The sequence below is a fragment of the Phalangium opilio genome, unplaced genomic scaffold (genome assembly GCF_054372755.1).
Source record: "Phalangium opilio isolate 3A_F unplaced genomic scaffold, DU_Popi_V2 ptg000009l_1, whole genome shotgun sequence".
In the NCBI taxonomy this organism is placed as follows: Eukaryota; Metazoa; Arthropoda; class Arachnida; order Opiliones; family Phalangiidae; genus Phalangium; species Phalangium opilio.
In genome coordinates this window covers 54789-115736 of record NW_028324146.1, presented here as the reverse complement: position 1 = coordinate 115736, position 60948 = coordinate 54789, and the positions used below count along the sequence as shown (strand labels likewise).

General features: G+C 38.3%; 2 protein-coding genes across 8 annotated transcripts; one reads left to right on the top strand and one right to left on the bottom strand.

Moving 5' to 3' along the window:
- The first annotated feature begins 4491 nt into the window (after positions 1-4491).
- tmod (tropomodulin) lies at positions 4492-33408 on the top strand. Of its 4 annotated transcripts, XM_089844910.1 has the most exons (12): positions 4492-4674; positions 17937-18037; positions 21689-21779; positions 23592-23774; positions 25289-25448; positions 26628-26759; positions 28228-28317; positions 28393-28523; positions 28628-28735; positions 29093-29236; positions 30418-30565; positions 31473-33408. In XM_089844910.1, the coding sequence occupies exons 3-12, from the start codon at positions 21768-21770 to the stop codon at positions 31502-31504; spliced, it is 1140 nt and encodes a 379-aa protein (XP_089701036.1). In that variant the 5' UTR covers positions 4492-4674; positions 17937-18037; positions 21689-21767; the 3' UTR covers positions 31505-33408. The 4 variants fall into 4 exon arrangements, with proteins under 4 accessions (XP_089701036.1, XP_089701035.1, XP_089701038.1 ...); XM_089844909.1 differs by lacking the exon at positions 17937-18037; XM_089844912.1 differs by lacking the exon at positions 21689-21779.
- Positions 33409-36362: 2954 nt separating this feature from the next.
- On the bottom strand, positions 36363-39919 carry LOC149712153 (uncharacterized). 4 transcript variants are annotated; one of them, XM_089844899.1, is made up of 3 exons: positions 39902-39919; positions 38104-39291; positions 36363-37060 (listed from the first exon to the last, which is right to left on the bottom strand). In XM_089844899.1, coding segments are annotated over exons 2-3 (585 nt in total). In that variant the 5' UTR covers positions 38106-39291; positions 39902-39919; the 3' UTR covers positions 36363-36477. The 4 variants fall into 4 exon arrangements, with proteins under 4 accessions (XP_089701025.1, XP_089701026.1, XP_089701027.1 ...); XM_089844900.1 differs by lacking the exon at positions 39902-39919 and having other exon boundaries at positions 38104-38242; positions 39151-39454; XM_089844901.1 differs by lacking the exon at positions 39902-39919 and having other exon boundaries at positions 38104-38237; positions 39151-39454.
- Between the last annotated feature and the right edge of the window lie 21029 nt (positions 39920-60948).

Sequence of the window (60948 nt, the reverse complement as noted above, 5' to 3'; positions counted from 1 at the left end):
GAAAAACATCGATGTTTGGGAAAATGAAACCGGTGTTCTTTTGACGTCATGATGACGTTGCACTTGTTGAACGGCACAATTCTGTGTAATCGATGCTTTTCTTAATGGCGACGATATTATGATAACGTTACGGCAGAGGCTTAAATAATGATACCGAACTATTAACAAAGATATTGTACTTCAATTTGTCAATTAAATCAAAATTCTGTCAGAATTCATTTTTTACCAAAATAAAATATTGCTTTTTAGTATTATTATCCATAAGGATAATATTGGTCAATTCTACAATATTTTAATTGTAGCGGCGCAAAATGACGAAATTTACGTCATGAATCCGATGCTCATCAAAAAAACCTCCTCTCACAGCTGATTTTTCTGATGGGCATCCGATGAGCATCATGACGTCACGCCCAAAGACGCGAAAAACCGTTCAGTAAGACATCGATGTCATCTTTTAGTCATCGATGTTTTTGATGCCGGCTACTGAACGCAGCCATAGTGACGTCATCAAACGGGCGAACAAGCTGACAAGACAAAATGATTTATATATCGAAACTGCTTGAGTTTTCGTGATTCAATTTCAATGGATTTTAAAAATAGAAACTTTGGTTCAATTATATTAAAAACTTGATATTTTGAAAGTAGAGACTTGAAAGTGAAACATAATACCACCACTTTCGCGCTAAAATATGATACGAAATTGTAAATTCCCATACCCTTTAACAAGGCCTAGCCGCAATGTAGGAAACTTATAAGGAATTTTTTCTGCCATAATAGTACTACATGTCAATAAAATCAAACACCCTCTACCAAGCCCAGCATGCTTTGCGATAAGGTAAGAGTGAGGCAAGTGCCGCCGCGTGTGGGAATTTTTGATAAATATTTTCTCAATTTTATTTGCGTGAAAACTGCCTTATATTTTGAATCCAATGAGGACAACTATCGAAATGTTGAGGGACGCCCTGCCTTTGCCTGTATTAAATTGCGTTGCGTCCGACGTTTATGAATTCCACCTTAAATCTTCTTAGATGTACTGCAAAACTTAGTGTAGTCTGCAATTGCCGCTTGTCGCTCACAGTAATTCTCTAGCATTGCGAAGTATAGGTATTGTCATACCACTTATAAACTTATGATATCACGTGTGCAACCATAGTAGCCTTGGTAGCATTATTATTCATTGATATCTTTCCCAAACTCGACGTGGGAGTTAGGCCTTGTTGAGTAGTGATTGAGCACCTTGTTTGTGTATTATGTTTGCGCTATTATTAATCCTAACAGAAGGGGATAATAGAAGAAGGATGACACTCTGTATCATCTTAATGCTTCAGTTATGTAACGTCATTCTTCCCAGGCTCCCCCTTTTAGTTTGCTTTCCCGCTCATCAAACTACAAATGGGCATCGCACCGTAAGGTGAATTCCATAATTGTTTGGCACTAAATCCCCAGCAATCATCCCACAAACCTTGATTGTCTTGACGTGGGACAAAAATGCACAAGCGCATGCGTCTTGGCAAATAATTCAATGCTAATAGAGTAATGATGAGGGAACTATTTATCGCGTATGTGATTCGTTTTAGTAACCTTGCTCTAAGTGTTCCGATGTTGGGAAGAGTGACGTTACACTTACCCCGCTTTGTGCTTGTACACTTCTCTCGAAGAGAAGTGTTATATACTTCTGATCCTAATGATTGCTTAATATACACTTTTCTAGTTTAAATGGTTATTTTCAAAAATAATTTTACGTGTTAAATAAATTATATATTCTTTCGATTAATACGATTACAAATTTTTAACGATATATTTCCAACAGAACCCGGAAATAATTTCTATTCAACCCTTTCAGGTCATTTTTAAAAGAGGGCGGGACTTTTCGAATTTTATCAAGAAGCATCCATGGACCAAATATAGCGGGACACAAAACAGTTGTATTTGGGAAATTGGGGGGGGGGCTTATTTTAATAGTTTTTTAGCACTAGGCCTTATATAAACCATAGCCCACTTGATCACGCTGGCTGCACGCGCTCTATCTTTTTTTAGCACTAGACCTTATATAAACCATAGCCCACTTGATCACGCTGGCTGCACGCGCTATAGAGCACGTGTGCGTGATCAAGTGGGCTATGTATAAACCAATCTTTACCGTGCGCCTGAGCTTGAAATTTGTTTTCTCTGTAGAGGATAGGCAACTCCCTAGGCTATCTCGAACGACAGCTTATTCTGTATATATTCAAATATGTTACAGCATTGGTTGTCAGCACGCGCAATGCTAGGTCTCTATGTAACCTAGCTTTGTACGTGCTGACAAGAGACCAAAGGATTTTCAGGATCTTCAGGATTTTTAAAATACCCCCGAGTTTTTTAGGCTCGAGTGCATGCACGGACCTCTAGGCCTTAGTTTCAAATACGTGTAGTAGTAGAGATGTGAGTCGGTAATTTTACGTTCGTAAATTACCAGTAATTTACCAAATACCGCGTAAATTACCGATTTATATCTTACCGTAATTTTAGAATGGTAATTTACCGGTAAATTACGTAAATTACCGCGGTAAAAAGACTGTTAAAACATAAAATACCATAAATTACGGTAATTTTTGTAATTTCAAAATTTTAATCGGTAATTTACCGGTAATTTTTCGGTAATTTACCCGGTAAATTACCATTCTTAAAAATTACGGTAATTTCACATCTCTATGTAGTAGGCTGTAGGAAATTTCACATGATGTATTTGAGACTAAGGCCTAGAGGTCCGTGCATGCACTCGAGCTAAAGAAACTCGGGGGTATTATAAAAATCCTGAAGATCCTGAAAATCCTTTGGTCTCTTGACAGCACGTACAAAGCTACGTTACATAGAGACCTGGCTTTGCGCGTGCTGACAACCGATGTTGTAACAGAGTATATACAGAATAAGCTGTCGTTCGAGATAAGGAGTTGCCTATCCTGTAGAGTGAAAACAAATTTCAACCTCACGCAATGCGCATTCTTTATCCATGCTTTTACCATCCATAAGTTTTCCACTGGTTACTGAGTCCTTGTCACGAAGTGACGTAGGTGTTACGTCATAGATTCTCTTAAATCGACGACAAACTAAATAGGAAGATGGAAGTCCTGCAAAACCGAGTGTGGCCAATAGCCCCTTCCAAAAAGTTTGACTGCCTTGTGCATCTTGTTGTTTAAGTTCTTCGCGCATGCGCACTTGGAGCTAAAAAACGTCATATCTAGGTTGTGAACTAGGCTATGCGGGGACCAATAGAGCTATTTCAGAGGGGGTAATGGCTACGTCACCAATGCTATTTGCCAATAGAGAAAACCCTCATAAAATGGCCGCCCTACACTCAAAGGCAGGCCCAATTGCAATTTTCGTAGCAGACGAAATTTTTCCCCCACTGAAATAGCTCTATTCTCGCGTTGTTTTCGAAAAAGCTCTCAGTAAGTCTCTAGCCCTCTGCAGTATAGGTAGTGTCATACTTATGGAACATATAAACTTAACTTATGATAGCACTTTGGCAAGCTAACGCTGCAGCAAGCCTCCGGTGGCGCCTTTTTAGTAGTCCCTCTATAACTGGTCCATGCTCCAAGCTTGTTCCTTTAGTTCGTACGCGAGGGAAAAACTGGCGCGCTTTCTCGTACGCCGCGTGAATTTGCGAGGTTTTGGAGGACTCGGTCATGGCCAACTTAGATTACCGGTGGTAGAAGGCCTGCCAACTTCACCCGAGCCCCATGTTAAAAAACGACTAGCAAAATCGCCCCTAGTTCCGACTTTCGCCGTTAGGTGCGCTGCCAACCCAGTTTTCCTCCTAATGCTTATTCTATGGGAAAAAATATTCGGAAGTGGACTCGGTTTTAAAGCATTTTTAATATATTTACCGATTATTTTCGTCGCCGAATTTTAAATGAGAAGTCAAGGAAGTTCTAATCTATATTTTGAGACCAATTTCATAATTTTCCGTCCGTTATTTGACGAGTAATCAACATTCAAACCTAAGCCTTGGTCCAACGGCGCCACTAAATTTTAGTGTAAACTTCCTTGAAGACCGAGGCTTAACTCTAAACGGCGCATTTCTCCGCCTTAAAACGAACTCCAACTTTGAATGTTGATTACTCGTCAAATAACGGACGGAAAATTATGAAATAGGTCTCAAAATATAAATTTGAACTTCCTTGACTTCTCATTTAAAATTCAGCCACGAAAATAGTCGGTAAATATATTAAAAATGCTCTTAAACCGAGTCCACTTCCGAATTTTTTTCCCCATAGAAAAAGCATTAGGAGGAAAACTGCATGGGTTGGTAGCGCACCTAACGGCCAAAGTTGGAACTAGGGGCGATTTTGCTAGTCGTTTTTTAACATGGGGCTCGGGTGAAGTTGGCAGGCCTTTTACCATGGGTAATCTAAGTTGGCCATGCTTTAGTTTGTATGCGAAGGAAACTGGCGCGCTTTCTCGTACGCCGCGAGAATTTGCGAGGTTTTGGAGGACTCGGTCCTCTAGTGGAAGCTGCGGCAGTGTACTTCCGACTAGCCGTTTTGTTGTGCAAGGAGGAAGGGCGGGTGATTGTGTGTGTTGGATTAAAGGACGAAATTACAGCGCGAAGAAACTGTGTACGATTAATCGGTGTACAAAGTAGTGACAAACACCGGACCGGACCGGGTATTCCCTCGTTTATCACCTAAACAGGTACGTTATTTCATTTAATACATTTAAAATTGGGCCTCGGCATCAAGATTGGGGTACTCTAACGGAACGGCGCCGCGTCCCAGGCTCAGTCTGGCTTAGTTAAGCCTCGGTCTTACCCTGTTTGGTCACGGCGAGAGCCGGGAAGGCCGCCGCGGCTGCTGAGTAGAGACTTCCTTAGTTACTTCCCTAATGCAGAAATGAATTTGCTGACTTTGCTCAAGATGGCTTTGCTTTTGACGAAAAATAGAACCTCTTCTTTCTTTCTATATTAGAGATTCGTATTTTAAGATTCCCCTCAAGAGTCTCGCTCGACTCGCATTTTCTTGAAGGGAAAAAAAATCCCGCCTTAATAAGATTCGCTTCCGAAACTTTGGGTTGGTTGGTTGGTTGCTGGGAATAAGCTTAAAGTTTTATAGCAACCAAGGCCTAAGAATTTTTTCTCCAAAGCGAAGCCAAAGCCAAGTAATAAATAAATTGCCTCCAAGGTGAAGGGAGATAGGCTGTTTTTCTTTGAATGAGTGAAGAAATGAGTCAAAATGTTTGGCTGCTTTTGTTATTACAGTATCTCGTTCTAGTTTAATTTAACAAGTTGCTAATTAGATGGTTAGGGTATGAAGTAGGCCTAATTATATTTTCCTTTAAAGTATAACTGTGAAACAATTAAGGGTAGGATTGCACTTTACGTGACCCATCCAACTAACAATGGTTTCTAGTTAATTGGACCATGAGGAGTCCGAAAAAAATAGTTAAAAAATTATCTGGCCGCCGCAAGTTGGTCAAAAAAATTTTTGAAAATTTTAAAATCCATGCACTTACCGCCATTGAAGTCGCTATCCGCTTAACGCATTCTGCACTCAATCTGGCAAAAGAAAGCCGAGGCGACTCTAAAAAATTGACGGACTCGCGCCGGAGTTATAGCTATGGAATTTTTAAGCTTACGGAAACCGTTTATTTCTGATAAAAGGACGGATATATAAATGCGAGAAAAACTGAAATGTTGGTGAAAATCGTTGAATTTTTTGGGAATTAGATAATTGATAACGGTAAATTTTGGAAAAAGCCGTCAAATTATTCGGGAATAGTTTTTCTTAAATGTGTCAAATCCTTGGTAAATTTGATTTTTTGTAAAAAAAAATTGAAATAAAAGGCATAGAGCTATTGCAACAGGCATAGAGCTATTGCAACTATGTTTTAGAAAAGGTGTCAAATTATAGGGAAATTAGAAAATGTCAACGTCAATATTTCAGAAAAGGAGTCTAGTTTTTTGCAACTATATTTTGGGAAAGGCGCCAAATTATTGAGAAAGTACCAAATATCAATATCAATATTTTGGAAAAGGCGTCAATTTATTTCAACAATATTTGGGAAAAGGCGACAAATTATTGGGCAGTTAGCAAATGTCAACATCAATATTTTAGAAAAGGTATCAAGTTATTTCAAATATATTTTGGAAAAGGCGTTAATTTATTTCAACTACACTTTGGAAAAGGCGTCAATTTATTTCAACTATATTTTGAAAAAGGCGTCAATTTATTTCAAGAATATTTTTGAAAAGACGTCAATTTATTTCAACAATATTTTGGAAAAGGCGTCAATTTATTTCAAAAATATTTTGGAAAAGGTGTCAATTTATTTCAACAATATTCTGGAAAAGGCGTCAATTTATTTCAACAATATTTTGGAAAAGGCGTCAATTTATTTCAAGAATATTTTGGAAAAGGCGTCAATTTCAACAACATTTTGGAAAAGGCGTCGATTTCAACAATATTTTGGAAAAGGCGTCAATTTATTTCAACAATATTTTAGAAAAGGCGTCTAGTTATTTCAGCAATATTTTGGAAAAGGCGTCAATTTCAACAATATTTTGGAAAAGGCGTCTAGTTATTTCAGCAATATTTTGGAAAAGGCGTCAATTTCAACAACATTTTGGAAAAGGCGTCAAATTCAACAATATTTTGGAAAAGGCGTCAATTTCAACAACATTTTGGAAAAGGCGTCAAATTCAACAATATTTTGGAAAAGGCGTCTAGTTATTTCAGCAATATTTTGGAAAAGGCGTCAATTTCAACAACATTTTGGAAAAGGCGTCAAATTCAACAATATTTTGGAAAAGGCGTCAAATTCAACAATATTTTGGAAAAGGCGTCAAATTCAACAATATTTTGGAAAAGGCGTCTAGTTATTTCAGCAATATTTTGGAAAAGGCGTCAATTTCAACAACATTTTGGAAAAGGCGTCAAATTCAACAATATTTTGGAAAAGGCGTCAATTTCAACAACATTTTGGAAAAGGCGTCAAATTCAACAATAATTTGGAAAAGGCGTCAATTTATTTCAACAATAATTTGGAAAAGGCGTCAATTTATTTCAACAATAATTTGGAAAAGGCGTCAATTTATTTCAACAATATTTTAGAAAAGGCGTCTAGTTATTTCAGCTATATTTTGGAAAAGGCGTTAATTTATTTCAACTACACTTTGGAAAAGGCGTCAATTTATTTCAACTATATTTTGAAAAAGGCGTCAATTTATTTCAAGAATATTTTTGAAAAGACGTCAATTTATTTCAACAATATTTTGGAAAAGGCGTCAATTTATTTCAAAAATATTTTGGAAAAGGTGTCAATTTATTTCAACAATATTCTGGAAAAGGCGTCAATTTATTTCAACAATATTTTGGAAAAGGCGTCAATTTATATCAAGAATATTTTGGAAAAGGCGTCAATTTCAACATTTTGGAAAAGGCGTCGATTTCAACAATATTTTGGAAAAGGCGTCAATTTATTTCAACAATATTTTAGAAAAGGCGTCTAGTTATTTCAGCAATATTTTGGAAAAGGCGTCAATTTCAACAATATTTTGGAAAAGGCGTCAATTTATTTCAACAATAATTTGGAAAAGGCGCCAATTTATTTCAACAATATTTTAGAAAAGGCGTCTAGTTATTTCAGCAATATTTTGGAAAAGGCGTCAATTTCAACAACATTTTGGAAAAGGCGTCAAATTCAACAATATTTTGGAAAAGGCGTCAATTTCAACAACATTTTGGAAAAGGCGTCAAATTCAACAATATTTTGGAAAAAGCATCTAGTTATTTCAGCAATATTTTGGAAAAGGCGTCAATTTCAACAACATTTTGGAAAAGGCGTCAAATTCAACAATATTTTGGAAAAGGCGTCAATTTCAACAACATTTTGGAAAAGGCGTCAAATTCAACAATATTTTGGAAAAGGCGTCAATTTATTTCAACAATATTTTGGAAAAGGCGTCAATTTATTTCAACAATAATTTGGAAAAGGCGTCAATTTATTTCAACAATAATTTGGAAAAGGCGTCAATTTATTTCAACAATATTTTAGAAAAAGCGTCTAGTTATTTCAGCTATATTTTGGAAAAGGCGTTAATTTATTTCAACTACACTTTGGAAAAGGCGTCAATTTATTTCAACTATATTTTGAAAAAGGCGTCAATTTATTTCAAGAATATTTTTGAAAAGACGTCAATTTATTTCAACAATATTTTGGAAAAGGCGTCAATTTATTTCAACTATATTTTGAAAAAGGCGTCAATTTATTTCAAGAATATTTTTGAAAAGACGTCAATTTATTTCAACAATATTTTGGAAAAGACGTCAATTTATTTCAAAAATATTTTGGAAAAGGTGTCAATTTATTTCAGCTATATTTTGGAAAAGGCGTTAATTTATTTCAACTACACTTTGGAAAAGGCGTCAATTTATTTCAACTATATTTTGAAAAAGGCGTCAATTTATTTCAAGAATATTTTTGAAAAGACGTCAGTTTATTTCAACAATATTTTGGAAAAGGCGTCAATTTATTTCAAAAATATTTTGGAAAAGGTGTCAATTTATTTCAACAATATTCTGGAAAAGGCGTCAATTTATTTCAACAATATTTTGGAAAAGGCGTCAATTTATTTCAACAATATTTTGGAAAAGGCGTCAATTTATTTCAAGAATATTTTGGAAAAGGCGTCAATTTATTTCAAGAATATTTTGGAAAAGGCGTCAATTTCAACAACATTTTGGAAAAGGCGTCGATTTCAACAATATTTTGGAAAAGGCGTCAATTTATTTCAACAATATTTTAGAAAAGGCGTCTAGTTATTTCAGCAATATTTTGGAAAAGGCGTCAATTTCAACAATATTTTGGAAAAGGCGTCAATTTATTTCAACAATAATTTGGAAAAGGCGCCAATTTATTTCAACAATATTTTAGAAAAGGCGTCTAGTTATTTCAGCAATATTTTGGAAAAGGCGTCAATTTCAACAACATTTTGGAAAAGGCGTCAAATTCAACAATATTTTGGAAAAGGCGTCAATTTATTTCAACAATAATTTGGAAAAGGCGTCAATTTATTTCAACAATAATTTGGAAAAGGCGCCAATTTATTTCAACAATATTTTAGAAAAGGCGTCTAGTTATTTCAGCAATATTTTGGAAAAGGCGTCAATTTCAACAACATTTTGGAAAAGGCGTCAAATTCAACAATATTTTGGAAAAGGCGTCAATTTCAACAACATTTTGGAAAAGGCGTCAAATTCAACAATATTTTGGAAAAGGCGTCTAGTTATTTCAGCAATATTTTGGAAAAGGCGTCAATTTCAACAACATTTTGGAAAAGGCGTCAAATTCAACAATATTTTGGAAAAGGCGTCAATTTCAACAACATTTTGGAAAAGGCGTCAAATTCAACAATATTTTGGAAAAGGCGTCAATTTATTTCAACAATAATTTGGAAAAGGCGTCAATTTATTTCAACAATATTTTAGAAAAGGCGTCTAGTTATTTCAGCTATATTTTGGAAAAGGCGACAAACTATTGGTCAATTAACAAACGTCAACATCAATATTTTGGAAAGAGTGCCTATTTTTCGGCAATTTGATAAATGTAAACACCATTTCCAAAATATCGTCCTTTACATTTACCAAACTCAGGAATAATTTGACGCCTTTTCCAAAATTTTGTCCTTCACATTTATCAAATACAGGGATAATTTGACACCTTTTCCAAAATATCGTCCTTCACATTTATCAAATTCAGGAATAATTTGCCACCTTTTCCAAAATATTGTCCTTCACATTTATCAAATTCAGGAATAATTTGCCCCCTTTTTCAAAATACCGTCCTTCACATTTATCAAATTCAGGAATAATTTGACACCTTTTCCAAAATATTGTCCTTTACATTTACCAAATTCCCGAATAATATAACACCTTTTCCAAAATACCGACCTTCACATTTGTCAAATTCCCGAATAATATGACACCTTTTCCAAAATATTGTCCTTCACATTTATCAAATTCAGGAATAATTTGCCACCTTTTCCAAAATATTGTCCTTCACATTTATCAAATTCAGGAATAATTTGCCACCTTTTCAAATTATCGTCCTTCACATTTGTCAAATTACCAAATAATTTGACACCTATTCCAAAATATCGTCCTTCACATTTATCAAATTCCCAAATAATATGACACCTTTTCCAAAATATCGTCCTTCAGATTTGTCAAATTTGCAAAAAATTCAACGATTTTCACCAACATTTCAGTTTTTCTCGCATTTATATATCCGTCCTTTTATCAGAAATAAACGGTTTCCGTAAGCTTAAAAATTCCATAGCTATAACTCCGGCGCGAGTCCGTCAATTTTTTAGAGTCGCCTCGGCTTTCTTTTGCCAGATTGAGTGCAGAATGCGTTAAGCGGATAGCGACTTCAATGGCGGTAAGTGCATGGATTTTAAAATTTTCAAAAATTTTTTTGACCAACTTGCGGCGGCCAGATAATTTTTTAACTATTTTTTTCGGACTCCTCATGGTCCAATTAACTAGAAACCATTGTTAGTTGGATGGGTCACGTAAAGTGCAATCCTACCCAATTAAGAGTAGTAAAGTAGAAATGCCAATGTATCCTAGGCCTTGAACATTTCCTAGAAAAAAAGACCGAGATTCTTGAGGTATATTAGTGCCAGAGTTGAAGTGATTTAATTATGTATTAATTAATTAGTGAACTCCAAGGATGTAAAAATTAACTAAATGGGAAATAGTTTTAACTGAGGTTTTTGGTCATAACTTGTCAGGGATTTAAAGTTTTGTTCTAAAAAGTCAGGGACCCCGTTTGGTATATCAATTATCAAACCATGCTTCCAGCAATGCTAAATATGGGTCAGGTGTGACGAAGTGGACTCTGGTAAAGATCTTAAAATGGTCGGGAATATTGGCAAAATTTGGTACTTGGGATAATCTAGAAAAGTCAGGGATTTTCAATTGAAAAATTTCGCCCCAACCCTGTCGTTAGATCTATGCGTAACACTGCTCGTTTACGTCTGCCATCGGGCTACAACATATAAAAAAATGTCTTCAACAGTTCCTGATGTAATGTTGTCAAAAAAAATGTTCGCGACTGAGACTCCGCCCTCCCCCGCATCCCCCTTTTGAGGGTTAGTGAACGCAGCCGGTAACAGTCCTGGCTTGTCTATTGCCAAAAGTAGCTTAGTTGGCCCAACTTAAAACTATAGAGTAGTGGCACTCCATGTTAACTACGCATAGAGCTTAATACACTCAAAGGCAAGTAGGTGCCATTACTCTATACTTAGAGATGTGAAATTACCGTCATTTTTAAAAACAGTAATTTAACGGGTAATTTACCGGTAAATTACCTATTGAAATTACCGATAAATTACCGATTGAAATTACCGGTAAATTACCGATTGAAATTACCGATAAATTACCGATTGAAATTACCGGTAAATTACCGATTGAAATTACCGGTAAATTACCGATTGAAATTACCGATAAATTACCGATTGAAATTACCGATTGAAATTACCGATTGAAATTACCGATTGAAATTACCGATAAATTACCGATTGAAATTACCGATAAATTACCGATTGAAATTACCGATAAATTACCGATTGAAATTACCGATAAATTATCGATAAATTACCGATTGAAATTACCGATAAATTACCGATTGAAATTACCGATAAATTACCGGGTAATTTTCCGATGAATTACCGTTAATTTATCGGGTAATTTCAATCGGTAATTTACCGATAAATTACCGGTAAATTACCGATTGAAATTTTGAAATTACAAAAATTACCGTAATTTATGGTATTTTATGTTTTAACAGGCTTATTACCACGGTAATTTTGTGATTTACCGGTAAATTACAATAGTAAAATTACGGTAAGATATAAATCGGTAATTTACGCGGTATTTAGTAAATTACCGGTAATTTACGGACGGTAAATTACCGACTCACATCTCCAGGCTCTCTCGACCAATGTTAGGGAGTAGTGAATAAATTGGCCATAATCGGAGCCTCCGAAATGAACTAGGCCCGTGCGTGTCAAATTTTACGTAGGGAAATATCCAGTTTGTTAAAGGGAGGGTGAAGTAGAAAAACAAGTGATTTTTTATCAATTCTTCTACTAATTACAAGACCAGTTTGCATAGTCAAACATTCAGGAAATACTTCCGAATGATTTTAAAATTCAAATTAGGTTCAGATTTTAAGGATAATTTGAAATAAGCCCCTCCGACCAATCAGGTAACGCCCTGCCTTTTTATTAACAAAATTCTCGTGGCACGTTCCATGTCTCGCGCCACGATTGTCACGTCGCGCGCCTAATTTTATCAAATCTCGTGATAAATTTCATTCAACACGGAACGTGCCACGAGAATTTTGTTAATAAAAAGGCAGGGCGTTACCTGATTGGTCGGAGGGGCTTATTTCAAATTATCCTCAAAATCTGAACCTAATTGTAATTTTAAAATCATTCGGAAATTGTATTTCCTGAATGTTTCACTATGCAGACTGGTCTTATAATTAGAAGAAGAATTGATAAAAAAAATCACTTGATTTTCTACTTCACCCTCCCTTTAAGGAGTAGTGAATAAATTATCCATAATTAACTCGAATTATTTCAATTTGGAATTCGCGAGGTAAAATTCGTCATACGTAATTTTACGATTAGTGTAGCTCCTCCCACAAAACCCGCCTGGATTAGTTTAGAAATAGCTACGAAAGGACCCTACAGACTGTAGGCTACAGGGTTCATACAAACCTGGAAAAATCAGGGAAAACCTGGAAATAAATGGTTGACAAAAACCTCATGGAAAACTCAGGGAAATTTATAATTTAGAATTTTTAGTAAAATTCAGGGAAATCAGGGAAATTTGCGTCAAACAGGGGCCGAGTAATTAATACCCTCCATAGGATTAACATTACGCTATATTTTGCAGGCTTATAACTCTGGTTCTACTAGAGATACGGGGATGTCCTTTTGAGTATGTTATAGTCCTATTTGTCCCCCATCCAACCATACTAAAAACTTGGGGATCGAGTAAAAAGGGGCCGAGTAATTAAGCAAAATGTTCGTGATAGGATTAACATTACACTATATTTGGAGGCTCATAACTCTGGTTCTACTGGAGATACGGGGATGCCCTTTGAGTATGTTATAGTCATATTTGTCCCCCATCTAACCGTACTTAGGGCTACGACAAATAGGGGCCGAGGAATTAAGCAAAACGTAAACAAACATACCCCCCTCCATAGGATTAACATTACACTATACTTTGGAGGCTCGTAACTCTTGTTCTATTAGAGATACGGGGATGCCCTTTGAGTATGTTATAACCCTAATTGTCCCCTTTCCTACAGTACTAAAAACGTGGGATTTCGACAAACAGGGGCCGAGTAATTAAGCAAAATGTTCGTGAACATATCCCCCTCCATAGGATTAACATTACAATATACTTTGGAGGCTCATAACTCTGGTTATATTTGAGATACGGGGATGTCCTTTGAGTATGTTATGGTCCTATTTGCCCGCCATCCAACGATACTAAAGACGTGGGGTTTCGTCAAACAGGGCCGGAGTAATTAAGCAAATTGTTCGTGAACATACCCGAACATACCCTCCATAGGATTAACATTACACTATACTTTGGAGGCTCATAACTCTGATTATATTAGAGATACGGGGATGTCCAGGCTTTGATTATGTAAGAGTCATATTTGCCTCCACCCCCCTCCTTCGTTAACATTTGCTCCATAGGATACTCCATATACGGGGGGAAAAACCTGGAAAATTCAGGGAAGTATATGGGGAAAAACCTCATGGAAATCTCAGGGAAATTTGTTTTCCAAAAGTTGTATGAACCCTGACCTTAGCTGACAGCGTTTTAGGTCCTCCGCCCAATGCGAATCAGTACGCGCGTACATGGTACATTGACTAGTATAGAGTGCTGTCAGAAGCGCCGGTGTGACGTCACCCATGCTGTTTTCCCATGGAGTGCTGTCAGTTGTGACGTCAGATCCAAGGTTAATCGTCACGAGTCTGCCTTTAGCAATGGGCGGCCATGACAGTTACCGTTTTTTCTTTATGGGAAAACAGCGTGGGTGACGTCACACCGGCGCTTCTGACAGCATAGAGTGCTGTCAGTTGTGACGTCAGATCCAAGGTTAATCGTCACGAGTCTGCCTGCCCTTTAGCAATGGGCGGCCATGACAGTTACCGTTTTTTCTTTATGGGAACACCGGCGCTTCTGACAGCACTCTATAAAGAAAAAACGGTAACTGTCATGGCCGCCCATTGCTAAAGGGCAGGCAGACTCGTGACGATTAACCTTGGATCTGACGTCACAACTGACAGCACTCTATAGGGGATTAGGCGCCTTTAATTTCTTGATAAAGTCGATGGTGTATTTTTGGCGCCACTGAATAAGAATTACAAAGTGTGATATACTCAAGGGGTCGGTCATTCGTGAAATCCCGTACGCTACCCGTGAAATCCAATTTAAGAAATCCGAAATCAATGCTGATTTCGAAATCAAAAAAAAAATCCAAAATCAGCAACGAAATCAAATAAAAAATCCGAAATCAGCAACGAATTCACAAAATCAGTAAAAAAAATCACAAAATCAGAAGCAAAATCAACAAAGAAATCACGAAATCAGAAGCGAAATCACAAAATCAGAAGCAAAATCAACAAAGAAATCACGAAATCAGAAGCGAAATCACAAAATCAGAAGCAAAATCAACAAAGAAATCACGAAATCAGAAGCGAAATCACAAAATCAGAAGCAAAATCAACATAAAAATCACGAAATCAGAAGCGAAATCACAAAATCAGTAAAGAAATCACGAAATCAGTAAAAAAATCACAAAATCAGTAAAGAAATCATAAAATCAGTAAAGAAATCATAAAATCAGTAAAGAAATCACGAAATCAGACGCAAAATCAGTAAAGAAATCGTGAAATCCATTACAAAATTCACGAAATCCAAAATCAAAAGAAATCACAAAATCCGACGAAATCACGGTGAAATCTCAAAATCCGAGGAAATCACGCGAAAAACCTAAAAATCAAACGAAATCAAGGGAAATATCGCAAAATCAGTCGAAATCACGGGAAAAATAGCAGAATCCAACGGAATCACGGGGAAAATATCAAAATTCGATGAAAACCATTGGATTTTATCGAATTCTGAAATCAAACAAAATCCGATGAAATCAAATGAAATCAAATTGGATTTCGAAATCCCGTACACTTTTTCCTAAACGTCCGACCCCTCGGATATACTAATTTTGGGAAGTTTTGAAGAGAGGCAAGTTGCCAGCTCGGCAATTTTTTATCTTTTATTTCTTGGTAACCAAAGATCAGTTTTTGCGTCTTTTCGTTGTCACTCAATCATTGACCTTGGCTTGTTTAACGCCACAAGCTGAACCTGACTTAAGGTCTTCTTGTTGTTGGATTCAAGCCTGACACTTAGAATGCGCTTTAATCGAGGGGTCGGTCATTCGTGAAATCCAATTTAAGAAATCCGAAATCAAGGCTGATTCTGAAATCAGTAAACGAATCGCGAAATCGGTAAACGAATCGCGAAATCAGTAAAGAAATCGCAGAATTGGTAAAGAAATCGCGAAATCAGTAGAGAAATCGCGAAATCAGTAAAGAAATCGCGAAATCAGTAAAGAAATTGCGAAATCAGGAAAGAAATTGCGAAATCAGTAAAGAAATTACGAAATCAGTAAAGAAATTACGAAATCGGTAAAGAAATTACGAAATCGGTAAAGAAATTACGAAATCGGTAAAGAAATTACGAAATCGGTAAAGAAATTACGAAATCAGTAAAGAAATCGCGAAATCAATAAAGAAATCGTGAAATCAGTAACGAAATCGCGAAATCGGTAACGAAATCGCAAAATTGGTAACGAAATCGCAAAATCGGTAACGAAATCGCAGAATCGGTAAAGAAATTGCAAAATCAGTAAAGAAATCGCAGAATTGGTAAAGAAATTACAAAATCAGTAAAGAAATCGCAAAATCAATAAAGAAAGCTCGAAATCAGCTACAAAAAGCTCGAAATCGGTAAAGAAATCGCAAAATCAATAAAGAAATCGTGAAATCAGTAACGAAATCGCGAAATCAGTAAAGAAATCGCAAAATCAGTAAAGAAATCGCAAAATCAGTTAAAATAAATCGCAAAATCAGTTAAAATAAATTGCAAAATTTTGAAATCCGATGAAATCAAATGAAATCCGACGAAATCAAATTGGATTTCGAAATCACGTACACTTTTTCGAAAACGTCCGACCCCTCGGCTTTAATTGAAGTGTAAAAGTGACTAGCGCTTTTAAAAATAGTCAGCGAATAGTAGTTTAATAATAACAAAATTAAGTTATTTGAAAGTTGAATTTACGCATTTTCTATTGACGCGTAGCGATTTGAGGGCGCCGGGTCAAAGGGCGTATTCCATTTACCCCCTCTGAGATCGCCGCCCGCGACTGCCTTTATTAGAACATGAGAACGCCACGATCGTTCCCAGACAGATTCCTCTCTATATTTTAGTATTATTTCCGGAGCTGAATTAATATTAGTTTTTTCTCGGGTAAATGGATAACGGAAATCCGAGCGCGAGTTCATTTAAATCTACCAAAGGAAGACTCAAAATTTTTCAGAGCACACCCGGAGCGCCCTAGACGAGGGATCGGAAGTTTTGGAAAAAGTGTACGGGATTTCGAAATCCAATTTGATTTCGTCGGATTTCGTCCGATTTCATTTGATTTTGTGATTTTTTTTACATATTTGATGATTTCGTTATTGATTTGGGATTTTTTAAAGGCCGACTTCCAGCAGCGAAAAGGGTTCTAGCGAACTGAAAACCGAGCATCGTGACTAACAATGAAGCGACCGTTCTGATTTTCGAATCCCCACTGGGGCAAAAGTTGAAAGGATTCTCGCTAACTGAAAGCCGTGCAATGTGGTTCTAGCGAACTGAAGATGGGCAATAGAAATCGTGTATCTTCAGTTAGCGAGAACCCTTCCATCTTTTGACCCAGTGGGGCTTCGAAAATCGGCACGGTCACTACTCCATTGTTAGTCTCGATGCTCGGTTTTCAGTTCGCTAGAACTCTTTTCGCTGCTGGAAGTCGGCCTTTAAGTTGGATTTCGCGGGTAGAGTACGGGATTTCACGAATGACCGACCCCTCGGCCCTAGAGAATTAAATGGAATACGCAAATGACGTCGCTAATGTTGCTTTAGACTTCGGAAGATAAATGTTATCGAAAGTCTGAAAATTCCAGTACCTGAATTTTTAAAAAGGAACTTTTATAATTAACTATAATTTTGGTTAAAATCGCCAAAAATCCTATAAAATCCTATAATTTTGAAATTTGGGCGAATTCTAAGCAAACCATCGGTTAAACCAGGATTCGGGTCTAAAAAATATCAAGAAATGGGGATGGTTTCCCTCGTATTGTAGCTTAACTAGTTAAAAATAGCTCAGTATATTATGGTTCTGATAACAAAATTAACGTTCAGTGTGCACCACCATTCATTTTATTGTCCTATATAATTCTATTTGTCACAGCCCTAAGTTTTTAGTATGGTTGGATGGGGGACAAATAGGACTATGACCTACTCAAAGGACATCCCCGTATCCCTAACTGAACCAGAGTTATGAGCCTCCAAGGGTAGTGTAATGTTAATCCTATTGAGGGAATGTTCACGAACATTTTTTTTTAATTACTCGGCCTTTGTTTGCACTACTGGTTCTTTCAAAAAAATAAAAATTAATATTTTAGTGTCCTATATAATCCTATAATTCTGGAAAAACGTCCTATAAAATCCTATAGTTTCATGAAAAAATCCTATAATTCCTATAAATATTTTCAAAATTCGGCTGGGGGCCCTGGTATAATTTTAAGTGCTTTTTTTCTATTTTAGAAATTTTCGCCTACTGTGGATTTACAATAGAAATCAATCAAAAAAAAAAAAAGTCCGGGTGTACTGATTGCTTCTCTATATAAAATTGGCGACAGTTATTGGTAGGCTTTAGATTATCGTGTCAATTGGCAGCAATCTTTAAAATTAGCCTTATTCCTGATCAGCGCCACCTACCCATAGCGGCGACTTTGAGAACTACTGTAAGCGGCAAGCCAATCAGATGACGCTAAAATCTGGTGACGTCACTGACCGGGCACTCTCGGGGTCTTACCAAAAATGACGTCACCAGATTTTAGCGACATCTGGTTGGCTTGCCGCTTACAGTAGTTCTCAAAGTCGCCGCTATGGGTAGGTGGCGCTGATCAGGAATAAGCTACGCTAATTGGAATAATTAACGCTTAGCCTAAAATTTTCGCTTTTTAACTTTGTAACACGCTTGATGCGTAAGCCTAAAACAAGCAGCTTTTGGATTTTGTTTTTATTGCAATTTTCTGGAGACTAGATTTTTTTTCTATACTCTAACCTGACTTACATACTGTATTACTTGCGGGTAAGATTATCTAAACAGCCAGGGATAAATTTAATTTTACAAGTAGGAATGGAAAACGGAACGGTTAGTATGTACTCGAGTCTGACTCATAGACCACCCAGTATAGGGAGCTACAACTGGCTAGGGGGAAGAGATAGTCTGACGTCATGCAGCCCCCCTCTGGTTGGCATTTTTGCGCGTAGAACAGCGTGGGAAATAAGGCGGTGGCACAGGGCAAATGACCAGTTTAAAAATTGCCCGGACCAGTTTAAAAATTGCCCGGACCAGTTTAAAAATTGCCCGGACCAGTTTAAAAATTGCCCGGACCAGCTTAAAAATTGCTTGGACCAGTTTAAAAATTGCCCGGACCAGTTTAAAAATGGCCCGGACCAGTTTAAAAATAGCCTGGACCAGTTTAAAAATTAAATTCGAGGGGGGTCAGTGGTCCACTTGACCACTAAGAAAATTCAAGGGTTTCCAGAGTCCAGACATTAGCTAATATATTGTAATTATCCACTTCTTAAATTTAGCAGACGACGCGCTCTGGTCAGTGGTCATGGACCAGTTTATTTATTCCAGGCCAGAGGGGAAGGGTCGCTGGCCCAATGGCCAGTTTAAAAAAATCCTTATTTCCCACCCTGGCGTAGAATACTGTTTCCAATCGTTAGGGGGGATGAAACTCCAGTAAGAGATAGAAGGGTGTGACGTTTCAGGGACAGAACTGTTAGCTCCCTATAGAGCCCCTACCTCCAACGCGTAATGTAACGAAAATTTTAAATTATCTTATTGGCTCATCACTTAAACTACGTTTTGATGACGTTGCTGACGCGGACGGCGAAAAATGTGTAGTTCCTTTTTACCTCTGTCGCTATGACCCTCCCGCCTCTTTTTTCAGACCCCCCCCCCCCCCGTCACGGGGAAGAAGGTCCGGGACCAGGGTGGGAAATGAGGAATTTTTTTAAATTGGAAATTGGGCTAGCGACCCCTCTGGCCTGGAATAAATAAACTGGTCCATGACCATTGACCAGGGCGCGTCGTCTGCTAAACTAAAGAAGTGGGTAATTAAATAGTTGAGATTGTCTGGACTCGGGTTACCCTTGAATTTTCTTAGTGGTCCACTGACCCCCCTCCGATTTAATTTTTAAACTGGTCCAGGCAATTTTTAAACTTGTCAATTGCCCTGTGCCACCGCCTTATTTCCCACGCTGAACGGGACTTAGACGCGCGCACAGATAACTCTGTTCTCCATTCCTACTTCTAAAATTAAATCTATCCCTGATACAGCCATATTCGTTGCGACGCGAGATCAAAAGTACATAGATAAAGACAAAAAGTATACTTCACTGAAGCTTGCTCGCGCGCCTTGTAATATGAGAAGCCCCGCCCCCAACTCCTTTACCATCGGAATAGTGTCGACCCCCCTCTGCGTATGACTACCTTCACGACCGTAGCACTCGTGAATTGGCACCCTGAGTAGCAGACGCTAGCTCAAGTGCCAAGATTTAAGGTTTGGATCGCCAGCACAGGGTGGGAAATAAGAATTTTTTTAAACTGGACATTGGGCCAGCGACCCCCCTGGCCTGGAGTAAATAAACTGGTCCATGACCACTGACCAGGGCGCGTCGTCTGCTAAATTTAAGAAGTGGATAATTAAAATATTATAATTTTAATGTGTGGACTCTGGAAACCCTTGAATTTTCTTAGTGGTCCTGTGGACCACTGACCCCCCTCCGATTTAAGTTTTAAACTGGTCCAGGCAATTTTTAAACTCGTCATTGCCCTGTGCCACCGCCTTATTTCCCACGCTGCGCCAGCATCAGGTACAACTTTCTGTAAACCTTTGACCTCAAAGCTCTTTTCTCATTGGATGCTTCGTGTAGGGGTTGAGACACTGAACGAAATATACTTTTTCTTCTATCTATGAACTTATGGTCTTAAACGCCGCGTATTCGCTGTACACTTTTAGTATCAACAGAGCGCGTCACCCTCTAGGGGTTTTTTTTTTCTACTGTCTTGTGTCTCGCGATACTGAGGGTTGCCAACACCCTTTTTTACATTGGAAATGGTCTATTATTAAGCCAAATATTTCCACGCCAATTATTGCCTAAAGGCTAGTTTTCACTGAGCAAAAACTCCGCGCAAAAAGTGAAAGATGACAGGTCCCTGAACCCCCTGACGTTTATCAGAAGTGAGATGAGACCAGAAGTACTGAGCTAACCAAATTCTTCACTCAGCGAAAGTGAATATTCTTGATAACCCAAGAACGGTTGGCCCTCTGGTAGCGGTTTCTGAATTTCCCCTCTCCAATAGGTGAGACGCTCGCGGTGGTAGACGGGGGCCGAACTAGATTCAAGGAGCCGGGTCCGTGTTCCGCGGCTTTAGGTTGAGGGGAAGGGGGTAGGAGATGTTTTTGGAACTCGACCAATTTTTTTCTCTCTAGTGTAGGCGCGTGGGAAGCGGTGGCATAAAATCAGAGAGAATTTAGAAGGGGAGTAGAAGGGGCGGTTTGTAATGTAGCGCAACGTCGTCTGCCAAACGTTATCTAGGCAGGTCGATTTCCGGTATGATGCGTTTGTAACAGCAGGGAGAAAGGGAGATGCCGCGTGAATAGCGCGAGGTGTCTCTCTTTTGGGTGGGGGAAGTAAATTTCCCAGCCTACGGGGGTAGTATCGCCCGGGCTACCGCGAGCTCTACTGCGCAAAATCCAAATTTTTTATCTCTCGTGATGTCACTTCGCGCATGCTCAATAATCCACCGAATGACCCAAGGTAAAGAGAGAGAGAACATGGTATATCATACCCCCGTTTTCAACCCCTTCCCGCTAGATACGAGTTCTGTTAGCATTAGGCGGCTTCTCCCTTTCTCCCTGGTAACAGAGAGATTTTAGAACACGTGACCGGAAACTCGCTTACCCCAAAAAGCTCAACGCGACATCTTGTTTGGGCGTCATCACGTTTAATAGAGTCAAAGGGGGGGCCTTCCACTCCCCTTCTAAATTCTCTCTGATAAAATCTGCTCAAATTTGTTCACTAGTGCCAGGATCTACTATCAATGCTAGAGCCCTTCACTTCCAGTCTCATCTCACTTCCGGTAAAACTTCGAAGTTCGAAGCCTTTTCCGTGTGACAATAGAACTAACCAGGCTTACCATTTTGGGTTTAGGCTTGGAATTGTTTTCTGAGGATTCTCGTGTATTAGGCCTAATTAATTTCATTCCCTTTCAGTTTTAAAACAATACTGCCCCGTTAAGTAAAAACTTTGACAGTGCCAAGCACGGGTGATCAAAATTTCAAAAAACTCAAAATGAATTACACAGTAAGTATCAGGTAGTCGTTGTTGTGTGAGAAAAAAACGTCACGATTACCCTTAAATTTTACCGGAATTAAAATTCCGTGTAAAATTAAAAACACCACTGTCAAAAGTCGAATGCGAAACATTAAATCCCCTTGTTCCCCTTGTTAAGCATGATTTTTTATTTTTTCTGGAAAAAGTCGCTGTTAAAGGGATTCTTAATTGTTCTATCAAGTATTTTTACTAGCAGACTTTGACCTACAAATTACTAGGGGTGTGCGAATGCCACTTTTTGGGCATCGAACCGGTTATCGAATACTAAAAAATTTTCCTTATCAAATACCGAATCGAATAGTTTATTCCAAATCGAATACCGAATCGAATAGTTTATTCCAAATCGAATACCGAATCGAATAGTTTATTCCAAATCGAATACCGAATCGAATAGTTTATTCCAAATCGAATACCGAATCGAAAAGTTTATTCCAAATCGAATACCGAATCGAAAAGTTTATTCCAAATCGAATACCGAATCGAATAGTTTATTCCAAATCGAATACCGAATCGAATAGTTTATTCCAAATCGAATACCGAATCGAATAGTTTATTCCAAATCGAATACCGAATCGAATAGTTTATTCCAAATCGAATACCGAATCGAATAGTTTATTCCAAATCGAATACCGAATCGAATAGTTTATTCCAAATCGAATACCGAATCGAATAGTTTATTCCAAATCGAATACCGAATCGAATAGTTTATTCCAAATCGAATACCGAATAGTTGGGCCTTGGTAAATTTTTTCCTTCCCGATTAATCGCGAATAGTTAAGCCTAGTAACCGTGAATATTTAACCCTAATATTCGCGAATACTAGGGCAACTATTCGCGGTTAATCGGGTAGTAACCCTAATATTCGCCAATAAAATTACAAAGCAAGGAGAAGAACATTTAGAAGCTCCTAAATTTCAAAATACCTCTCCTCATTGGTGGTCAAGTATTTCTTAAAATTTTCCTATGCACTTGCTGGTAGTTTTTGATGGGAGACAAATAAAATTGGGATGATATTTTTCAAATAAGGTGGGTCTCTCTAGTGCCGAGGACCTGAATTTATGGTAGTCGAACTTTAACCGAATTGTCAGTTCGGTATTCGGTATTCGTATCGAATAGTGAAAATAGGCTTGTCGAACTTTAACCGAATAGTCAGTTCGGTATTCGATATTCGTATCGAATAGTGAAAATAGGCTTGTCGAACTTTAACCGAATAGCCAGTTCGGTATTCGATATTCGTATCGAATAGTGAAAATAGGCTTGTCGAACTTTAACCGAAGAGTCAGTTCGGTATTCGATATTCGTATCGAATAGTGAAAATAGGCTTGTCGAACTTTAAAACCGAATAGTCAGTTCGGTATTCGATATTCGTATCGAATAGTGAAAATAGGCTTGTCGAATTATTCGGTTCGGTATTCGATGGAAACGGTTTACCGCACACCTCTAGTAGAAATTCTTGATGAATGATTTGAGTATCTCTTTTTAAATCACCTTGTACAAAACCGAACGTCAGCATGACACGAAAATAGGCATGATTTTATTTGTTTAACATTTTAAAAAGAATACCAAATTTGCGTGTATTATACTGTATATTTCGTTATTGTTTTAAATGCTGGCTGGATCCTCGAAGCCGGTGAGTTACGTACGTGTAGTCTACTAAGTGTTAATTAATTTGCAACTGAACGATCTTAATTAAATTAAATTGCAATGAAGGCAGGCAATTTTAACAAACTTCATGGTTTTATATTTTTGCGTTCGTTTTTTTAACTTTTCAACCCGTTTTAGGTCACTATGACGAGGAAGTACAAGATCACGACCAATAAGGTCGTGAGCTCCTCATCGACCGAAGCAAATCAGATGCTCTATGGCAAGGAGCTGGCTGAATACGAGAATATGGACGTCGATGAGCTCCTCACTAAACTTTCCGCCGAGGAGCTCGAGCAACTGAGCAACGATGTGGATCCTGATGTAAGATATTTCATTTTAATGTCATTGCATGCTATAGAGAGCTTTCATTTGATTTGGGGGAGGAGCTAAGATATGCGAGATAATTTACCCCGCCATATTGGTGGGTTCATTGCATGAGGAAAGCTGAAACCCGCCATATTAACATTACGATTTCGGATTGAGTATTAATAGAAAATCTCTGACGGGATTTTCGGGGTTTTCTAAATAGGGGGGGGGGGAAAGTCAGGGATTTAAAGCTTTGTCCTAAAACGTCAGGGATATGTCAGGGATTTCGTTTGCTATTTCAATTATGTTTCGAGCAATGCTAAATATGTATCAGATGTGATGAAGTGGGCGCTGGTAAACACACCTTAATTAAAATAGTTAAGGATAAGTGGGGTGGCGTAGCAGTTAGCGCCTTCGCCTCGCAGCAAGAGGATCCCGGGTGGGATCCCGGACTGCGGCACCGGGTGAAAATCTGGGAGCAAATCCTTCTGCGTAGAGTTTGCAAGTTCTCTCCCCATGCGCTTGTTAAAAGGAGTTTTCCTCCGCGGTCTAACCCGGCTTCTCCTTTCCATCAAAACTTGCAGAGGTTAACGCCTGTAATAGTTAGTGTAGGGGGCGCTGTAGGTTAGCTGTGGCATAGTGGCTAGCCCCCTGCACCCCTCTATGCATTGTAAAGGGACCCACCTGTAAATAAACCAAAGGCTTAGTGTGGACACATCCCTTCGTAGACAAAGCTTAGATTATTATTATTGGCTAAATTTCGTCATGGGTAAGCTGGAAAGGTCAGGAATGTAATTAATATTATCAGAAGTATATAATACTTCTTTTCGAGAGAAGTGTACCGCACCACAAAGCTGGGTGAGTGTAACGTCACTCTTCCCAACATCGGAACATTTAGAGCAAGGTTACTAAACCGAATCACATACGCGATAAATAGTTCCTAGCTCATCATTACTCTATTAGCGTTTAAATATTTGGTAAGACGCATGCGCTTGTGCATTTTTGTCCCACGTCAAGACAATCAAGGTTTGTGGGATGATTGCTGGGGATTTAGTGCCAAACAACTATAGAATTCACCTTACGGTGCGATGCCCATTTGTAGTTTGATGAGCGGGAAAGCAAACTTAAAGGAACTGCAAAGAAGGCATGGGCGGGTGGGTAAAAATTATTCGAAATACGTCACAGACATCACGTGATGCCAAGATACAAAGGCTACTCATGGAGTGGGACTAGTTAACATCTAGTCCTTGTTTTTCGCCTGATTGCAGCGCCAATTCCAGGAAGTGGTAGTTTTTGAAATAAAACGAACTAAGCTTCTTTGAACCACCCACGCCTCTCCTCGGTCACGTGGTGCCTCTGACGCATTTCAAATAATGTTTTGCCACCCGCCGATGCCTTCTTTACAGTCCCTTTAAAGGGGTCCCTCGCCTGGGAAGAATGGCGTTACATAACGAAAGCATAGGGAGGATACAGAGTGTCACACTTCCTCCATTATCCCCTTCTGATACTATCCATGTACTACTGTACAGGATTCTCTATTGCCCGCTGATCAGCGATGTAAAGAACAAACCACGAAAGATCCAACCGGACCCTTGAATAGGAAACAGCTTCTCGAATACCTTACAAAGATGGGTCTGGAGGATGCTGATTGGCCCGAATTGGCGCCATTTAAAGCTGGCTTGAAAAGAGGTTTCTGTCCAAATTTTGAATTTTCAGTTCGGAGCGAGGGGTCGGTCATTGCCAAAAAATCGCGTACGCTCGGGGAAAAATCCAAAAACAAATCCAAAATTCCAGTGAAAATACAAAAAGGATTTTGTATTTTTTGAAAATTCCGAAGATCTTTCAAAAGTTTCAAAATATATAAAATTATGTGAAAAATCCAAAAATCCACCGAAAATCCAGAAAAAAATCCAAAAATACAGAAAATTTTTTAGAAATCCAAAGTAACATATTAAATCCGGGAGTGTGTTCGAATTTTTTTAGAAATCCAAAATTTTGTGAAAATCCACAAAAAAATCAAAAATTTTGTGAAAATCCACAAAAAAAATCCCAAATTTTGTGAAAATCCACAAAAAAAATCCCAAATTTTGTGAAAATCCAGAAAAAAATCCAAAATTTTGTGAAAATCCAGAAAAAAATCCAAAATTTTGTGAAAATCCACAAAAAAATCCAAAATTTTGTGAAAATCCACAAAAAAATCCAAAATTTTGTGAAAATCCACAAAAAAATCCAAAATTTTGTGAAAATCCACAAAAAAATCCAAAATTTTGTGAAAATCCACAAAAAAATCCAAAATTTTGTGAAAATCCACAAAAAAATCCAAAATTTTGTGAAAATCCACAAAGAAATCCAAAATTTTGTGAAAATCCACAAAGAAATCCAAAATTTTGTGAAAATCCACAAAAAATCCAAACTTTCAAATTCACAAATCCAGGAAGATGATAAAAATTACAGTTAAAAATACAAAATCCTAAAAACAATGCGAAATCCCAAAACAAATTACGAAATCCCGAAAAAATACAAAATCCCGAAAAAAAATGCAAAATCCCGAAAAAAAATGCAAAATCCCGAAAAAAAATGCAAAATCCCGGAAAAAAATACAAAATCCCGAGAAAAAATACGAAATTCCATGAAAACATTCAAAAACACAACGGTTTTTTTGAAAATCCTATTGGATTTTGGATTTTTATAAAAATTTGACAAATCCATTTAAATAAAAATAAATACGTAAAAATCCATAAAAATCCGAGGGATTTAAAAATCCCGTACGTTTTTTTTTTTTCGAATGACGGACCCCTCGGTTTGGAGTTTTGGTAGAAAAAAAATGCTTGATAAACGTGGGTGGTGGTGGGTGTTTTCTTCTACCAGGAAAAATTTGGACACCGAAACCCATAAACAGAACTAAGGATGATGACGATTTTGAAGTGGAGTTAGATATAGAGGATGACTATGAAACCGCTTTAACAAAAGCCAGTGAAGCCGAATTAGTTGATTTGGCGGGTAAATTTAATTCACTTTTTGGGTCTTGGACTCTTGACCAGCGTGGGAAATAAGGCGGTGGTCCACAGGGCAAATGACCAGTTTAAAAATTGCCCGGACCAGTTTAAAAATTAAATCGGAGGGGGGGGTCAGTTGTCCACAGGGCAAATGACCAGTTTAAAAATTAAATCGGAGGGGGGTCAGTGGTCCACGGGGCAAATGACCAGTTTAAAAATTAAATCGGAGGGGGGTCAGTGGTCCACGGGGCAAATGACCAGTTTAAAAATTAAATCGGAGGGGGGTCAGTGGTCCACGGGGCAAATGACCAGTTTAAAAATTAAATCGGAGGGGGGTCAGTGGTCCACGGGGCAAATGACCAGTTTAAGCATTGCTTGGACTAGTTTAAAAATTAAATCGGAGGGGGGTCAGTGGTCCATAGGGCAAATGACCAGTTTAAAAATTGCCTGGACCAGTTTAAAAATTGTCTGGACCAGTTTAAAAATTTCCCGGACCAGTTTAAAAATTAAATCGGAGGGGGGTCAGTGGTCCACAGGGCAAATGACCAGTTTAAAAATTGCCTGGACCAGTTTAAAAATTGCCCGGACAGGTTTAAAAATTGCCCGGACAGGTTTAAAAATTGCCTGGACCATTTTAAAAATTTCCTGGACCAGTTTAAAAATTAAATCGGAGGGGGATCAGTGGTCCACAGGGCAAATGACTAGTTTAAAAATTGCCCGGACCAGTTTAAAAATTAAATCGGAGGGAGGTCAGTGGTCCACAGGGCAAATGACCAGTTTAAAAATTGCCTGGACCAGTTTAAAAATTAAATCGGAGGGGGGTCAGTGGTCTACAGGGCAAATGACCAGTTTAAAAATTGCCTGGACCAGTTTCTTTATTCCAGGCCAGAGGGGTCAGTGGTCATGGACCAATTAATTTATTCCAGGCCAGAGGGGTCAGTGGTCATGGACCATTTTATTATTCCAGGCCAGAGGGGTCAATGGTCATGGACCAGTTTATTTATTCCAGGCCAGAGGGGTCAATGGTCATGGACCAGTTTATTTATTCCAGGCCAGAGGGGTCAATGGTCATGGACCAGTTTATTTATTCCAGGCCAGAGGGGTTAATGGTCATGGACCAGTTTATTTATTCCAGGCCAGAGGGGTTAATGGTCATGGCCCAGTTTATTTATTCCAGGCCAGAGGGGTCAGTGGTCATGGACCAGTTTATTTATTCCAGGCCAGGGGGGTCAGTGGTCATGGACCAGTTTATTTATTCCAGGCCAGAGGGGTCAGTGGTCATGGACCAGTTTATTTATTCCAGGCCAGAGGGGTCAGTGGTCATGGACCAGTTTATTTATTCCAGGCCAGAGGGGAAGGGTCGCTGGCCCAATGTCCAGTTTAAAAAAACAAAACCTTATTTCCCACCCTGCTGAGTCTTGGCGCGTTGAGAAACCTAAAAATTTTAACGGCTACGTGTTTTTCCGTTTAAGCTATTTTGGGTCTCCACAGTATGTTAAACCAAGATCAGTACCACGCGTCGTTATTAAACAAAGGACAGAAGCTCGGAGACAAATTTGAGAGTGAGACGATTTTAAAAACAAAAAACTCTATTTATTTGACGCGTCTTTGGTTTTATATCGTTCGTGACGTTGCAGGTATCGTAAGAGCTACTCAACCAAAAGCGTTACCCTTTGTGCCCGATAACAATACAGATGTTGATCAATCCCTCAAGCAAATACAAAACAACGATAAATCTCTAGATGATTTGAATTTGAATAATATCAGGGTAATGTTGCTTTTTTTTCCTTTTAATTCGTTGGCAATCGGTAGAAAATTTGTCGGAAATCAATTGGGGCTTAATTTTCTTGTTTTCGTTTTTTCCGGTTTCAGAATATATCTAAAGAAAAGATGGGTCGCATATTTGAAGCCTTGAAAACCAACACCACCTTAAGACGACTAAGTTTGGCGAACACAGATTTGACAGACAGTTCTGCTGAGGTTTGACAATTTTTTTTTTCTTTTTTATTTCTTTTTATTTTTTTTTTTTTTTTAATTTCTTTTTTGTTTTTTTTATTTATTAATTTTTATTTTTTTTTTATTTCTTTTCTTTTATTTTTATTTTTTTTTTATTTTTTTTTATTTTTTATTTTTTTTTATTTTATTTTTTTTTTTATTTATTTTAATTTTTTTTTTTATTTTTTTTTTTTTTATTTTATTTTATTTTTTTTTTATTTTTATTTATTTTAATTTTTTTTTTTTATTTTTTTTTTTTTTATTTTTTTTTTTTTTATTTTTTTTTTTTTTTTTTGGTAAATTAGAATTAATTCCAATTATAAATAAATTTATCGATATTAGGTCTTAGTTGATGCTATTAAGAAGAACAAAACTTTAAAAACACTAAATGTGGAATCGAACTATTTAAGCGGCCCAACGCTTCGTAGTATGATTGAAGCTCTCTTAGAAAACCAAACCATTGAGGAATTTAGGGCGTCTAATCAGGTTTGCTCATGAGTTTATGACTTTTTTCTAGGGGTGTGCGAATGCCACTTTTTGGGCATAATAGTGAAAATAGGCTTATCGAATACCGAATCGAATAATTCGGTTCGGTATTTGATCGAATTAGTCAGTTTGGTATTCGATCGAATTAGTCAGTTCGATATTCGAATCGAATAGTGAAAATAGGCTTATCGAATACCGAATCGAATAATTCTTTTCGTTATTCGAATCGAATAGTGAAAATGGGCTTATCGAATACCGAATCGAATAATTCTTTTCGTTATTCGAATCGAATAGTGAAAATGGGCTTATCGAATACCGAATCGAATAATTCTTTTCGTTATTCGAATTGAATAGTGAAAATGGGCTTATCGAATAATTCTTTTCGTTATTCGAATCGAATAGTGAAAATGGGCTTATCGAATACCGAATCGAATAATTCTTTTCGTTATTCGAATCGAATAGTGATAATAGGCTTATCGAATACCGAATCGAATTATTCTTTTCGTTATTCGAATCGAATAGTGATAATAGGCTTATCGAATACCGAATCGAATAATTCTTTTCGTTATTCGAATCGAATAGTGAAAATGGGCTTATCGAATACCGAATCGAATAATTCTTTTCGTTATTCGAATCGAATAGTGATAATAGGCTTATCGAATACCGAATCGAATTATTCTTTTCGTTATTCGAATCGAATAGTGATAATAGGCTTATCGAATACCGAATCGAATAATTCTTTTCGTTATTCGAATCGAATAGTGATAATAGGCTTATCGAATACCGAATCGAATTATTCTTTTCGTTATTCGAATCGAATAGTGATAATAGGCTTATCGAATACCGAATCGAATAATTCTTTTCGTTATTCGAATCGAATAGTGATAATAGGCTTATCGAATACCGAATCGAATTATTCTTTTCGGTATTCGAATCGAATAGTGATAATAGGCTTATCGAATACCGAATCGAATAATTCTTTTCGTTATTCGAATCGAATAGTGAAAATAGGCTTATCGAATACCGAACCGAATTATTCGGTTCGGTATTCGATCGAATTCTTCGATTGAAATGGTTAACCGCACACCTCTACTGTTTTCCTCTTTGTCCTTATCGTGAAAAGAGAAATAAATTTGCGTAATTTTTTTTGGTTTTTTTTTTGTTTTCTTAAACTTATTTAGAGTCCCTTAATTTTGGGCAACAAGGTCGAGATGGATATCGCGAAAGCCATAGAAAAGAACGATAAACTTCTAAGGCTCGGTCTTTCTTTTGATGTTCCCGATGCTCGAGTCAGAGTTACCCATCATTTACAGAAAAACTATGATAATGGTAATTATTACTTTTATTAACTTAATTAAAGGGATAATGAAGTGATATTTATAATTTATAAATGATGTTGAAATACGCAGTGAAAACGTAATAATCAGGGCTGTGCTAGGGGGGTCCAGTAGAGATGTGAGTCGTTAAATTACCGTCCGTAAATTACCGGTAATTTACCAAATACCGCGTAAATTACCAATTTATATCTTACCGTAGTTTTACATGGTAATTTACCAGTAAATTACGTAAATTACCGCGGTAATAAGCCTGTTAAAACAAAATACCATAAATTACGGTAATTTTTGTAATTTCAAAATTTTAATCCGTAATTTACCGGTAATTTATCGGTAATTTACCCGGTAATTTATCGGTAATTTACCCGGTAATTTATCGGTAATTTACCCGGTAATTTATCGGTAATTTACCCGTTAATTTATCGGTAATTTACCCGTTAATTTATCGGTAATTTACCCGTTAATTTATCGGTAATTTACCCGTTAATTTATCGGTAATTTGCCCGTTAATTTATCGGTAATTTACCCGGTAATTTATCGGTAATTTACCCGGTAATTTATCGGTAATTTACCCGGTAATTTATCGGTAATTTACCCGGTAATTTACCCGGTAATTTATCGGTAATTTACCCGGTAATTTATCGGTAATTTACCCGTTAATTTATCGGTAATTTACCCGGTAATTTATCGGTAATTTACCGGTAATTTACCCGGTAATTTATCGGTAATTTACCGGTAATTTACCCGGTAATTTATCGGTAATAAAATAGAACCGCAAATTAAAATGAACCGCAAATTAAAGTGAACTGCAAATTAAAATTAACCGCAAATTAAAATTAACCGCAAATTATTTAAAATAATTTAAATTTTTGACGTCCATTTCTTTTGTTTTTTCTTTCCAGTTCGCCTTAAAAGAATTGGTGCGGATTCCTAAGAAAAATTTGGAAACACTTTTACATAAAAAAAAACTACAAGGAAACTGGCTAGCAATGAAAGTATTTTTATTAGTAAAATACTTCAATGCTCAGTTTTTACTTACCTTTATGATTGAGAGAAAAAAGGCTTCATTTTAACTTAAAAAAAAATTAAACCTCTCTCATTTGTTGTTTTTGTTTTTTTGCAAACAAAAATTAACATGATATTTCTTTAGAATTACATTAAAAAAAAAAGAACAATTTTTCTTATTCTTTTGGAAAAGGTGTAAAAGTGATAAAACCGGTGTTTTTTTTTAATTTTTTTTTGTTTTTTTTTTTTTTTTTAATTTTTTTTTTCTTTAAATTTTTTTGGTTTTTTTTTCAAATTTTTTTTTGGTTTTTTTTTTTTTAATTTTTTTTTTCTTTGTTTCACAACAAAAAAAGAACAAAAAACCAAAAAAATTTAAAAAAAATTTAAAAAAAAACCCAAAAAAAATTTAAAAAAAAAACCAAAAAAATTTAAAAAAAAACGCATGCAGTTTTGACCCCGGAAAAAACAAACATATTTTCCTAAAACTAAAATAATTTTGAACCCTATCGCACATGCGCCGTAGTTACCGTAAAACTTAAGTAAGTAATAACCGTAAAACTTAACATTTTATCAAGAGAAAGAATACGCAATTACGCAATTACGATGAAAACTTTTTAAAAAATGCGTTTGCCGGCCAGAATTGACTTGAGAATTGAGGCTTGCTTATAATCTAGCCAAGGCTTAAGAAAAATATATATATCGAATATCCATATGCAATTACCCACAAAATAAATCTGTAATTAATAAAATTAAAATATATACTAAACCGGAAATAATATATTTTAATTAAATTAAATATGTATGGCTTATGAAACAATTAATTAAAAATTTCAATTAAAGAAGTACATTCGCCCGTCGCTTTTCAGATTGGGAAAACACTACGTCATGATCAGGGTGGGAAATAAGGATTTTTTTAAAACTGGACATTGGGCCAGCGATCCATCCTGGCCTGGAATAAATAAACTGGTCCAGGGCGCGTCGTCTGCTAAACTAAAGATAATTAAGGTAATTAAAATAGTTGAGATAATGGTCAGACTCAGGTTACCCTTGAATTTTCTTAGTGGTCCTGTGGACCACTGACCCCCCTCCTATTTAATTTTTAAACTGGTCCGGGCAATTTTTAAACTGGTCCGGGCAATTTTTAAACTGGTCCGGGCAATTTTTAAACTGGTCCGGGCAATTTTTAAACTGGTCCGGGCAATTTTTAAACTGGTCCGGACAATTTTTAAACTGGTCCGGACAATTTTTAAACTGGTCCGGGCAATTTTTAAACTGGTCCGGGCAATTTTTAAACTGGTCCGGGCAATTTTTAAACTGGTCCGGGCAATTTTTAAACTGGTCCGGGCAATTTTTAAAGTGGTCCGGGCAATTTTTAAAGTGGTCCGGGCAATTTTTAAACTGGTCCGGGCAATTTTTAAACTGGTCCGGGCAATTTTTAAACTGGTCCGGGCAATTTTTAAACTGGTCCGGGCAATTTTTAAACTGGTCCGGGCAATTTTTAAACTGGTCATTTGCCCTATGGACCACTGACCCCCCTCCTATTTAATTTTTAAACTGGTCCAGGCAATTTTTAAACTGGTCATTTGCCCTGTGGACCACCGCCTTATTTCCCACGCTGGCCAAGAGTCCAAGACCCAAAAAGTGAAATTTACCGGCATAATAGGCATTAATTATTTTAGTAGATGTTAATTTGTTGTTTTAAAAATAAGTTAACATCATGCAATCTTTCATGCAATGTGAAATGAAAAATATGTAAGTTATTGCAAAAATAGCATTCTTGGATAGTTGTGTATCGTCAATAATAAAAAAATCACCATCTCTTTCATAATTTCACTTACATTGTGGTACCGTATCATCCTAATTATAGAAGCAGACGGCCGGACTAGTTAAGACCATGCATGGGCTAATAATAATAATAATCTGAGCTTTGTCTATGAAGCGATGTGTCTACACTAAGCCTTTGGCTTGTTTACAGGTGGGTCCCTTTACAATGCATAGAGGGGTGCAGGTGGCTAGCCCCTATGCCCCCACACACTCAGAATGCATTTGATTAGGCGCTGCACCTGCGCGCGGGGGCATCTACAGCGCCCCCCTCCTGCCATTCATCCCTGTGCCCAAAATGGTACCTGCGGAACCGCCGTCAAGGCATACGGGATCGGCCAGCGGGCCCGGCAACGCCCCTTAAGCAGGTGACAGAAGCGGGACACCGTCAGCAGCGAGCCCAGCCAGGAGGTGGTCGGTGACAGGGCTCGGACTAAGGCAGCAGAAGGCTCGAGGGGCCGGGGGATCGCCCTCCGAGCACAGCAGTGCCATACGGTCCAAAAGTGCATCCGCGGCCCCCAGAGGGTTGCCAAGAGCTGGGGATGAGCCATAGCAATACCTGGGCGGGGGCGAGGCGGCCGAGCAAAACGTTCGCGGAACGGGGAAGGGAAAGGTCCGAACCAAGGGCAAGCCCAAGGAACCATCCGAACCGGCACACCGAACTCGGGCCCCCTCCGCCACGACAAGGCCTTCCCACAGCTAACCTACAGCGCCCCCTACACTAACTATTACAGGCGTTAACCTCTGCAAGTTTTGATGGAAAGGAGAAAGCGGGTTAGACCGCGGAGGAAAACTCCTTTTAACAAGCGGGGAGAGAACTTGCAAACTCTACGCGGAAGGATTTGTTCCCAGATTTTCACCCGGTGCCGCAGTCCGGGATCCCACCCGGGATCCTCTTGCTGCGAGGCGAAGGCGCTAACTGCTACGCCATCCCACTTATAAGATATGTTCCATAAGTGTGTCGCTGGTTAATGAGAGCTTGTCATGAAGTGACGTAGGCAAAACGTCATAGATTTTCGTAAAGCGACGCCTGGTGAGTAAGGCTAAATGGAGGATGGACTGCAAAAACCGAGTGTAGTCAATTCTCGCTTCCGTCGTTCTCGAACTAGCTCTCATTAAGTCTCTAGCATTACGAAGTATAGGAAGTGTCATACTTATGGAACATATCTTATAAAATTATGGTTGCCTGTAATGGGCTGGACATGGACGAACCAATACCTAGTTCAATTACCCTTGATCGCTAACCTAGTATAAAGGCGCTATAATTGGGGTGAAACGACTACCTAATCCATACCACTAAAAAGTCGTATGTTCCACAGTTTCAGGGTAAACAACGCAATTTAGTGTATGTAATTAAAATTAAGAAAAACAATACTTCAACTTAATTGTTTTTAATGAAACTTCAAAAGGCACCAGTTTAATGTTCGACCTTTCATTTAAAACCGTTTTCAGACCTATCGAACAACAAAGTCTTCAAAAAATGGTCGAGAAACTTTGGCTGTCACAGCAAATTTTTCCCATGTTATTCCTATGGGAAAATTTCCAGTTTTTCGTCAAAATCTGTGATTAATTTTATGGAAATGAAAACTACCCTTAGCAACTTTATTTTTTATAAAATAAACTGATGGATGGATATCTTTGAAATTTTAACCAAATATTAAGGACGAGGATTGTAGATCCGTGGAATATTTTCGAAACAGTAACCATAATACGAAAAAAGGTACGTCCAATTAAAAAACCATCCTTATACATTAAAGCAGAAGTGAGATGAGACTAGAAGTGAAGGGCTCTAGCATTGATAGTAGATCCTGGCACTAGTGAACAAATTTGAGGATTTTATGCCACCGCTTCCATCCCTGCGCCTACACTAGAGAGAGAAAAAAATTGGTCGAGTTCCAAAATATTTCCTACCCCCTTCCCCTCAACCTAAAGCGGCCGAACACGGACGCGGCTCCTTGAATCTAGTTCGGCCGTCTACCACCGCGAGCGTCTCACCTATTGGAGAGGGGAAATTCAGAAACCGCTACCAGAGGGCCAACCGTTCTTGTGTTATCAAGAATATTCACTTTCGCCGAGTGAAGAATTTGGTCTCATCTCACTTCTGATTAAAGTCAGTATGAAGTCTTATCTAATAGAGATACCGCTCTCATAGAATTTTCGTACGCTTATTCATTTTGGTATACGGACTAAATACCCCCAAGACAAAGACCCCCGGTCATAATCCCCCATTTTTAAAAACGAACAAAATCCCCCCTCTCTCAAGACAAAATCCCACGGTCATTTCCCCCCCCCCATCCAAGTTAAGAGTACAAAATCCCCCCACTATCAAGACAAAATCCCCCCACTCTGTAGTCAAAATCCCCCCACTCTGTAGTCAAAATCCCCCTACTCTCTAGTCAAAATCCCCCTACGCTCTAGACAAAATTCCCCGGTTAGGTAAGGTTAAGTTAGGTTGAGTTGGGTTGGGTTGGGTTGGGTTGGGTTGGGTTGGGTTGGGTTGGGTTGGGTTAGGTTAGGTTGGGTTAGGTTGAGTTAGGTTGGGTTGGGTTGGGTTAGGTTATGTTGGGTTGGGTTAGGTTAGGTTGAGTTAGGTTGGGTTGGGTTGGGTTAGGTTATGTTGGGTTAGGTTGAGTTAGGTTAGGTTGGGTTGGGTTGGGTTCGGTTCGTAATATTTTGGAAATATTGTAACAATGGTACGCCTTTTCCAAAATATTATTTTTTACATTTATTTTCTTCCGAAGAACACAGTTTGGGGGGAATTTGTCCAGGGGCTGGGGGGAATTTGTCCCGGGGCTGGGGGTATTTTGTCTTCGGCATCCATTCAGGGGGAAATTGTCCGGGGGATTTTGTCTCCTACCTGAGGGGATTATGTCCTTTTTTTCTCAAATGGGGGGATTATGTCCGGGGGATTATGTCCGGGGGGGGATTATGTCCTACATTCATTAATAATAATTGAAACTCGAAAATTACCAATGTCAAAATTTATTTGACTAAATATTTCTACATGATATACATGTATAATTTTTATCGTTAAAATCCAAAATATTTTCTAAAACGGAAGACAGGTTAATTAGTTCCCGATTAATTTTCTAATGAAGCTTTGATTTCCCAGTCACTTTCGTGAAGGTCACGCTGATTTCTGGCCTGGTTGTTGTTTTTACTTTGTTTCACCTCGGTTTGAAAGTAATCGGACGATCTCGGGATATGAAACCACAAAGGAGATAGTACCAATGAAGGCTGTTCCATCATGGATCGGGATGCGGATCGCTTATCTCCAAAACCTCTCTTATCTCCAAACCCTCGCTTATCTCCAAAACCTCTCTTGTCTCCAAACCCTCGCTTATCTCCAAAACCCCTTTTATCACCGAAACCTCTCTTGCCTCCGCTGATCATGATACAATCCAGAAGCGACGACCGACATCGACTTCTCAGAAGAAGCTTGGTGGATGACTCTTTAGTGTCCGAGGAGGGTCCGACTAAAAGATCCGTGTTGAACCTGGACTGCAACTCTTCGTTGGTCAATTGGGAAGAAATTGGAGAACTGGAAGGTTGTTGTAGGGACGGATTAGATAAGAGACCTTCGGCGAAGACATCGATCTCGTTAGAGGATGAGACGATAGACAAGTAGAAGGGGATTGTGAGACACAGCAAGTTTAGGCCAAACCTGCAAAATTAAATAAAAGCAGAAGTATATAATACTTCTCTTCGAGAGAAGTGTACAAGCACAAAGCGGGGTGAGTGTAACGTCATTCTTCCCAACATCGGAACATTTAGAGCAAGGTTATTAAACCGAATCACATACGCGATAAATAGTTCCCTCATCATTACTCTATTAGCGTTTAAATATTTGGTAAGACGCATGCGCTTGTGCATTTTTGTCCCACGTCAAGACAATCAAGGTTTGTGGAATGATTGCTGGGGATTTAGTGCCAAACAACTATAGAATTCACCTTACGGTGCGATGCCCATTTGTAGTTTGATGAGCGGGAAAGCAAACTAAAAGGGGGAGCCTGGGAAGAATGACGTTACAAAACTAAAGCATAGGGAGGATACACGGTGTCATCCTTCCTCTATTATCCCCTTCTGATAAAAGTAGAAGTGAATTAATTTGTCTTTTAATGGGAGGGTAAAGTAGAAAATCAAGTGATTTTTTATCGATTCTTCTACTAGTTAAAAGCCCAGCCTGCATAGTGAAACATTCAGGAAATACTTTCGAATGATTTTAAAATTGAAATTATGTTCATATTTTAAGGATAATTTTAAAGAAGAACTTCCGACCAATCGCGTAACGCCCTGCCTTTTTACTAACAAAATTCTCGTGGCACGTGCTCCATGGCAAATGAAATTTATCACGAGATTTGATAAAATTTGGGCGCCACGTGATAATCGTGGCGCGAGACATGGAGCGTGCCACGAGAATTTTGTTAACAAAAAGGCAGGGCGTTACGCGATTGGTCGGAGGGGTTTATTTCAAATTATGCATAAAATCTGAACCTAATTTGAATTTTAAGATCATTCGGAGCTGGTATTTCCTGGATGTTTCACTATGCAGACTGGTCTTGCAATTAGAAGAAGAATTGACAAAAAATCACTTGATTTTCCACTTCACCCTCCCCTTAACTACACTCTTTCAAGTAAAAGACGTAAGTAACATTGCGCGAAACAATCTAAGTCAGATCTTAAAACTGAAACGGAAATAAAACTTACATAGCGGCGGAAGTTGTGCGAGATTCGGTTGTTTCGTTGAGGAGGAGAAGAAAGGAATGGTCGGGTCAAGTGTCAAGAAGCGATGAGAGAGAATTTCTCAACTGTTTGCTCCTTTTAATATACCTTTCCCAAAACTGCCCTTATTGGTCGATCACGAAAATGAGTGGGAAGATGACGTTTCTGGAGCAATGAGGGAAGATAGTTTCCCCCCCCCCCCAACCAATATAAACTCCGCAACGGACTTGGAAGTATCATCATGGAATAGAATTCGTAACTATTCAAATACGCGGCTTCGCTTGTTCATTTACATTTTCAAATTGGGGCTTAATTACTGATTACCCGAAATCATTTTAGCACATTGATTTAAAGATAACGAGTAATACACGGTATCTTCCCATTGCGCAGAATTCCATTAGAGTACCAAATTCCCATTGGACAGAATCCCGCCAATGTTTTTAATGAATTTAGCCCAACGGCGGGTAGAAAGACTGTATGGTCAGTAGCCCTATCTTGGAACTCTTTCTCAAGCTCTTTGGAAAGTCAGATTTTTCAGTACCAAATAAGTTACTGAAGTGAACAATCAGACCAACACATTAAGTTTGAACTATTGCCGATCGATTGCACCCATTTTCAGATTGCTAAGACGCGTACTTTTCCTGCAAAATGGGTTTTATAAAAGGTCGATTTCAGCCCTAACTTGGAACGCCCCCGTCCTAAATTGGAACGCCCCCGTCCTAACTTGGAACACCCCCGTCCTAAATTGGAACGCCCCCGTCCTAAATTGGAACGCCCCCGTCCTAATTTGGAACACCCCCGTCCTAAATTGGAACACCCCCGTCCTAAATTGGAACGCCTCCGTCCTAAATTGGAACGCCCCCGTCCTAAATTGGAACACCCCGTCCTAATTTGGAACACCCTAATTTGAATACGAAAATATCCGTGTTTTTGCAACTATTCCTAGTTGTATTCTATTCCACGATAATTCTTCCAAGAAAAAGGGCCGATGCTATGCCTATATTGATATTAAATATAATTTCTTAATCTTACGTATCCAGAATCTTTGGAAGCGCAGCGAAATTTATTCTAACTCGGATCAGTTCGGGATGCAACAGAAATTAATTTACTTTCTTACGGAAACAAACTGAAGGATTCCGTCAGTAATTGGGAAAAGACCAAAAATAGACGCCGCTAAGGAAGGGACACAAAGAGGATTAAGTATTGCAATAACGAAAAAAAAATGCCGGTGATCGTCATGGAGGATTTAACAAAAGAGATAAATTACAAGGGACTTTCGTTTTGGTCCATATCTCGATTTGTAGAATTATCAGATTGCCACATGGACAATGTTTTTAGTTTTCTTCAATGGACTATAGAGTGCTGTCAGTTGTGATGTCAGATCCAAGGTTAAACGTCACGATTCTGCCTTTAGCAATGGGCGGCCATGACAGTTCAGGTTTTTTCTTTATGGGTAAACAGCATGGGTGACGTCACACCGGCGCTTCTGACAGCACTCTGAATAAAATAGGCTTAACGCGGGGCAGAGACACTAACAGGGGTCACGTGAGCGACATCTAGAGTGAAAATTTCTCCTTACTACGTCATCAAGCGAAACAAAATTTAGCTAGGCCTTTTCCAAACACAAAACTTTGATTGCAATTTCATAAATTGCTACGAAACCAAATACAAAAGTAAACATATCATAATAAACTAGATTTTTCAAGGACTTTTTTTAGCATTTTAAGTTTGTGGGTGACGAAAATTATGTCACTAACACTTTAAACACCCCACTCGATTTTACCCTCGACTTTGAAAATAGTCTTATCAGAAGTGAAATGAGACAGCAGAAGTACTGAGCTAACCAAATTCTTCATTCGGCGAAAGTGAATATTCTTGATAAGACAAGAACGGTTGGCCCTCTGGTAGCGGTTTCAGAATTTTCCCTCTCCAATAGGTGAGACGCTCGCGGTGGTAGACGGACGAACTAGATTCAAGGAACTGAATATATTATATAAAATATGCTAGAGTCAAGTGAACGAGGAGAGGCGTGGCTAAAATAACTCAGTTCGTTTTTATTTCGTAAACTAGCACCCTAAGGAATTGATGCTGCAATCCCTCAGAAAACAAGGAATGTGTGTTCAGTCCCACTCCATGTGGATCAAGCGAGGGGGTAGACACTTGAGAACTCAGGTGTACAATATGTCTTGAACTCAATGCATTGTCAAAGCTGAACTCTGAGTTCCGAAGGCTTTGAACTCAATGCATTGTCAAAGCTGAACTGTGAGTTCCGAAGGCTTTGAACTCGATGCAATGTCAAAGCTGAACTCTGAGTTCCGAAGGCTTTGAAGCTGAACTCTTTTGAACTCAGGTGTACACAGAGATCCAAAGTGTCTACCCCCTCGGGATCAAGTCTTTGAGTCTTGAGGTCACGTGGTTTCATTACATTAGTACAGCAACCATTTTCGAACATATCTACACATTAACTTACAGATATCAAGGACATACGTAATAACGTTTTTTATTGGTTTTTACATGCACTATCATAAATGTTAAAATTTTGATCCATGGTTCCATAAGTTTATAAGATATGTTCCATAAGTATGTCACTACCCATACTTCGTAATGTTAGAGGCTTAATGAGAGCTAGTTCAAGAACGACGTGAGAATTGACTACACTCGGTTTTGCACTCCATCCTCCTCTTTAGTCTGTACTAAGTCTTTGACAGCGCCCATGTCACCAGGCGTCGCTTTACGAGAATCTATGACGTTTCGTCTACGTCACTTCATGACAAGCTCTCATTAACGAGTGACACACTTATGGAACATATCTTATAAACTTATGCTATAACTTTATTTATAAATTAATTAAAATGAGATCTGCAACTTCATGGAGACAATTTAAAAAAACATAATTTAACCTTAGTCAGTTAAAATCTGAATTAATAAAAAATAGACCAAAAATAGATCAAATGAAAACAACGGGAGTGGTGTATGCAGAGAGAGAATTTACAATAGGGAGTGGATACTGAGGAATATTATGTAGCTCAAAAACCACGTGATCAACAAAACTGGCCAGGTCTACTTCCGGTACTATTTTTTGTGGCCCCTCCCTCTAGGGTGGGTCTAGAATTTTGCGGGAGGGTCTAAGGGAGATGGACACTACCTTTTTAGGGAAAGGGAAGCATCTGACTAAAAATAACTCCAAATGGCGCCTGCAGTCGCACTCGAAAGAAGAGTGGAAGCTCTTGCCCTTGACAGTGCTAAATACAATGTCGCTCAAACAAGTAGGCTGCGACACGATAAAACTGGCCAGGTGAATTTCCGGTCACATGACACTCCTTTCATTTTAAATTTTGCCCTCAATCACTGTTATTTGTACAATTATCCAATAAGGGTTGGCGATTTCGAGTGCGACTGGCGCCATTTGGAGTTATTTTAAGTCAGATGTTTCCCTTTAACTAAGAAGGTAGTGTCCATCTCCCCTAGACCCTCCCGCAACATTCTAGACCCACCCTTGAGGGAGGGGCCACAAAAAATAGCACCGGAAATAGACCTGGCCAGTTTTGTTGATCACGTGATTTTAGAGCTACATAATATTCCTACGTTTCCACTCCCTATTATAAATTCTCTCTGGTTTTAATCTTAAAAAATAGGGGGCGTATCACTGTCTATAAATAAAAAATATGTACTTGTGTATTAATTAAACATTTTAAATTTAACAACGGCTGAAGAATGACCGCGGTCCGAAAGCTCCCGTAATAATACTTAATTTTAATTAAAGTTAAAATTAAAAAAAACCTCCATGAATTAAGTAACAGATCTCATTTTAATTAATTAATTTATAAATAAAGTTACATGCGCATTAGATTCTCCAGGATCTATTTCTTTGTAGGATTGACGTGGCAAAATTTTTGCTGAGTCAGGCTTGCGTTACAACAAAAACAACACAAGTAAGTGAGTGAGAAAAGTGTACTAAACGTAAAACCAGAAGGAGATAATAGAAGAAGGATGACACTCTGTATCCTCTTAATGCTTTAGTTATGTAACGTCATTCTTCCCAGGCTCCCCCTTTTAGTTTGCTTTCCCGCTCATCAAACTACAAATGGGCATCGCACCGTAAGGGTGAATTCAATAGTTGTTTGGCACTAAATTCCCAGCAATCATCCCACAAACCTTGATTGTCTTGACGTGGGACAAAAATGCACTAGCGCATGCGTCTTGCCAAATATTTAAACGCTAATAGAGTGATGATGAGGGAACTATTTATCGCGTATGTGATACGGTTAGTAACCTTGCTCTAAGTGTTCCGATGTTGGGAAGAGTGACGTTACACTCACCCCGCTTTGTGGTGCGGTACACTTCTCTCGAAGAGAAGTATTATATACTTCTGATGAGAGGAAAAGTATGAAAATGGCCAAAAGTGATGGCGAGTCATCAGAGTTTCGCCGTAGTTGACCGTTATATTGGCGTAGCTATACTGGGCCTGTTCACTCCCTTAAAATAGGTCTTGTGTTAATTCGCGGTTACGCGGTTACCGTCGTCTGCTATTGTGTAATCTCGGTAATTTAGCCAAGGAGTACTATATCGGGCCCACAGCACACCCCATCCCCTAAGGAGACCTAACTTAGCCTTTGAAAGCGCCTAGTTACTTTACAAGACAATTGTTATTGGTCAAAGCCAAACTTGGTCTCTGATTCGCCAAAAAATTATTTCAAAAACGGATTTGTTTTGTCGTCTGCTTATATGGTCAAAAATTCTCTTAACACTATAGAGTGCTGTCAGTTGTGACGTAAGATCCAAGGTTAAACGTCACGAGTCTGCCTTTAGCAATGGGCGGCCATGACAGTTACCGTTTTTTCTTTATGGGAAAACAGCATGGGTGACGTCACACCGTCGCTTCTGACAGCACTCTATTGGCTTAAGAGTGGCGCGCAGTCAGCCAATCGTATTTGTCTCACAAGGTAGCTAAGGGGAATGGCTAAGTTAGGTCTCCTTAGGGGATTGGGTGTGGTGTGGGCCCGATATAGTACTCCTTGATTTAGCTATAGCGCGAGCAGCTTGCGTCGTGATGCGCGTGATCGAGTGGGCTATGGTTAAACCAAGGAGCATAAATGTCTGAACTACTTTCAGTCGCGAGTTTGCAAGTCCATCAGTCACTAGTAAACTAAATAGTTATTGGCGAAACTTTGATGTCCGCGTTTTTTAACACAGGCTCTATGGCGGCCATTGTCATACTTTCCCTCTCATCCACATTTGATAAAACTCCTCTCTAGTTTGAAGATGTTTACCAATCCCGTAAAATAAGTCCTTCTTGTTGCCTGAAAAAAAAACCCCAGGTGATTTTGCTGTTTTTCTCGGTTAAGGGGATTTGGAATATATTTCAAATTTGATTAGAATAAAGAAAGATTTCATTCTAGAAGCGGGTTTAAGCAAAGAGGGTAGAAAGAGGGGGAGTTGAAGCTAGCAGCTTTGGTAAGGCATTTTGGGTGTTCTCGCTTCCCTTTTTATTTATTTGTTATATTTCCCTCCTAATATCCGGTTCACTGTATTTCAAGCAATAAGAGGGCAGAGAAAGATGCGCGCGCACACCGGAAACTTAGAGGTAAACTTTCAAAGCGAGAACACTCCAGCCAAGCCTTCTACTCCCCCTCTTTCTACCCTCTTTGGTTTAAGGAATAGAAATGATTTACTGATACATTCAGCATTTTGGGCGGAAGAAAACTTTGTGGATATACCATTCGTTAAATTCTGACGGCACCATCGCCATTACGCTACGATAAAATAAACATCCGCGCTTATTAATATCTACAGAAGTGAGATGAGACTAGAAGTGAAGGGCTCTAGCATTGATAGTAGATCCCTGCACTAGTGAACAAATTTGGAGATTTTATGCCACCGCTTCCCACGCGCCTACACTAGAGAGAAAAAAAATGGTCGAGTTTCAAAAACATTTCCTACCCCCTTCCCCTCAACCTAAGGCGGCCGAACACAGACCCGGCTCCTTGAATCTAGTTCGGCCGTCTACCACCGCGAGCGTCTCACCTATTGGAGAGGGGAAATTCAGAAACCGCTACTAGAGGGCCAACAGTTGGTGTGTTATCAAGAATATTCACTTTCGCCGAGTGAAGAATTTGGTTAGCTCAATACTTCTGGTCTCATCTCACTTCTGATTATATGTATTTTGGTCCTACCACTCTTAGGAAGCACTCTGTATATGATTAAGTAGAAACAAAGAGAATATACCATGAGGAGCAGAAAGTTTAGCCATTCACAAGGCTTTTGAAAAGCCCGGCCACGGTTTTGGAGTAACTAGATCCGGTTTTTGTTGAATGCCTAAGAAGCGACGCCTTTTATTGGTTAAATTATGTCGACTGCTTATTTTTCGGTGGTGGCTAAGGGTTGATCTCTGGGTTGAACGTTGACGTACAAAAGGTAATTTTTAAGTAGACGACATGACCACGTGAACAACCGGAACTAGTTTCTCCAAATTCAGAGCCGCTCCCTTTTAACAAAGTTTCTGCTCCTATTGGTATATTCTCTTTGGTAGAAAGAAGTAGATGATCTTTGGAAAGTGCTTAATTAAAAGATGCGTTTACAAACATCTATAAACTGTTTGAAAAGGAACGAAATTCTCTTATCAGAACAATAAACTTTGAATTGTCAGTAAACACTTGTATCTTTATGGCGACTTAATATTTAGAATCGTTGCAATTGTATCGCTATCTTTTGACTATAAAGTCAGTTGTGCCTTGAAATGTCAAGTAGTGTGCCTGCCCCTAAAGATAATAAGTGAGAAATTTCTTATTTCGTCACCATCTGTCAAATATAAATTAGTTTTTATCTGAACAATTCACGATGAAAGGATGTGAAAGAACTTTTTTTGGAAAAATATTCTTAAACCGGATATTGAGCCAATTAAAAGTTCAAAAATTCGAGCAGAAATTATTTAAACCAGTTAAAATTAATTAAAATTTAACGCTAAATAAATCAGGGCTGTTTGATTTAAATCAGATGGGTTTACATCAAACAACAATCAATTTTTTTTATAAATCAAATATTTATTTATTTTTTTTGAAAGATGTTTCTAAGATTCCAAGAAATGGTTCAACCGGAGCCTCCGAAATGAACTAGGCCCATGCATGTCAAATTTTATGTGGGGAAATATCCAGTTTGTTAAGGAAAATATTTTCACCATAGATGGCGCTCTTATTACCGTTGTGACAGGGGTCTTCCTTAAATTATCGTTGATATTTTAGGGGTCAGTCATAAAATTTTTATGATAGAGAAAAGTTTCATCCTAAAATTAATGTAAATGTTTTTGGGTCTCTTCACTTTTTATTGAATCTTTCGGTTAAATTGTATTGATGACAACAAAATAAATTATTTCAATTAAAATAATTCAGTAAGAGTAATAAAACCGTATACTTAGAATCCGCGACCTTGGCGCAAATATTTAAGCAGTCGACAGGGTCAAGGGGTTGAACTTTGTTTATTTTGCGGTAATATAAGCGCCCCCAAGCGGGAAAACACGGCGAACTAAATTAGTTAAAAAAATATTCTCGCTTCGCCACACGCATGGGCCTAGTTCATTTCGGAGGCTCCGGTTTAAGAAACATAATTAGAAAAGCCCTCCAATTAAAAACATTCATGGTTTTGCCATATTTCAGTTTACGTTTATCCCAGAAATTCAGTTTGTCTTGTCACTCATGTGGTCAATTTTAACTGGAGTAAGATTAGAAATAGGCTAGGAAATGAAATAGCGGTCTAGTTTTTTTGTACAAGCATTTGAATGTAACAATAAGAATAACTTTGTGGAAAATATCCAATAGCTGCTTAAATGTCATGATTATTTTTCTTTTGGTTAATTTTGAATCAAAAGTTTCAGGTTAGTAATTTTCTAATCATTAGTTAAATAAAAGTAAAAAAAAAAACCCAAAAAAAATCAATAAAATAGAAAATCGATTTTATTTTTGATTTTTTTGAAAAAATTAAAAAACTCAACAACCCTGAAATAAATATACATACGACCAGAAGTCCATTAAATTAGCCTAGGCTAATTTAATGGACTTCTGATACGACAAAAATAATAGGCTTTGAAAATCTCTTGAGACTCCGGAATTTTTAGCCGCATCATATGATGAATATCTTTGTGCTTGTTAAAGGGAAGGCAATTAAAATTAATTCGTGAAAGAGCAAGTTTTAAAAAAATAAGTTTAAGTCTCTAAAATTGAACTAATACATTTATAAAAGCATTTGTTTCTATCTAAGTAAAATCAGAAGTGAGATGAGACTAGAAGTGAAGGGCTCTAGCATTGATAGTAGATCCTGGCACTAGTGAACAAATTTGAGGATTTTATGCCACCGCTTCCATCGCTGCGCCTACACTAGAGAGAAAAACAAAATTGGTCGAGTTATAAAAACATTTCCTACCCCCTTCCCCTCAACCTGAAGCCGCGGAACACGGACGCGGCTCCTTGAATCTAGTTCGGCCGTCTACCACCGCGAGCGTCTCACCTATTGGAGAGGGGAAATTCAGAAACCGCTACCAGAGGGCCAACCGTTCTTGTGTTATCAAGAATGTTCACCTTCGCCGAGTGAAGAATTTGGTTAGCTCAGTACTTCTGCAGTCTCATCTCACTTCTGGTAAAATGTTAGTAAGAAATTTTTTCTGTTTTAGTTGATTAATTGATCTGAGGATAATTGTCACGAAAAGTAAACGAACTGAAATAATTTTAGTTGTCACTAGAAGTAGATAAATTGAAGTAAGGATTTTTTAAGAGAATTTCATGTGTAGTAAAATTATGGTAATGATGTTCCTTTAGTACGCGCTTGACCACTTTTCTTCAGGTTGATAGTAGAACCATGCTGATGTTGATTAAGAGCTACTCCATAAAGAGAGCAACTCCATGACAGTCGTTTATTAGCTACACTGTCCACGGATAGCTCTCTTTAAAGTTACCGCTCAGCTATCTCTTCAAAATCATGTTGTCCACTCGGGCTTCATTTTCCAGCAATCATTCTGTGAACATAAAATTAAAATTTCATCAAAACTACAATAAAAATATGATTTTAAAATAGCTCTTTCGAAATCTCAATTACTTTAACTATTAAAATAGAGGCAAGAGAGCTACGAAGCAGTTTTGCTATATTTTGCTTGAAATTTAGCTACAGTCACGGTCATTATCAAAATAATACAACTGATTTAAACCAGAAGTAAGATGAGACTAGAAGTACTGAGCTAACCAAATTCTTCACTCGGCGAAAGTGAATATTCTTGATAACACACCAACGGTTGGCCCTCTGGTAGCGGTTTCTGAATTTCCCCTCTCCAATAGGTGAGACGCTCGTGGTGGTAGACGGGGGCCGAACTAGATTCAAGGAGCCGCGTCCGTGTTCCGCGGCTTTAGGTTGAGGGGAAGGGGGTAGGAAATGTTTTTGGAACTCGACCAATTTTTTTTCTCTCGAGTGTAGGCGCGTGGGAAGCGGTGGCATACGGAACGGGAAAATTTGGTCTCGCCGAATTGGTCTCGCCATTTTGGTCTTGCCGATTTGGTCGCGGGACTAATTGGTCTCACCGATTTGGTCTCGGTACTATATGGTCTCGGGACTCTTTGGTCTCGGGACTATTTGGTATCGTGATTAATTGGTCTCGGGACTATTTGGTATCGTGATTATTTGGTCTCGGGACTATTTGGTATCGTGATTATTTGGTCTCGGGACTATTTGGTATCGTGATTATTTGGTCTCGTGATTATTTGGTCTCGGGACTATTTGGTATCGTGATTATTTGGTCTCGTGATTATTTGGTTACCTACTTAGTTACCTCCTTTTCCAAAGCAATGGTCCAAATAATTCGTTGCTACCTTTTCCAAAGCAATGGTTCAAATAATTCGTTGCTACCTTTTCCAAAACAATGGTTCCAATAATTCGTTGCCACCTTTTCCAAAACATTCTCCTACCAATTAGCTGCCACCTTTTCCAAAATATTCTCCTATTAATTAGCTGCCACCTTTTCCAAAATATTCTCCTATTAATTAGCTGCCACCTTTTCCAAAATATTCTCCAATTAATTAGCTGCCACCTTTTCCAAAACATTCTCCTACTAATTAGCTACCACCTTTTCCAAAATACTCTCCAATTAATTAGCTGCCACCTTTTCCAAAACATTCTCCTTCTAATTAGCTACCACCTTTTCCAAAATATTTTCCTATTAATTAGCTGCCACCTTTTCCAAAACATTCTCCTACTAATTAGTTGCCACCTTTTCCAAAATATTCTCCTAATAGTTAGCTGCCACCTTTTCCAAAATATTCTATAATTAATTGGCTGCCACCATTTCCAAAATATTCTCCTATTAATTATCTGATACCTTTTCCAAAACATTCTCCTATTAATTATCTGACACCTTTTCCAAAACATTCTCCTACTAATTAGCTGCCACCTTTTCCAAAATGTTCTCCTAATAGTTAGCTGCCACCTTTTCCAAAATGTTCTCCTAATAGTTAGCTGCCACCTTTTCCAAAACATTCTCCAATTAATTAGCTGCCACCTTTTCCAAAATATTCTCCAATTAATTAGCTGCCACCTTTTCCAAAATATTCTCCTATTAATTGTCTGACACCTTCCAAAATATTTCTATTATTGCTAATAAATTGTTCGTTGTAAGAGGCGGGCTTTTAATACTCATATAAATAATCTTCTTACCTTCAAACAAGGTTGGGTTGGGTTAGGTCCCGAGACCCAATTGTCCCGAGACCCAATTGTCCCGAGACCCAATTGTCCCGAGACCCAATTATCCCGAGACCCATTTGTCCCGAGACCCATTTGTCCCGAGACCCATTTGTCCCGAGACCAATTTGTCCCGAGACCCAATAGTCCCGAGACCCAATTGTCCCGAGACCCAATTGTCCCGAGACCCAATTGTCCCGAGACCCAATTGTTCCGAGACCCATTTGTCCCGAAACCAAAACGGCGAGACCAAATCAGCGAGACCAAATCGGCAAGACCATAACGGCGAGACCAAATTGTCGCGTACCGGTACAGGTGGGTCCCTTTACATTGCATAGAGAGGTGGTGGCTAGCCCCTATGCCCCCACAGCTAACCGACAGCGCCCCCTATACTAACTATTACAGGCTTTAACCTCTGCAAGTTTTAGCTAACACGGAGGAAACAGTACATCATTTTAATATCTTAACAAGTACTTACGAACAACTACCAAAATACTTTGTTTCGATGAAACGTAATTGAAACCTGCCCAACAGACTCAGCGATTTGCTAACTTTGAGAATTTTAACTCTAATGAGTCTAAATTATCTCGTTTTATTTACTGTACCTGTTTGACTATTATAAGGAGGGTAACAACGTTATTTGACTGTTTGGGTTCATAGGGTAATACTCTAGAGTGTACTATTAATTGCGCTGAAACCTAACATTGTTCTTAGTAGTATTGGCGTTAAAATCAGCCACTGTCTTATCAAACTCCTCTTATCGCTATTACACTAGCTGCGTGAAACTCATTCCGCAATAGCAGAAAATATAGCCGGTGTAGTGATAATAGCACAAGGGAATAAGAGAGAAGGGACACACTTTATATCTCCTTAATGCTTTACACTCGTAACAACAGTCTTACTAACCTCAAATCAACTACCGTTCACTGATTGGCTGCTATCTAACTTCTGCCTTAGCTGTGACGTCACATAAGAAGGTGACGTCTCGGTTGACGAATAAAAAGTACTTTTGTTTACAACTTTACATTGAAGGAGATAAAAATGGCCGAATTTCATGTTGATAAACGAAATCAAGCTGTGCAATTAATTTAGATGCGCGGGAATTGAGAACATTCCAAAATCAGATAATAATAAATAGATGAAAACTAATTATTCTGAATTAATATTAAAAAATACAAATTATTTTCAATAAAATACATACTTGAGGTTATAATTACACAAGAACGAAACATGGACAGCCCTAAGCCTTTGGAGAATGAAAATCTAGCAGACAAATAGGCCGCCTGATACCGCGGAGAACTTAAAGAACTATTTTTGCAGTAAATTGGTTAAAAGCTGTGTACTTGCGCAAAGTTTCCGCGGTTTTCTTGAGGTTGGTTGGACTCTCGTTACCAAAGCAGGCTCTAATGTCTCCCTTCTCTCTTATTCCCTTCTGGTAATAGTCTTAATTATCACAATATCAATAAATCAATCGACAAAGATATATTTTCCTAAAGTTGTAATTACAATAAATACGTTATTGTTTTTAATATCCTGTGATTATGAAAGAGTGCAACATAAGTTTATAAGTGATATGTTCCATAAGTATGTCACTAACTATACTTCGTAATGTTAGAGGCTTAATGAGAGCTAGTTCAAGAACGACGTGAGAATTGACTACACTCGGTTTTGCACTCCATCCTCCTCTTTAGTCTGTACTAAGCCTTTGACAAGGCCTCACTCACCAGGCGTCGCTTTAGGAGAATCTATGACCTACGTCACTTCATGACAAGCTCTCATTAACGAGTGACACACTTATGGAACATATCTTATAAACTTATGGAAAAATACATAACATTCTTTAGAAACGATTACATCTCAAGAGAAAGGAAAAAGAAAATGGAATAAATTTACGGTTCCAATAGTTTTGTACGTAATTGTTATTGTTCAAATCACTCGGAGAATGAATTTCAAGGATCGTCGGCTTTGCGTTAGTTTAAGGGATTTAAGTTCTCTTATGATTAAGGTAAATCCGCGATCAATTTATTGAACCGAGCTACAACTATTACAACAGCGCATGCTTAATTTCTGGGAGAAAATATCTCTATCGTTCAATTCATAAGATTTGTCCTAACGGAGCCTCCGAAATGAACTAGGCCCATGCATGTCAAATTTTATGTGGGGAAATATCCAGTTTGTTAAGGAAAGTATTTTCACCATAGATGGCGCTCGTATTACCGTTGTGACAGGGGTCTTCCTTAAATTGTCGTTGATATTTTAGGGGTCACTCATAAAATTTTTATAATAGTGCAAAGTTTCATCCTAAAATTAACGTAAATGTTTTTGGGTCTCTTCACTTTTTATTGAATCATTTGGTTAGATTAGATTGTATGAAACCATGATTCTTTAAATAAAATTAGATGTTAAATTATTTCAATTAAAATAATTCAGTAAGAGTAATAAAAACGTATACTTTCAATCCGCGACCTTGGCCCAAATACTTAAGCAGTCGACAGGGTCACGGGGTTGAACTTCGTTTATTTTACGGTCGTGTCAGCGCTCCCAAGCGTAAAACCACGGCGAACTAAATTAGTTAAAAAAATATTCTACCTTCGCCCCCCGCACGGGCCTAGTTCATTTCGGAGGCTCCAGTCCTAATATGGGTTTCTTAGCTTCAAATCTATGGGTTTCTTGGCTTGAGAAATTTTGACTGACTGAAAATAAACGTCCAGCCCAAAACCCCCTTTGCCAAGAAGACTGAAAAATAGCAGGGACGTTACTCTTTAAAAGTATTTCATTCTTTTATCCACCATCTTAAAAATATTGTCCAAAAAATGTAAAAATAAAAAACAAGATGGCCCAAGGGCTGGGCCTTAATAGTAGCCACATCGTTATCTATTTAATTAGCACAGCCATAAAAAGAAAAGAAATATAAAGACCAAAACCCCAAACATACAAATTCATAAGTATCCGACCCCACAGATAAAATTCAAATGTATCCGACCCCACAGATTAAGAGGTACCCCACCCCACATCACCCCGACATTTTAGAGATAAAACTAAACGATAAAAACTCGAGATTTTCAACAAGTCTCTATGGTTCAGTGGTAGAATGTCTTACTACTGTGCGAGCGACCCGGGTTCGAATTGTAAATAATACAATAATAATTGCAAATTATATAATAATAATTGCAAATAATATAATAATAATTGCAAATAATATAATAATAATTGCAAATAATATAATAATAATTGCAAATAATGTAATAATAATTGCAAATAATGTAATAATAATTCCTAGTTATATAATAATAATTCCAAGTTACATAATAATAATTCCAAGTAATATAATAATTATATTTACAAACAATATAATAAAATTTGCAAATAATATAATATCTGCAAATACTAATATCTGCAAATAATATAATATCTGCAAATACTAATATCTGCAAATAATATAATATCTGCAAATAATTTAATAATAATTGCAAGTAATATAATAATAATTGCAAACAATATAATAATAATTGCAAACAATATAATAATAATTGCAAACAATATAATAATAATTGCAAATAGTGTAATAATATTTGCAAATACTCTAAAAATATTTGAAAATATATAATATTTCCAAACAATATAATAAAATTTGCAAATAATATAATATCTGAAAATACTAATATCTGCAAATAATATAATATCTGCAAATAATATAATATCTGCAAATAATATAATATCTGCAAATAATTTAATAATAATTGCAAGTAATATAATAATAATTGCAAACAATATAATAATAATTGCAAATAGTGTAATAATATTTGCAAATACTCTAAAAATATTTGAAAATATATAATATTTCCAAACAATATAATAAAATTTGCAAATAATTTTACAATATTTGCAAATAATGTTACAATATTTGCAAATATAATATTATTAGCAAATAATATAATAAATTACAAACTAATTTCGCAGAAGTAAAATATCAATATAAGTTAAGTTCTAAATAGGGTAATAAAACATAGAAACTTACGCAAAGTTTTTGCAAAATAAGAAGAGGATGTCTTCACATCCTTCAGAGTTGACAAAGCAGCGGATGAAAACGAAGATGAGGAGCTGTAATCCTGATGAGTACCACCACCCTAACTGAAGATGAACGGCCACCATCTCAAGCCTATAACTCTAAAATACGAGTCCTTTTTCCGCGTAATCTGTTAATTTTGTACCCATTTTCTTCCTCCATAAACGCATTGGACCCTAGCTAATAATAGACGGGTACGAAGGTCCACTCTGGCCCCGCCCACCGGCGCCTCCAAACATTGGCATGCATCGCCCTTCACTCGAAGCAGAGAGAATTTATAATAGGGAGTTGAAACTGAGGAACATTATGTAGCCCCAAAAATCACGTGATCAACAAAACTGGCCAGGTCTACTTCCGGTACTATTTTTTGTGGCCCTTCCCTCTAGGGTGGGTCTAGAATGTTGCGGGAGGGTCTAGGGGAGATGGACACTACCATTTTAGGGAAAGGGAAACATCTGACTTAAAATAACTCCAAATGGCGCCAGTCGCATTCGAAATAGCCCACCCTTATTGGGTAATTGTACAACCAACAGTGATTGAGGGCAAACTTTAAAATTAAAGGAGTGTCATGTGACCGGAAATTTACCTGTCCAGTTTTAGCGTCGCAGCCTACTTGTTTGAGCTACATTGTATTTAGCACTGTCAAGGGCAAGAGCTTCCACCTAGGGGGTAGACGCTCTAGATCTCTGTGTACACCTGAGTTCAAAAGAGTTCAGCTTTGACAGTGCATCGAGTTCAAATCCTTCGGAACTCAGAGTTCAGCTTTGACAGTGCATCGAGTTCAAATCCTTCGGAACTCAGAGTTCAGCTTTGACAGTGCATCGAGTTCAAATCCTTCGGAACTCAGAGTTCAGCTTTGACAGTGCATCGAGTTCAAATCCTTCGGAACTCAGAGTTCAGCTTTGACAGTGCATCGAGTTCAAATCCTTCGGAACTCAGAGTTCAGCTTTGACAGTGCATCGAGTTCAAATCCTTCGGAACTCAGAGTTCAGCTTTGACAGTGCCTTGAGTTCAAAGCCTTCGGAACTCAGAGTTCAGCTTTGACAGTGCATCGAGTTCAAATCCTTCGGAACTCAGAGTTCAGCTTTGACAGTGCCTTGAGTTCAAAGCCTTCGGAACTCAGAGTTCAGCTTTGACAGTGCATCGAGTTCAAATCCTTCGGAACTCAGAGTTCAGCTTTGACAGTGCATCGAGTTCAAATCCTTCGGAACTCAGAGTTCAGCTTTGACAGTGCATCGAGTTCAAATCCTTCGGAACTCAGAGTTCAGCTTTGACAGTGCATCGAGTTCAAATCCTTCGGAACTCAGAGTTCAGCTTTGACAGTGCATCGAGTTCAAATCCTTCGGAACTCAGAGTTCAGCTTTGACAGTGCATCGAGTTCAAATCCTTCGGAACTCAGAGTTCAGCTTTGACAGTGCATCGAGTTCAAATCCTTCGGAACTCAGAGTTCAGCTTTGACAGTGCCTTGAGTTCAAAGCCTTCGGAACTCAGAGTTCAGCTTTGACAGTGCATCGAGTTCAAATCCTTCGGAACTCAGAGTTCAGCTTTGACAGTGCCTTGAGTTCAAAGCCTTCGGAACTCAGAGTTCAGCTTTGACAGTGCATCGAGTTCAAATCCTTCGGAACTCAGAGTTCAGCTTTGACAGTGCATCGAGTTCAAATCCTTCGGAACTCAGAGTTCAGCTTTGACAGTGCATCGAGTTCAAATCCTTCGGAACTCAGAGTTCAGCTTTGACAGTGCATCGAGTTCAAATCCTTCGGAACTCAGAGTTCAGCTTTGACAGTGCATCGAGTTCAAATCCTTCGGAACTCAGAGTTCAGCTTTGACAGTGCATCGAGTTCAAATCCTTCGGAACTCAGAGTTCAGCTTTGACAATACATTGAGTTCAAGTCATATTGTACACCTGTGTTCTCTCAAGTGTCTTCCCCCTCGGCTTCCACTCCCTATTATAAATTCTCTCTGCTCGAAGTCGCCTGTCCAGAGTTGAAGTTAAGCGTGCGTTTTTTTTAATTTTTCGCGTGATTGTTCAAGCGTACAAAGGTGCGCGTACGCATCTTGTATTCTCTCTAAGGTGCAAAACATTATTCGGGAGGGGGGCGGGGTTAATGTTACGGGAGGGTTTCCCCAATTATTGCAAATGTTTAAAAAATACATATTTCAAACAAACTTTTAGATGCATGGTGCTAATTAATGAAGGAGTTGTTACAAGTTGGAATATATCAGAAAATATGCTCATGTTCAATAAATATCAGAACTGAATATGTGAGATGTGCGAAGTATGTCTTATACACATATGAGGAAGTGGTTTGTTTGTTTGTAACAATTCGCTACCGAGTTTAACCAAACTGCATTGGTATGTTTTTAGAAGTGGTTAGTATGAGTCCCTCAAGGCTGGGTCCGCGAACCCCTAGCAATTGCTAGTTTTTAAAAGCTTATTTTCTAGACCAGTAATATCTTAGCTTTATGATTAACCCTAAATATTATGTGTTCAATGTCTACATGGACAGAAAACTTCCCAGTTACCTTTTCTTCCCAAAAGATTGTATTGGTTTGAGCAAGAAGTGATATCTAGTTTATTAGGGAGAAGGTATAAGATGCTTAAGTATTGGCGCGGGCCATAGTCCCAGTCCCCCTTTCAAAATACAAGGGGGGACGTAAAAGGAGGCGCCGGGCGCCATAGTCCCAGTCCCCCTTTCAAAATACAAGGGGGGACGTAAAAGGAGGCGCCGGGCGCCATAGTCCCAGTCCCCCTTTCAAAATACAAGGGGGGACGTAAAAGGAGGCGCCGGGCGCCATAGTCCCAGTCCCTCTTTCAAAATACAAGGGGGGACGTAAAAGGAGGCGCCGGGCTATTTCACTGCCTCTCCTCAGTCGGAAAATATGACTGTAATTTTCCCGTCACTCGCGTCGCCGCGCTGACGTGAGTTTTCAAGAACCAATGAGATGCTGGTTGTAATTTAGAGGCGGGGTTAACTCCGGACCCACGTTTGGACTGGAGAGAGAGCTAGAAACGTGGCGAATCTATACCTTCTCCCTAATCATGGATTAACTAACGCTAGGGATTGTTCACTAACCGGGTTCCCCATGTAATGCTATCGTCAACTACATGTTCCGAATTATTCCTTGATTCCCCTCTTCATTCCCCCAATTTATTGGACCAAAACGGACGTAGATATAGCGCCATCTCTAGGCAAAATAAATAGTTTTTGCCCAATTTAGGCAGTATTTCAATTTTGACGTCATAGGCCATGTGATATTTGGTCCAATTTTCTTATAACTTCCTGTTAGGGATAGTAGCTGCTGCTAGGGGGCGTTTGGAACACGCATGCGTTATCTTTTTGGGGGAAAGAACTATCCCTAGTTAGTTAATCCATGCCCTAATAAACTAGATATCACTTCTTGGTTTGAGCAAAGAGAATATACCAAGAGGAGCGGAAGCTTTAGCCTTTGCCAAGGCTTTTAAAATTGAAGGCTTTGAGTTTTAGGGAACTACATCCGGTTTCTCATGATTGGCTTATTCGCTACACCTCTCATTGGTTAGAATATGTCGTCTGCATATCGACAAAATTTTAGAGCCGAGTCTTAGTGTTAACAGAAGCAAAGAGAATATACCAAGAGGAGCAGAAAGTTTAGCCTTTCACAAGGCTTTTGAAAATCCCGGCCACGGTTTTGGAGTAACTAGATCCGGTTTTTGTTGATTGGCTAAGAAGCGACGCCTTTCATTGGTTTAATTATGTCGGCTGCTTATTTTTGGTGGTGGCAAAGGGTTGATCTCTGGGTTGGCCGTTAACGTGCAAAAGGTAATTTCTAAGCAGACAACACGGTCACGTGAACAACCGGAACTAGTTTCTCCAAATTCAGAGCCGGTCCCTATTTACAAAGTTTCTGCTCCTCTTGTTATATTCTCTTTGACAGAAGCAACAGAACAGTTGATTAATGCGCTAACCCTACTTTAGCAGACTACGGAATAGACGACGCGAATTTCGCTATCACGTGACTCACCGGAACTAGAATCCTAAAACTCAGGGCTACCAAAAAATGCTAGAGCTTCCGCTCCTCTTGGTATATTCTCTTTGGTTTGAGTGAATATTACTTGTAAAACATTCGATTCGAGTCAAAGAGAAAATCTCCGCCCAAGTTTGTTACACCAATGAGAGAAAAATAAAAAATTAAGTTAAGTGTTTGGAAAAATCAACCAAGCTTAAATTAATAATGAGGACGACTTTTAGCAAGACTTAATATAAATTCGAACGAGCGTATATTTATATATATATATATATTTACGGATCATTTTCTCCTTTCCGCGAAGGTTACTATGAGATTATTAGCCTTTCGATTATGATATGTTTCGTATAGAGACTTAACTCCTTAGGCAAGGTCATTTTGGTGCCAAATTACTCCATAAAGGCTGGTTTTCATGGACCGAAAAAACCCGGCGGAAATCACGCAACCAACGGTAAAAATTTTAACTTACGCCGGCGTCCGGCGGTAGACCGTTCACACTACGACTGAATTTTCAGTTTGGCGGTAGATATTTTTGGGTCACGTGACAGATTTAAGTGGTTTCCACAACATGTCTTTCAAACTCTGAATTGGTATCTTTGTCCCCTTGTCGCTTAGATCGTACAAGAAGGGATATTTTCAAACCTCCTCAGTAGAGTCTTCCTTATTAACATCTTATCTCTTTTTACTTCCGTTAGTTTCATTTTTCTTTCTTGGTGGTATGTTTCCGATAAGCCTTGGTCAACCACAAAAAAATGGCGGCTATCAATCGATCTCGCGTGTGCGTGCGCTCTTGAAATTTATGACGTTGTCAGTGGGATAATTTCATTGGCTGAGACACCGGCGTAACGCCGAACACGACCGAAAAAATAGAACACAACTTACGCCCGACTGAACGGAAATTCCGTCGTGTTTTCCGTCGAGTGGGAATCTAGCTTAAAGGCTGGTTTTCATGAAGCGAAAATCGGGGCAAAAAATAACAAAAAATCCAAGTCCTACCGAAGCGAAAACAATAGTTTTGTGCGACTAGGAACGAACTCTAGATCTTCGCAACCAATAATTGGCCTGGAATGTGAATGATGCAACGTCTATACATAGGCTGCGTTCAGTAACCAGCATCAAAAACATCGATGACAAGTAGCCATGGACTATAATTTTAATATTTATAGTTCGTTTCTTAATATTTAGAAGTAAACTCTGTTGATTTCAAATGACGTTTTAAAACTCTGAAGAAAGGTCATAGACCAGTCGCGCGTCGTATCACTTGACCAATGCGAAGCTAATTGTTAATGAGCATTTTTACATACTTAGATTTCGAGTAAATTACGCGAAAAGTCAAAACTTGTAATCTAGCGAAACGACAAGAGCGATAAAAATGCATTTTTTTGGGGATAATCAGTGATGCGACAAAACGTCGGCATATTCACTTCCAAATGAGACACGCTTCGCCAATCGGAAGGTGCGCATTTCATAAGCAAATCTTAGATGCTAAAAAAATCTTCACGCTTCCTTGGTAATTTTTATCTACCTTAGGAATGGAACTTTTTTGATAATAATATTTTAGGTTTAAAAAATGTTTGACCATTTAACGAAAACTAAAGCATTCCTACTAGCAATAATTATGATTTCTTTGGAATAACAATATTTTTGTTTGCCCGCTTTGACATGGATTTATCTATATACAACCTGAAATTTAAATCCAAATTCCTACATCATCGATACTCATTAAAATTTTTGTATAATTTTAGAAGTCTCATATTATAAATTAGAATTTCCAGCGTTGTTACCATGTTGACTTTACATTGTCCATGATTTTCATCGGAAGCACTTTCTTAAAAAAAGGGTACTTCAAATCTTAGGTGCAACCATACGTTTATAAGATATAATGTTCCATAAGTCTGACCAAAGAGAATAGACCAAGAGGAGCAGAAACTTTGTAAATAGGGACCGGCTCCGAATTTGGAGAAACTAGTTCCGGTTGTTCACGTGACCGTGTTGTCTGCTTAGAAATTACCTTTTGCACGTTAACGGCCAACCCAGAGATCAACCCTTTGCCACCACCAAGAATAAGCAGCCGACATAATTTAACCAATGAAAGGCATCGCTTCTTAGCCAATCAACACAAACCGGATCTAGTTACTCCAAAACCGTGGCCGTGCAATTCAAAAGCCTTGAGAATGGCTAAACTTTCTGCTCCTCTTGGTATATTCTCTATGGTCTGACACTACCTCAACTTTGTAATGCTAGGGACTTAATGAGAGCTAAATCGAGAACAACAAGCGAGAATTGCAGACTACACTCGGTTTTGCAGTCCATCTTCTTAATTAGTCTGTACTGAGCCTTGACAGGGCCTCACCAGGCGTCACTTTAAAAGAATCTTTGACGTTTCACCCACGTCACTTCTTGACAAGATCCCAGTCAGCGTGGGAAATAAGGCGGTGGTACATACAATGCTTAATGCTCCATAGGATTAACAGGGACTTATTTTACACAACACCCATTAACTCTGGTTCTATTATAGATACCCGGATGTCCTTTGAGTATGTCATAGTCCTATTTGTCCCCTTTCCAAGGATACTTAAAACATAAGGTTCCACCAATCAGGGGCCGAGCAATTAGGGAAAATGTTCATAAACATTCGCTCCATAGGATTAAGACGGACTTATTTTACAAAACACCTATTAACTCTGGTTCTACTAGAGATACGGGGATCTCCTTTGAGTATGTCATAGACCTATTTGTCCCCTTTCCAAGGATACTTAAAACATAGGGCTACGACAAACAGGGGCCGAGATATTAAGCAAAACGTAAACAAACCCCCCTCCATAGGATTAACATTACACCCAACTTTGGAGGCCTATAACTCCGGTTCTGTTATAGATACCCTGATGTCCTTTGAGTATGTCATAGTCCTATTTGTCCCCTTTCCAACGATACTTAAAACATAGGGCTACGACAAACAGGGGCCGAGATATTAAGCAAAACGTAAACAAACCCCCCTCCATAGGATTAACATTACACCCAACTTTGGAGGCTTATAACTCCGGTTCTGTTATAGATACCCTGATGTCCTTTGAGTATGTCATAGTCCTATTTGTCCCCTTTCCAACGATACTTAAAACTTAGGGCTACGACAAACAGGGGCCGAGTAATTAAGCAAAATATTCATAACCACCATACCCTCCGTTACACTAAACTTTGGAGGCTCGTAACTCTGCTTCTAACCTTTACGTGTTTCTGTTATGACGTTTAGCTTAGGATAGGGTTGTTTTAGAGACATTTTGACCCTTAGAAGGGCAGATACCGAGGGTTTTTCCCGTTTTATGGCTCTATCTATCTCACTCGTTTAACCAACCCACTGTGTCATTCGTTTAGCTTACCCACCCCTCGACGCGTAACTTAAAAGCGCTATATCTTTTAAACCGTAATAGATAGAGCTCATTTGAAAGCAGATCTAGATAGAGCACTTAATGGAGATTATTAGCTGTAATTTTCATTAAATTTTAATGATAATTAACTTAATTAGAAGCAAAATAAGTTTTCAATCCGATCTCAAATTAAAAAAACCAGCCTTGCTACAAGTATTGACGGAGTAGCAAGAATATAGCTATTAAGTTTGAGCGAGAATGGGCATCTTCTTGGCCGGAAACCATAATCTCCTTCTTTGTTTTGTTAGTGTCGTCGTGACGTCGTAATCTATAAAAAATACGCAATATTTATTGGTCAAAATGTCCAGTGACCCCCCTTTAGTTATTAAAAGCATTGATAGGACATTAAAATTCAATTATACAATGCTTAATGCTCTGTGCTTATTTCCGGTCCTGTCTGCGGCCATGCTGCCTGCCTCAGTCAGTCTAGCTCGAGGGGACCGTCACTACGCATCAGAGCGTACGAGATTTGAAATCACGATCGATTTTGATGATTTCAATGATTTAAGAATGATTTGGAGACGATTTGAATGTTCTGAGAGTGATTTGAATGATTTTTTAGTGATTTGAATGATTTGTTAGTGATTTGAATGATTTGTTAGTGATTTGAATGATTTGTTAGTG

Excerpts from the sequence above, each read along its gene's own strand:
- tmod (XM_089844909.1), top strand. Across the intron at positions 25,449-26,627 it reads TAAAGCTGGCTTGAAAAGAG|GAAAAATTTGGACACCGAAA; the intron begins GTTTCTGTCCAA and ends TTCTTCTACCAG. Across the intron at positions 28,736-29,092 it reads TGACAGACAGTTCTGCTGAG|GTCTTAGTTGATGCTATTAA; the intron begins GTTTGACAATTT and ends TATCGATATTAG.